This window comes from Hibiscus syriacus, unplaced genomic scaffold, assembly GCF_006381635.1.
Source record: "Hibiscus syriacus cultivar Baekdansim isolate YM2019G1 unplaced genomic scaffold, ASM638163v2 tig00116997_pilon, whole genome shotgun sequence".
Classification (NCBI taxonomy): Eukaryota; Viridiplantae; Streptophyta; class Magnoliopsida; order Malvales; family Malvaceae; genus Hibiscus; species Hibiscus syriacus.
The window spans coordinates 1,755,669-1,827,757 of NW_024063513.1; the positions used below are offsets into that span (position 1 = coordinate 1,755,669).

Below are 72,089 nucleotides of genomic sequence, written 5' to 3' on the forward strand. Positions count from 1 at the left end.
CCTGAATGCGGTTGCGATGGGCAAAATTTGATACAGCTCGATGCTCCAACAAGCCCTGGAGCTCAGTTTGCCTTTCTCTTTCAGCCTTTTTAAGCATATCAAGCAGGACCTGTCGACCGCATAATTTACGAATTCCCCTTCGCACATGCTCAGTCCGGCCTTCATTCTGGTTAACCACCAATCCATCAAGAACTCGATCAATTTGACCACCAACATCAGCAGCTTGTTCCTCTCTACTATCAACACAAGCACCTCTCTGCTGACTGTTCATTTGCATCCACTCCCTTATAATTCTGACCCTCTCTTGCTCAGTTTCTCCAAGCCACTGAGCTCTTGAACTGTTGTTTCTACGGGAAACATTAGATGTATGGTCCCTCCCACCACTGTTCATCCACTCCCGAAAAATTTGCCTTACCCTTTCCCTTTCGACCTCCCCCAAATCAGACGAATGTTCACAATTAAGATTATTTGAATCCCCATTCCCATTCTGCAACCCAAATTGATCTGGCAACCATTGTCCAAACTCATTCTCACTCACACTCGCATCATCTGAAACACCACTATGTTCACTATTTCGACTATCAGAAAGATCAGTCACTGAGAGGTCATCACTCCTTGGTTGAAGCATTCTTTCACTAGCCCTCTCTTGAGTCACCACATGCTCATCTTCAAGCTCCCGCCACATATGCAGGAGTGAGGATGCCCGGGTGCTACCATTTCCCCAAGTTCTTCGTGTTTGAGACTGACTCCCTTAGGAAGGAATTTCCAAGCACAGAAACATTGTGTATACCAGCAATAGCCATATTGCTCCAAAAACCTATATTATCAAACCCTTTCAACCCATCTGCTTCAAATGCCTGAAAAACTGAATTTGTGTAGGATAAAATGCTATGTAGCAGACAATCCCCTTTCAAACCATCAATAAATACCTAAAACTTGTTAGTTTTTTTGGTTATTTATCAGTGTTTGCATTGCCATCGCGTTCATACTATCTCCCAAAACTCTGCACCAAAAACAAAAACTCAGGGTTTTTTTTTCTAAACTTATTTTCATAAATAAATTGTAATAGTCCTAAATCTAGCCATACAATTTCCCCAATGTCATGTTTCATCAAAATGAGGAAGACAAATATGATTAAACAAAGGATCCGCTTAACCACTACCTGTAGACACCAGGATCATTTGTTTATGATTTTGGTAAAAAAAATCCATTAAACACATTACTTAGTTGGGTAAAAATTAAAGTATATCCCCTTAACAAGTGACATTAGTCACAGGTTAATATTTCCTTAAATAAATCTGGATATTATTTAAAATGACCTCAAGCAAAGACGCTGAAAAGCAGTAAGCTGAATTAATTCAATTTCATTCTGTAAATACCCTGTTTTTCAGCTAATAAAATGTATCCGAATCTCAATTTTTACAGTCTCTCACAAAAACGTTTACAATTTCTGAAAATTTTAAAAAAATACCAAAAATCATATTCAAATGAAAACAAAAGACTACTAAACATATTTTTTTTATAAATGTTCTCTTCTTTTCATCACATTTCTGAACAACCAAACAAGAGGACCTAATAAACATTAACAAAATACATATTCAAATGAAAACGAAGATCGAAACGGCTACAAATCGCAAAAAAAGGGCACTGCTAAAGAGAGAAGAATAAAAAAATGAAAACAGAGAAAAGATCGTACCGGAGAAGCTTTGAGTTCTTTGATTTTGAAGTAAATGAAACGAAACCTAAAAGAGAGAGAAACGAAGGATGAGAAGAGAGAGAACTCAGAGAGAAAAACAAGAGAGGAGAAGATGACAATTTATTATGAATAATAAATTCCATTTTTTTAATATAAAAAAGACGGTTTATTTTATGCTATTGCTTTTAAATTCTTTGCTGTTTTTTGAACTTTCACGGTCGATGAGAATCCGAATGGCGACAAAGGAAAAACCCGCCGTAACACTAACGTCTTAGAATCAATGCAAAAAAAGACGAATAGGAGGTTGACACGTGGATCGAAAACTTTTCCTTGCGAGGGTTAATCAAGAAAAGGTTCCCAAATCTTGGATTTAACGGGAAGAGTTGTACAGAAAACGACGCGGGGTTTTCCTCGTGATTTCTGAAACACTGGATTTTGCTTGGGTTTGAAATTTCAAAATAAAGGAAGCGGCGGGGCAGTTATGGAAATTTAACTAGCGAGGGAAAATGGGGGATGACCGGATTGTTGTGGCGTTAACGTCAGTTCAAAATAGAGTAGCTCTGATGGTAAAAGAGTTATTATTGTTTTTTAAGATTTTAAATTTAAATATTATAAATATATTAAATAAAAATATTAAATAATTAAAAATTATTTTTAAATAAATATTATTCTATACTCACGAAGACTTTTTTTAAGTATACCTACTAAGATTAATAAAAAAGGTCGAGTAACTTTTTTCTCTAGACAAGTAAACAAAGAACAAGGTTAAAAAACATATTAGGTACTAAATTTTCAGTAACTCGTATAAATATATAATATATTTTAAATTTGGTAAAAATTCAAGCATATCTTACAAACGATATTTCTTGAATTATTACTTAAAGAAAACATATTGTTTTTTATTATTTATATTACTACTTAAATTTTAATGAATTTATTTTAAAAATGTATAACATGATATTTTTGTTGTTATTTAATCTATTAATATGACAATATAAATAATTATATTAATTAATAGCTTTAATTCTATAAAAAAATAAATTCAAACTAAGTACTTAAATTATGCTCTTTTTTTTGTTTTAGGTACTTAAACTATTATATTCAATTATTTTAAGTCCTAATTTTTTCAGTTATAAAATTATTTTTCGACCAATTAAATGTTGACATGTCATACAAAATTAGGTACTTGTTTTGACCAAAAACATATTTTAGGGCTTATAGCAAAAAAAGAGTATAGTTTAGGGACTTATTGTGACCAAAAAATAATTAAGGTACTTAAAGTGGATACATATAATGGTTTAAGTACCTAGTTTGACAAAAAATAGTTTAAGTACCTAGAGTAACATAGTTTAACTATTTTTAAAATTTAAGCCTAAAAAAATAAACTTATACTAAAATAACTTTGAATAGGACTCCATGTTAATTAAATTATTATTTATAATAATGTTTTATATTAAAAATTATGGTTATCTTTATTTAAAGTTTTTATTTAAATCATTGAAAATAATAACTAAGTGCCTAATATGGTGAGCTTTAAAAATAGTTTTTTAGCATTTATAATTTTTTTAAACAATAGTTGTCTTATTCCACAGAAAAAGAAAGAATTATAAATTTAAAAATTCAAGTTTAGATTAAACTTCAATACAAAAAAAATTCAAATCTATTAAATATCACAATTTTAAGATAGCAAGTATGGATTTATTTAATTATATATTAAATTCAGATTAAATCATCTTTAAAATATTTAATAAACAATAATCATTGGAGGACCTCAATAGTTGAAGGAAATGTTATTATCCATTGAGGTCCCCAAGTTCAAACAATTATATTTGCAATGTGTGTATATTATCAATAATTAAAAAAATTATGAACATTTACTGTATAACATGATCACTATCCTAATCATTAAAAATAGTAAATAATTTTAAATTTTAATAGGTGTTTGCATCAAGCATTAGGTTGGGGTAATATAGCGAGATAAGGTGTTACAATTGAGCTATAAATTTCTACACGCAAGTTGGCAAAATTTGGTAAGTTAAATGAAATGGACAACTTTTGTAAAAAAAAAATTGGAAATAAAAGTTGAAAAGTTAATTCAAAATTGGGAAGTTGCCTTACCAAGTAATTATTACTAAATTTCGTACGACTATAACTCTCCAACTATGCCTATTAACCAAACCCATGTTTTTTTTAACAGTGTGATTGGTTGTGTCTACTTAAAAGTTGGTTGCATGTTAATAGTGTAAAGTCAATGTTGAGCTTAAATTTGGTTTCTTTTAAAGTGTTTACAAATCACTTGTGTTAATATTTTAATGCAAAATTTCTTCATATCATTGAAAGATGTTTGGTTCAAGCCATTTCATATTTTCATGATAATCACATATTCTTATATTTAATTCATGAAATTACAATGATTTTATATTTTTAATAATATCAAGATTTCGAAATATATAAGTCCAACGACACCTATTCTTAGACAATGTAGGAATCTCGTTAATATTTATTTTATGGAATTCTCGGCACTTTTTGTTACAATTTTGATCATTTTTATATACTCATTTATAATAATTTTATATGTTATGTATATATACATTAGAACTATTATTGTATAATATTTTAACTTAATATATTATTACAAATTAGACACAATAGTCATTTTGACTTTTAATATAAAGAATCATTTTTTTAATAGGTTAGGATGATTATAATATAATATATATTCAGAATTTTTTAAATCAATTAACAACGCAAGTACACATTGCAGACGTAACTGTTAGAATCCAAAACTTTTATAAAAAAAATTAAGATTTATTTGTTTCACTAAAATCACTTGATAAATTCAACATAAATAATCATTTTTGAATATTTAAAATATTCAAGTGTTAATATAAATACATGCATGGAAACTGGGAGGATTGTTTATGGCCAATCAGTATTCGATAAAAAAAGATCCAAGAAAAATGTTTTGACTGCAACTGTACCGGCATTTGGCGAAATCATCGGAAGCGTTGAATTATATATTAATGATTGTGAGAGGGAAGTTAATAATTAGTTCAAAACTCCACTAATTGCAAACTTAAAAAATAATAAAAATTGATTAAGTTGCCCATCACTACTTTGCGTGGTCTGCATTCACCCCCCTTCGCGGAGGTTGCTTGTCGCTCCAAAATCCCACTTCACCCATAAATTATTAAATGATTCCAACTCATCACGTTATGTTATTCGTGATTTCAACAAATAATTTTTATTTACATCATATTTTTTAAGGTGAATCTCAATCTCTTTATTACGTGTAAATAAAAGGTAGGTAATTATTTGAAAATTATTTTGAAATTTGTGACTGTCATTCACTAAGACTATAGATGACATGGTGAGTTGGGTACATGAAATAATTTCTCCACTTCACCAAAAATTAAATCTAAAAATAGTAATAGATTTAAATTTAGGATTAAAATGCAATGAAATAATCAAGAGTAAAACCTGTAGAATATTTATCATTATTTTATTTTTTTTATGTCTAAAATTTTCATTTTCTTCCAACAATATACCTGATATAACGAATTTAGAGGGACATGCAGGAATCTTGATCACCATAAAATGGTAAAAGTGTAAATAAATCTCTCATAAAGATTATAAAATTATAATTTGATAATGATGAGATTGTATTTTGAATTTTCAAGTTATAAACTAATATAGCAATCAAATTATATTTTATATAAAAAAATTCAATTACAGTTCTAAAAGAAGTATGAGTTTGCCGCGTATCCTTAAATTTATGATCATGAGCTATAATAATTCTTTAATATTATTTTATTTTATAAAAAATTGGATATTATTGAGAAGCAATATTAGCATATATAGCACATTTTTACAAACTCATTTCAATAAAAAGAATGCAATATTTCAATAAAGGGAAAAACAGGGGAAAGAAGCTACTTAGGTGGTGTTTATTTTTACTGTGTAAGGTATGTAAAGTTTTTATGTTTGTGTCACGCAGACCACGCGTAGACATTGGGCTTCGCAGACCGTTTGTTTTTTAGAAGACAGAAACTCTTGTAACGTCTGCGCGTAGTCTGCGCGGCACAAAAGTGATCTTATGTCTGTAGACGTCTTTTAACCTCTTCAAAGAGGTTTTATATTTAATTTTATATTATATTATATTATATTTGATTTTAATTTTAATATTAATTTTTTAAATAAATTAAATAATAATTTTTTAGTATTATATTATAGATATTAATTTTAATATTAATTTTTTAAATAAATTAAATATTAATTTTTTAATATTATATTATAGATATTTAATTTTATATCATATAAATTATTTTATATATTATTAAAATTTTATATTTATTTTAATTATTTTGATTTAAGTTTAAATATAATATTTTTTTGGATTTGTTATTTTTAAATTATATTTAAACTTTTTATACAAAATGTAAGTATTTAAACCACATTGCTTAATAAAAAATGAATTCATTGTTTGATAATTAAGATTTTAAAATATAAAAGATTATAAATCATGTTTTTAAAATTTTAAAATATAATCACAATTAAAAAAATAATCATAAAATAATTTGATAAATTTAAAAATATTTTCTAAAAATATCATATAATTATAAAAATTTATTATGAATATATATTTTAAAAAAATTTATATCATATAAATTAATTATGCATATTTAAAAAAATCATATAACTTAATGATCATTTATAAATTTTATTCTATAAAACTAATAATACATGTGATTATGTGAGATTTATAATAGAATTAATAAGTTGGTGTTTGTTTTTCTAAAAAAAAATTATTATTGTAGTTGTATGAATTATTTAAATTTCAGTATTGTAAAACTAAAATTATTTAAATCTCAGTATTGCAAAACTCTTTTAAGTTTAAAAAATCAATTTATTTATATTTCAGTTTATTTTAGCAGTCTGCAGACATTAAAAAACAAACAATCTTCTTATTGCAGACTGCAGACTTTTGGTCCACATCTTCTGTTGCAGATGCCTGCAGATGTGGACTGCAGACCTTTTACCTCTGCAAAAACAAACACCTCCTTAGGCATCTGATAGAGGATTTTGATGTTAACGAAAAAATATCTTAATATTTTTCATTATACCATAGATTAATTGACTGAAAAAATAAAATTTAATAAATAATTTATTAGCCATTCACGACATATTAAGCCACGAAAACTAACATTTGAAAATAAAATGATTTTTGTAATTATATAATCAATGGATTAAAATAATCGACTGAATAATGATTTAATGTGAGAGACAATGGACCAGAAGTAATGCCCCTTTTCTAAGTAAACCAAACAGATTTGACTTGTCTCTTTCCTAATGGCACGTCATGTACTTTCAAAATGCAGGCATGGACCTCGAATGACCGAAAAGATCATATGTTTTTTTGCCCATGTTCCGACCACATCAACATGATTCTAATCTTCACTCCCTTCCCAATGGTCACGTGGGAACCTCATTCCCTACATATGCAAAAATATCTATGAATATATATATATATATATATATTATTGAGGACTTTATGCCCTTAGTCCGTCCCACGTTTTCAGTTTCAATTATTGGGGATACGACACTTTCTTACAATATAATGCATTATGAGCTTTGATTTCAAATTTTTATATTTAATTTGATTCATTGAGATGAAATGAATTGCAAACAAATTTTTAACCTATATGTTTGGTGGAGTGGTCGCAAAAGGAAGCATTCTTTTTGAATGTTTAAATTGATAATTCAAATAGATGTATTCTTTTTGGTTATGAGGAAAAATGAAGGAAGGGGATTAATTAACCGTACGACCTCTTGGGAAGAGAACTCTCATACGATCTGCGTTCAGGAATGGAATCACTTCAGTTGGCAGGTAGTCAAGAATAATAACTTCCTCGTCAAGACTACAACTTATCTTCGAGAGTATATCAACGTAAAAGTTCCCCTCACGATATGTGTGACGGAAAGTGAGAGAGCGGTCACGATTTCTAAAGCTCCGTATATCAGCAATAACAGGTCCCAGAGAATGCATGGTCACACAACCAGATTCAATAAGTTTGAGAGCCACCCGAACATCAACTTCACATTCGATATCCCAAAAACCATGCTTCCACGCCAACGTGCTCATGTCAAGTTTTCATTAATATCAAGTTAAATGTTATTATAAATGCATGTACACCAACAGGGTTGGTTCAAATGGTAAGCAACTTGATATAGTTTAAATAAGATTTTAGGTTCGAGTCCTTGTGTATGTAAAAAATCCTCACTGAGAGACTCACCCACCAAAATTAGATATGCGACCTGGATCCATCCAGATTAGTGAAGGCGAAGTATTAGAACTCGAGGGAATAAAGTGTAAATGCATGTACAATCATATTAACGTTACATCAATTTCGGTAAATATGAAATATTCTTTAAAAAATATCTTTTAAGCTTATCAAAAAACAAGATATGATGCCATTATTGATTATCCAAGTCAAACAAAAACCAGAAAATTATATACATCATATAGCTGTAAAGTGGACAGTGTTAAAGGAAATAGTAAGCAAAAACTGTCCAATGCTAAACATTCTTAAAAAAGTACAACTGATTTTTCCTTGAAAAGATGGGAAAGCGATAAAGAGAAGAAAACATATAGCGGGGGGGAATAGAAAACAAGAGACAAAAAGCTAAATAAATTGCTGTAAAAATGTAGGAGTATGCATAATTGGGTATTATTAGATGGGACTGAGCTATAACTACAAGAAAGGTTTCGCTTAAATTCATTTCATTTGACGTTGAGAAACAGTGAAACAATAACAACAACGGACAAACAGATGGCAAAGAGATAAAAAGGATGAGTTTTATTAAAGAGCGTTAGGTTATCTGTCTTTCGGACTCTCCCATTATCGGCCGTGTCATGCATGCACTTTAGTTTAGCCCTAGTGTCTTGGTTTCCATAACAAGATGACATGCAGAAACGGGAGGGGTCTAGTTAGAAAGGCGCTCAAGTTTGGTTATCAGTATTGACAGCTTTAAGGGCACATGCCCTTACTTAATATCACATCTATCCAGTTTTATAATGGTAGGACACCGTTTGCCTACACATAATCAGGAAGAAAAAAAACCAGACCCCCATTCTTTATTGAGGGGCCAATACGGAAATATCCCACAAAGGCAATGCTTTTGTCAGAAAAGGAAGCATATATTTTCTTCCACTGCTGATGTTTTATTGTTTCATTTGTACGGTTACAAGTATTTTAGAAATCATGGGTTATTAGGACTGTTGTACCGACGTTTTCTATGAGTGTGTGATCATTTCATGAAGGGTTTGGGAGATTAGGTGGAGCAACACATCAAACTAAATGAAGCTTTCAATGCTATAAATCGGTGGGGGATCTGTAGGTGTAAGCTACTATTAAAGAGTGTATGTAATTGGTATGGACTGCATTTTTTTGCAAGTAAATTTTCCTCACTTGGCGTCAAAGTTAATCTTGAAAGTAATGGATTGAAATGATGTTTACTTACTACTAGCAAAGGTCAGGTTGTTTTTTATAATTAAATGAATTGTTGCTGATGTGATCATTTCTTCCTTTCACCACCTGCAACATCGCCTACTTTCATACTTTCTTTTGAGTAAATAAACAACAATACTTTTAAAAAAGCCCCAAATGAAATCATAAGTGATATGAAACCCCGTTTAAGTTTTGGGCTAAAGCAACATACTAGGCCAAGGCCTGTTTCTGCAGGTAAAAAAGAACAACAATTTTCACACCATATAATCAAAGAAGAGAATGGCATGGAAGAGATAAAATGGCAACCCCAGGACACCAGTTCAGAGTCTTCGGACATGTAAAAAAGAATTGGAAACACATGTAAAAACACTCTGAACTAAAGTTCTGTTTCACATGGTACCTTGTCAAAATGTTTGTACCGAGTTAAATGTACCGTCGCCGAGTAACATACAATCCTTAGAGTACCGTGATTGAACTTCCAGATACCAACCTTAACCTGAATCCTTGTCTTGAAGTGGACGTCTACTTGAATCTCCCTTGATGTTTTTTCAACCATGAGATCTTTAGATGTTGACGGTGACATCGCCAAGTTTAGAGCCACCAGTTTCGATTTGACTCGGCTGATATTCCTATGAGGTTGGAAGAAGGGATCGACCGTATTGAACGCAATGGTTTGGTCTTCATATATCACCGTGGACTCGATGTGGTCATAGTAGACAGAGAGTCTTTCGTTAGGGTTTTGTGCCCTAAGAACAAAATCGAATGTGGCATTGAGATGGTTGTTGGTTAGGTTAAAATTATGTACTGCACCACTTTCAAGTGTGTAACCCAACTTTTTTGGGTTAATGACAAGCCAAGTGATCAAAACAGCTAGACCAACAAGAACGACAAGAGCTATCAAGCAAGTCGCCACACATCTTACTAGGCTGAAACGTCTTCTTGGCTGCTGTTGTGTAGCCTGTGGTGGAACACGGCCTACACCTGGGTTACACGGTGGCATTGTTTTTTTTTTTTTTTTTTGCGGGACAATAGTTTGATATGGACTCTGATATCAGAGAAATGTCGAATGTTGTTTTATACAGGGTAGAGTTGGAGAATATTTTGCCTAATGAACTTAAATTTGCAGGCAGACATGAGAATGTTGAGTTGCTTTTCTGTTTTGTTCTTTAATTTCCCTTTTGCCAATTCTCTGTGAGGGGCCATAAGGTTTCTTGGATGTAACCCAAGATATCTACAAGATTCATGTTCTGTTCTTTTCTTCTGCTTCAAATGTTGTAATATTCATTGCTGCAAACCTGCAACTTCTATTTGTTGGCTTATTTCGAATCAGTTAATTATTATTTCGTAACTTTGAATAAAAAAAATTCTTTTATTCGGTTTCAAACTAACCAGAACTATGAAAATCTTTAGTCTATTTCAGTTTCTCGCGACTAATCCTTCTGGACGAATAGTCTAAAACAGATGTCTTTATATAATATGCTCAAAAAAAAGATGTCTTCATATAAAAAGGAAATTCTTGACCGAAAAGAAAAGGGAAAAAACTTAAAGAACGATGCAGATTGCTTATGTTTAGAAGCTTTTCCGACTAAGATTAGTGTAAATGCTGTTCTGAATAGATTAATTTCACTATGACTAAAATACGTCATCAAGCAAAAATTGCCATTTCAACTAAAAGTAAAGGATCATTTATCCAATGAAGAATATCTGTTAATTGTTAAAGCTTAATAGGAAATGCATAGACTCTATTTCCACTTGTTTTATATTTAAGTCGTTTTAGTTTATTTTCTTAAATATCTTAATTTCACTCATCAAAATTATTTGTTTTCTATGATGGAAGGATGAAATTCGAATATAATTCTTAATTTATGTCTTATCATTTAGACTTGATAGGAGTATTATATATATTAGTCATGGGCATTCTCATCTAAGTTACTTTATGGAAATATGCTTCATACACAAATCTTAAAACAGACATTGATGTTTACCTGCTGAGCTGGTTTACTTCCATCCCAATATGAAGTGACTTTTCAGGGGAACTTAAGCCTCATGCTTTACAACATGATTCTTGCTTCACCTCTAAGTAATTCCTAACTCATCTTCACTTCAACTTTGTTATGGAATATGGATAGAAGAGGAGGATAAATTCATTTTTGATGAAGCATGAGAACTTAACAAACACTCCATGCTATAAAAGCCAAATTGAAATCAATGATTTATGAGATGAGAAACTATATATTACTTTAATTTGTAATATAAAATTGTAGCCATGACTCCAATGTTCTTGTCCATTCCTTTCTCTAGTGATCTACGACATATCACAATCTGATTAATTTTAACTCAAAACCATGCATCGCACCTTTCATTGGATGGAGCTAATACTTGGCATCTTTCCTTTCCAAATCCAAGCAAAGTGTTTTGAGGTAAGCAGCTGAAAACCACGTTCCACACGCGCCTGACACGTCCACCCGGTCCTTCTTATAAGCAAGATGAATTTTATCCAAGAACAGCGCGTGGCAGGGTTCCAAAGTTGAAGTATATATAGCACTATTTTATTGGTAAGGCAGGGAAAAGTTGCAAAAGAATAATGGCATGAATGGACTGAAGTTGTGGTCACCAAATGTGGGCCAATGGAGTTGGTTGCCGCATATCCCTTGGAAGATTCTGTCATTTCCTTTTTTGGGAGAATTAAAAAAACCACATTTCAAATTCTCACTTTGTTACAAATCTCAACTTCAGCTAAGTTGATTTTTACAATCAACGAGTTTGAATGTGTTAATTTACGTCTTTTATATAAAGCTGCCCTCACACGCACATATATCTTCCTAATTCGAAGCTAGAAGCCGTTGATGAGTTATTTCGAGATGGCCAGTGGTTTCACCTAGTCATGGTGCCACCCCCACTCAAAGAACTTGGCAAGCAGATCAAAAGGGTCTTTTGAGCATGGTGGGAGGTGGCAGAGTAAATATGTAAGGCGGGGGGTCTGCTATGATGGGGGGAAATGGATGGGTTTGGTTGAATTCAACTTCTTCCAGGAGCTTCCCCCCCCCCCCCCCACAACACACACACACAGGGCAACTACAATCCTTTGGCATGCACTTTTTCAGTCGAAGAAGATGACCTTTCATCTCTTTACTTTATCATGTGATTGAGAAAACTGGGTTTTTGAATTGCAGTCATTAGATTTCACTGTAGAGATGGTTTCTTCCACAGGGCAACTTCAATCCTTTGGCAGTTTCGTTTCCCCGTGTCATGTCTGTTTACATATCAAAGGGGCATAATGAAGTATCATATGCGGCATGACCTGGAGTTAGTTTCTATTTTGGTAAGCAATAATCTCTGTGTTTATGGTTTACTTTTTCCCTTTTCATATTTTCTTAGTGCATGTTGTATGAAATAAGCAATGGCTCGTTTCTCTGCATTTCTGATTTTGGTTCTGTATTGTATCAGAATACAGAAAAAGAAAACAGAAGAATATTATATTTGATCTGCTGATATTTCAGAGTCCAGATTGTTAGTGACTTTGCAGCCTCAATGTTAGGGCTTTCTTTAGCCGTCCAAAACATTTGTATGGCACAGCTCATTTTATTTAGTTTATTGTTACAACTATATAGTAGCTCCATCGTGCTATCGGGATATGGCTAAGAACTCGAAAACCCGCAACCCACGAAACAAGGAAAAAATCAGAAACACTGCACATGCATATTTAATCTAGATTGCTATATCTTGATTTGTTTCTCGTACATTTTTTTGGCTGTTTTCCTGAAGAAGACGATGTTATATTATTTATCTTGCATTACTTGGTAAGTGTGACAGATTTCAGATCCTAAGCATTTCGAGGACTCTAATTAGGTTAATATCGTCAAGCATCAGTCCTTTTTCTCAGGTTCAATAACTACCAGTACATTGAACTTTCATGCAATTTTTTCCCGGCTGCCAATCAAGTTAATTTGCTCCTTTGCTGACTGCTGCTGAGTTAATGGTTTTTCCTTTTATTCAATTGTACACATTTCACAAGTTTTCAGACAAATTTGATATGTTCACAAATTCAATTCAAAGACAGACAATAGAGAGTGGAAAAGCATACTTTTAAGCCTGTGAACTTGCTCAAAATCAGGAATATTCCGAGTGTCTTGCCACCCTTACTTTAAGTGAACACGTGTTGAATCGATTGAATTGAACACTCTTTAACTTTGATAAAAGTAAATTCTTAATTACAAGTTGGTGACTAATTTAGAGCCTAAATGACAATGACAGGAACCAATAAATGAATTTGGTTATAGGGATTAGGGTTGATAAGCATAGTATTGTTGAGACGATGATGTGGAGGGAACTTTGTCGAAGAATATAATGGGTTTATTCCATAGTATCTCCAAAAGATACTTCTCTTTAATTTACCATCATGAATTTATGACTCTATTCTGGGGTACACAACAGTTAAAAGAGTTAAAAAATAATAAAATTAAAGGCCTGAGATCTTTAGATCTTGAAAACAATAACTATAATTTTGGTGCTTTGATCCCACTATTTTTGCAGATGTCAGTTAAGATTTGATCCACGCATTTTTAAACATTGTGATTTGGTATTTTTTAAAATCATTTTGCTGCTTACGTAGTCAAATTCAAGCTTCTAATTACTCAGGTTTCCATATCTGATATAGACACTTGAGGATCGTTTTTTACACGTCACTGTTTGAGATACGATCGTATAGGCTGTCTCTTGAATCATGACATGGATGACAGGTACCATTTATTTCTTTTAAATAATGCATGGTTTCTCTCCTCTTTTCGTTCCTGGCAAAGTACTATTCACCGTGGTTTCAAGTTTCATATCGTCTCTTAACACAATAGATCAGTATGCATGTTAAAACTTCCCGTAAACTATTTACAAATCAATAGTATATTATTCATTTACAATTTTTTTAAAAGTATAATCATGATATATTCATTTGTCAAAAACATCATCAATAACGTTTTATCAAATACATATTGAATAAATATATATATTCATGGTTAACATAGGTATAACAATGATCCACTAGTGATAGTCTCGTAAGCAAAAGTGTAAATAATTGAGGCAACGACATACAAAAACGGATCACTCTAACGTTCCCGAGCACCAAGCATGGAAGAGAAAAACCTAAAGGATTTCCAAAGCGGATGAATGAAAAATTGATCTCTCCTTAACAACAATCTCATCGTACATAGATATCCGACAATTAACGGAATATCCTATACAAACGAACGAAGAAACCATACATTGAAAAAGCAACCAAAGAAGAAATCATGTAGAATCATGACTTAAAAGAAGACTAATAAAAAAAACCTGAATCGAAAATAAAAAATCTCTAATAACCATGATGCTTTTTACTTAAGAAAGGGTCAAGAGAATATATTATTATAAATATGTTAAAATATATATAATTGAAAACTGATAAAATTAGATAATAATTAACTAGAAAAGAGAAAAAAATGTCAGGCAACCGTGAAAAGCCACCACCACTACTTGGCAGTTAGAAAGTTGTGATAACCGGCAGCCAATAAAATAATTGCTACAGAGAGAAAGTTTTATTTTTTTAATTAATATGAGATAAATACAAGGTAATATATGTTGAAAGATAACTCTCAATCTTTCAACATTGAACGATCAGAACTTTGACATCTATAGTGTTGGAACCTGAGTCCTCAACGAATAAAAACAATTCTTTTACCAGATAATGGGTAATTAGTTTTATTTTAAATATAAATAATTCATATTCATTTATGTTTTTAAAAATAAACTAATTCATTAACTCATTTATTTAATTAAATTTAATAGGCTTCTATGGAAAATGGAGATAATGGGTAATTAGTTTATGTATAACGGGCTGGTTGCCCAATTTTTTTTTGGGCATAGGCTATTCACCCAATTTTATAATCCCATATTTAAATTTTTGGTACATAGGACAAAACGACAACGTTTTTTAACCATCATAATAGCTCTATCCCATGGATATGGATATCAGCTCGCAAAAGATTAAGCAATTCATTTGGTGGCTCCTCAACCCAGAGCGTCCCATCGGTTCGTATGGAAGATAGGTGTGCCATCCGATCCACGCAACGATTTCCTACCCTTCAGGTATGTCGAACTTCCTTAACCCATCATTCTTTTACCATTTTTTGACTGTCACTGATAAGAATTTCATTTATCATGTTGGTCGATTTATCTCCATGTATCGCTTCGACTGCCCATCGAGCATCTGTTTCGACTATTAAGTTTGTCGCTCCCAAGGCTTTCACAAGGTTCAATCCTTCTCTTATACCCCAAATTTTGCCCATGATGATCGTTGTTTTGTCAAGATTTACCATAAACCCGAGCACCGATTTTCCATTTTCATCTCTTTTCAGACGACATGCGGTAGCCATGCCCATGTTTGCTCTGTAAGCCCCGTCTGAGTTCAAGATCCAGTGTCCAATTGATGGTTTCCTCCATTTTACTCATTTGGGTTCACGAGTAATCATCTGTTTTATGTTGTTCTTTGTTTGGGTGATTTCTTTTGCCAAATTATTGTTGTAGTTTATCAACTGAGCTGTGTTGGGATTATTATTTTTAAATATTGCTTCGTTTCTGGTTTTTCATAAGCTCCATATGATTGTAGAAAACTGAGTTCCCCAACCTATTCCATCTTTGGTCACTTTTTCTGATCGACAATTCCATCTCATCCATTCTTCAAAAACCCTAGATTTGAAGCTCACATCTTGACTCATCACTTCGGTCTTCTCCCACACCTCTTTCGCTACTTTGCACTCTCTCAGTATGTGTTCAATCGATTCGATAATTCTCTGGCAATGTGACGCCAGACAGAATAGTGATTATCCTGTAGGCTAGCTCCGACAGACGATACACAAGAGAAAATTCGTCCAAAAACCAGAGAAAAAAGTCTCTAGGGTTTAATAAAATATTATAAAATCAAACAATTCCAAAAAACAGTCTACAAGCCGGACTGTTATAGCAAAAAATCGTCTTTATTCGAATTTTGCCAAAAATAGCAAAATCTCGAAAATCACTCTAAATTAAAATTCGAAATAAAATAAGCAATCTCCCAAAAATCCGGCCTAAATCGGATTTAAATTGACTTTCTAATTAACAATCGAAATATTACCATAAATAGAAAAAAATAACTAAATCTAGTGATCAGGAGGGGAAAACGAAAGAATTTGAGGTTGAAAAAAATGTCACATGGAGCGTAGCTCAATGTGGAGAGCGTGCGCATCGAAAAGAACTTTCCGGATTGGGGTCTTATGCGCGATTCTGGCACCTGTAGCCAAAGTTATGGCCAAAAGACTGAAACATACTCAAAACGACACCAATGAGGAACATGTCACAATCAATTCCCGCCTTTGCGCTGATCTGCCAACTCATGGTATCTCAGCGCCATCAACGTGCAATCTGACAACTCAGCATCATCTGTCTCGGATCCCCCTGCATCAGTCACCCCGGGTTGGAAAGAACTCGTCCTCGAGTTCAGAGTAGTGTCAACAAGATCCACAAAACAATGACTCAAGTGCTTCACATTAAAGACATCAGAAGTCTTCAAGTGACTGGGAAGTCGCAACCTGTAAGCATTATCATTGATCTTCTGCACGACCTCACAAGGTCCAATCTTCCGATCCTTAAGCTTATTATACTCACTAACAGGAAAACGATCCCGAGTTAATACAGCCCAAACAAAATCACCAACATCAAAAAGTACCTGACGACGATGATTGTCGACCCGAGTCTTGTACTTGGTATTGCTCTCATGAATGGTCTGTTTCACTTGCTCATGGATACCCCGAAGATACTTTGCCATCTCATCTGCTTTAGGACTGAAACGTCTTATACGTGGAATAGGGGCTAAGTCCAACACCCCGGATGGGTTCTGACCATAGACAATCTCAAATGGACTTAAACCTGTGGTTCTGTTTTTTGATCTGCTGTAGGCAAATTCTGCCTGAGGCAATGCCAAATCCCACTGCTTCGGCTTCGTTCCTGCCAAACACCTCAAAAGGTTTCCCAAATTTCGGTTCACCACCTCGGTCTGGCCATCCGTCTGGGGGTGGTAGGCGTTACTAAAATTCAACTGCGTTCCCAGTTTCCCCCACAGGCTCTTCCAGAAATGACTGATGAACTTAGTATCACGATCTGAAGTGATGGATCGAGGAACACCATGTAAACGCACAATCTCCTTGAAATAGAGATGGCCAATCCGGTCAGCATCCATAGTCTTTCTGCAAGCTACAAAATGAGCCATCTTGGAAAACCTGTCAACCACAACAAAGATAGAATCAGAGGCCCTTTGGGTGCGGGGTAAGCCTAGTACAAAATCCATGCTGACATCGAATCAAGGAGCTTCAGGAATAGGTAAGGGAGTGTACAATCCCGCATTGGTGAGAACTCCCTTAGACCGCTGGCACACATAACAACGGTCCACATAATGGGCCACATCACTAGTCAACTTGGGCCAATAAAATTCAGAAGAGATAAGGGCCAATGTCTTATCTCGGCCAAAGTGTCCCTCATTATGGAGTTCACTTATAATTTGCTGCCTCAACGAACAATCTGGAATGCACAACTGTAATCCACGAAACAGATACCCATTATGCAAAACAAAATCATGACGGTGACCCTCAGTTACCTCCTGAAATATCCTTCAAAGGAAGGATCAGCTGCATACATATCTGTGAACGTCTCAAATCCTGCAACTTTAGCACTCATGGTGGTGAGAAGTAAGGTACGACGGCTCAGGGCATCTGCGACGTGGTTCAAACTCCCTGCTTGGTGCCTCAGCGTAAAAGTGAATTCTTGCAAGTATGCTACCCACTTGGCATGACGTCTACTCAGCTTGTGTTGGCCATTGATGTACTTTAAGGCCTCATGATCGGTAAACAGAATAAACTCCTTCTGTACTAGGTAGTGACGCCAATGCTTCAGGGACTGAACTATGGCATAGAACTCCAGATCATAAGTGGAATAATTTTTCTTTGATCCCGATAGCTTCTAACTGAAAAAAGCAACCGGACGACCTGCCTGACTCAGAACACCACCAATGCCAACGCCAGATGCATCACAATTTACCTCGAACACTTTGTCAAAATCTGGAAGTGCCAAACTGGAGCCTCGGTCATCTTCTGCTTGACCAGTTGAAAACTGGCCTCTGCCTCCTCAGACCACTGGAAATCACGCCCCTTGAGGCACTCTGTGATAGGGGCGATCAGAGTACTGAAATTTCTAATGAATCGGCGGTAAAAAGACGCCAAGCCATGGAAACTTCGGATGTAAGGTTCTTGGTCTGGGCCACTCCAACTGCATCTATCTTTGACTGATCTGTATGAACACCATCAGACACAACAAAACCAAGAAAAGTCACAGAAGTAGTGAAGAAAGAACACTTCTTTTGATTGACAAACAAGCACTCCGTTTTCAGCATCTCAAAAACAGCACGGAGGTGATCGAAGTGTGAAGTCCATGTCGGACTATAAACGAGGATATCATCGAAGTAAACTACAACAAATTTCCCCATAAAAGGCCGCAAGACCTGATGCATAAATCTCATGAACGTACTGGGCGCATTGGATAACCCAAAAGGCATGACCATCCACTCATACAACCCTTGTGGCGTTTTAAACGCCGTCTTCCACTCATCTCCAGGCCTTATTCTGATTTGGTGGTAACCGCTCTTAAGGTCAATTTTTGAGAAGACCTTAGAACCAGATAGTTGATCCAACATATCATCTAGACGGGGAATTGGAAACCGGTACTTCACTGTAATTCTGTTGATCGCTCGGCTGTCAACACACATACGCCAAGAACCATCTTTCTTTGGCACTAACAGAGCAGGGATTGCACATGGGCTCATACTCTCTCGGATATAGCCCCTCTCCAACAACTCTTCCACCTGTCGCTGCAACTCTTCAGCCTCCTTGGGACTGAGGCGATATGCTGGTCGATTTGGCAAACTTGACCCAGGAACAAGGTCAATTTGATGCTGAATATCCCTCATAGGTGGTAGTCCAGGAGGAAGATCCTCTGGCATCAAGTTAGAGAATTATGCCAGCAGCCGCTGCACCTCTACTGGTAAATCTGTATCCACGCCTACTGCATTGTTCTCGCAAGGTAGCAAGGCATAGACCACGCCGCCATGCTTAATCTCATCTAAAAACCTGGACATAGAAAGCAGATTAGTATTATGGGTTACTGGGTAGGAGTAAGTCCTTCCGCCGGGGTGCCAACACAATCTTTTTTCCCTTGATGCTAAGGGAATATGTATTCTTCCGTCCATCATGAATGACACTGCGATCATACTGCCAAGGTCGACCCAACAATATATGACACGCATCCATAGACACACATCACACCAGGCATTATCAAAATATTTTCTACCAATTGAAAAAGACACGAGGCATCGCCTATCAACTGTTACCTCACTGTCTTTATTTAGCCATGACAACTTGTATGGCTTAGGATGACGGTCCGTCTTCAACTGCAATTTCTGGACAACCTCCTCGGACACTACATTCTCACAACTGCCGTTGTCAATGATCATTTTGCAGACTTTATCTGCAACTGTGCAGTCGTGGGAAAATATTGGTTCTCACCAATCGTCCCCTGAATCGCCCTTGGGGGTAAGTAGAATCTTGCGAACGACCAGAGTCTCATGACCATCTCCATACAGCACATCATCAGTCTCATCATCGTCATACACGGGTTCGCCAATCTCTTCAGTCTCGTCTTCCACGTTTTTCCTCAATCAACAAATTTTTGCCCTTTTGACTAACCAATCGTCCCCTGAATCGCCCTTGGGGTAAGTAGAATCTTGCGAACGACCAGAGTCTCATGACCATCTCCATACAGCACATCATCAGTCTCATCATCGTCATACACGGGTTCGCCAATCTCTTCAGTCTCGTCTTCCACGTTTTCCTCAATCAACAAATTTTTGCCCTTTTGACTAGCAGGCTTCCTGCAATCAGTCGCCCTATGCCCTTGTTCACCACAACGAAAACATCTAATAGTAGGGTTAGAATTACGCTGCGGTGGCTGCTGAGCAGGACGGGACTCCTGAGGGCGAACTGGTCGACTGTTGTGATCGCTCCTGATCACTGGTCTCCTATTTTACTGTTTTTCAACAGCAAGTGCACGCTGGTATGCTTTCGAAACACTCCACAGTGAATGAAGGCTGAGGACATCTTGCAAGGGCTGGCGTAAACCCCCCAAATATCGCGCCACCATCTGCTCCTCCGTCTCAGATAAATCGTTCCGGGCGACCAATTGGTAAAACTCCTCCGTGTAATCATCGACTGATCGCGCGCCTTGCCTCAACGCATGAAGTTGCTGAAATAAGGTTTGCGTGTAGCCGAAGGGAAAGAAGTGGCCCTTCATCTTCTTTTTTATCTTCTCCCAATCAGTGATCTTGGCTTTGCCATGTCTTTCTCGTGAACGTCGTAACTGTTCCCACCACGCAGATGCTCTGCCCTTGAGTTTGATGGCGATCAGTTTCACTTTCACACGATCGGGGACTTCCTTATATTCAAAAATACGCTCCACTTCATTAATCCAATCCACGAATCCCTCGGCCTGTAACGTATCAGAAAACTCAGGGAGATCGACCCGAAAATCGAGGCCTCCATGACGCTCCTCCCGACCACGGTGCTCCCGGAATCTTGCGCGATTGTGATATGGGTTTTCGAAAGTGGAATTGGTATCGTGATCAGAGGCCTCACGATCCTCGAAATCCTGCGCCGCCAGGCGCTGGGTTAATTCTGCGACTTGCCTCTGCAAATCCGCAATCATCACATCCTGAACGCTGCGATCACGGCGTTGGGCTTCCTCATTCGGAACCTGCTCACGACGACCACGACATCCAGCCATTGAAACTGGTGAAATTTCCCAAGAAGATGTTGAAGCTCTGACACCAACTGACGCCAGACAGAATAGTGATTATCCTGTAGGCTAGCTCCGACAGACGATTCACAAGAGAAAATTCGCCCAAAAACCAGAGAAAAAAGTCTCTAGGGTTTAATAAAATATTATAAAATCAAACAATGCCAAAAAGCAGTCCACAAGCCGAACTGTTATAGCCAAAAATCGTCTTTATTCGAATTTTGCCAAAAATAGCAAAATCCCGAAAATCACTCTAAATTGAAATTCGAAATAAAATAAGCAATCTCCCAAAAATCCGGCCTAAATCGGATTTAAATTGACTTCCTAATTAACAATCGAAATATTACCATAAATAGTAAAAAAATATCTAAATCTAATGACTTGGAGGGGAAAACGGAAGAATTTGAGGTTGAAAAAAAGGTCACATGGAGCGTAGCTCAATGTGGAGAGTGTGCGCATCGAAAAGAGCTTTCCGGATTGGGGTCTTATGCGCGATTCTGACATCTGTAGCCAAAGTTAAGGCCAAAAGACTGAAACATACTCAAAACGACACCAATGAAGAACATGTCACAATCAATTCCCGCCTTTGCGTTGATCTGCCAACTCATGGTATCTCAGCGCCATCAACGTGCAATCTGACAGCTCAGCATCATCTGTCTCGGATCCCCTTGCATCACAATGTTTACACTGGTTTTCTTGAGTCATCTTCTTTTTTACCCTTATTTCGTTCGTGTTTAGTATATTCAGAATAGTGAGCCAGATAAATACTCTTATTCTTTCAGTAGTATTAACTTTCCAAATCCAATCCAGATCATTTATCTGTTGGCTCGAAAGATTTGCGTTTACTATTGCTTTATTTGTTAATTTTACTTAAAAGTTTCCATCTTTAGCAAAACCCCAGAGAATTATGTCTTCAGAATTTCCAGTGTCCATTCCCCGTAGAGGTACACTTCTAATTTGATTAAATCGATCTTCAGGAAGTAAGCTCTTCAACACAAGAATATTCCATGATGATCGTCATTTATATAACTCGGCTACTTTGGTGTCATCTTCCTCTCTTCCTGGGACTTTATACCTCAATGGGGTGTCATCTATCCATCAATCCTTCTAGAACTTACTATTTTCTCCCGACTTGATTTGGTGTTTACAATCTTTTCTTATAAAGTCCTTGGTATTCATGATGCCTCTCCAAGTAGCATAACATTTTCCTTGAAATTTTGTTTCTAAAATTTTTTCTCCCTTCAGATATTTTTCACTGAAGATTTTACACCAAAGACTATCTTTCTCCTCAATCATCATCCAGCCATTTTTATCTAGCAGGGCTAAGTTCATATCTTTTGTCTTTCTTAACCCAATTCCACATGCATATTTGGGTCTGCACAGTGTCCCAGTTAACAAGGTGCTTATGATCAAATTTTTTACTTCATCCCCATAAGAAATTACTGTTCAATTTATCCAATGTGTTGCATGTTGAAACGGGGAGCGTAACAGTCTGCGTGGTATGAATGAGTATAGCAGCAATCACGGCTTGAATCAGTGTTTTATGCCCGCTAACTATAGAACCTTACCCTTTCATCCAACCATCATTCTCAATCAGAGCATAAGTGTTGTTATTTCCCCTTTTTTTAGAATAGGGACCCCCAAATACACTCCCAAGTTATCGGTTCTAGGGATGCCACTAAATTGACTAATCTGGTAAGTCATATTAGTGTTGATGTTTGTTGAAACAAATAATTTCGACTTCTAAAGGTTGATCTCTAATCCAGAAGTATTACTAAAGATCCGTAAGTAACTTTTCACCTCTATAACTTGCTCCCTTGAGGCCTAAAAAAATATAATAATAAATCATCTGCAAAAAAATTAGCTAAGATTAGTACCCCATTTTGAAAGTTTGATAGTTTCCATTATTTTCTTTCAATTTTTTAGAGAATAATATGTGATAATTGGTTCATAACTAAAATAAACAAGTAGGGTGATAAGGGATCTCCCTGTCTGAGTCCTTGCTATGGTTTGAAACACTTTGTTTTCTCGTCATTCCATAATGGTTCGATCGAGCTATTTTTGATACAGAATATTATCAACTCAATTAGTCTCTCAGACAGATGAAAAGTTTCCAATGTCTCCTTTAGGAATTGCCAATTTACTTTATCATAGGTCTTCTGTAGGTCTATCTTCATGATCACGACCTCTTTCCATCCTTAAAGATTTGAGAGAGTGAAACAGCTTCCTGCACAACATGAATGTTGTCAGAAGTATGTCTTCCTGGTAAAAATTGATTTGTGTTGTAGAGAACTTTCGTATTTGTCATACTCGATTTCCATAAAACAATAATACCCCTACGCATACCTTGGGTAGGAACTTCAAAGTTGTTCTCAAATCTCAATTTTCTTCTGATGACATCACCCATACCATTTCCAACTTTAATTTCCATTAAACAAAAAACCTCAAGATTTTCACAAATCAGAAGTTCTTTGCAATTTCTGGTGAACTCTCAATTTTCCACTCCTCAACAATTCCATGATATAACCTTCATTGGATCGCGGTGTTGTAGTTTTGTATTTCCTGAATCTCTGGAGGTTATGGGGAAAACATAATGTTTTCATGTTCTTTTACTCTTTCATTGCTTGTGGAGGTGTCAACACTACAACCTTCGAACTTTGATGTTGATTAATTTTTTCACCATTTATTTCTTGTTGCCTTTCAACTTCCATCTCATCAATTCTATTTTGTCTGATCTCAGGATTCATGCCCTCTGTTATATTCGGGATCTTACTAATTTCAGCTTTACTCACAGAGTTCCATTCTCTATTCTTCAGATCAAAGTCTTTACTAGTGCCATATATAGTGCCCCCTATGTTCATATTCATTTTCGATTTTCCTTTTCCTCCTCTTCTTATATGTTTATAATTTTGGGCCTCTTTCCCTTCAACTCTTGGTGTATTACGGGTTGTATTTTGAACTTCCTTTGCATCCCTGTTGATCTCATCTTCCTCTCTTCCATTCTTTGGGTTTTCTATTTCATCGTCCAGGGCTTGAAACTTAATTTTATATTTGTGGTTTTGATTATTTTTGTTTGTGATTTTTGGGTATCCTTTTAACCCTTTTTGTCTTCTTTGCACCAACATCCATGGGCTATTACTTTTCTTCTTTTTGGTTTTCAGAGTTAGAGTTGTTATAAGGATTTTGAGATTCTGCAGTAGGTTGTTCCTCTTGATTTTTTTTCTTGTTGACCCACATCGATAATTCTCACCGGGCATTGCTCCGTTTTGTGCCCGTCTAGACCACAATAGAAACATATAGAGTGCAATTTCAACACATTCTATAATCCAACTTTATAGGTGTTCCAATTGCTTTCCCGATCTTAACAAACACACTTTCATCAAAGTATTCGATTGGTAAGCCCGGGATATGTACCCAAACCGCTGTTGAAGAAACGTTTTTCTTTTCAGATAAGAAATTTGGTTTTCATTTTTGAACCGTCAAATAGTGGTCCATAATCTTCCATGGCCCTTCTATCAATACCTTCACTCTATCCATTTGATGGCATAGTAGTCGTTCCCCAAATCAATATAATCAAAGTCACTTTTTAGTTTCCATAAAGCAGTATTCCTGCTAATTAAAGTCTTGTAAGCAATTGATTTTCCCAATAGTTTTATTATGAGAGCTTTCCTCTATGGTCTTCGGATTTTTATTTAACTTATTTGTCAATCTTGATTGTAGGAATGTGGTCAATTTCAGGATCACTTTCTTCATCCGATTCAACATCTTCAACTTCGATTCTTGTTGCACTGTTGAACATCCCTGTAAAGAATGGATAATTTGTGATTGTATCTCTTCAGGAGCTTTTTCTCCATCTTGATCGATGCTTGGAATTGTTCATGGCCTTTTGCTGCCAGTGCTCACTTCCTCCGCCTGTGTCACCATGGTGATTGGCGGGGGCCGCCTTGTATTTTCACCAACTCGGACGAATTCTTGATTTTCTTGGAGAAATTATTGTTGCACAACAGAATATTAAAATCCCATATTTATTTGCTTATTCATAATTTTTTACGGGTGGAGGTAGAGATATAGTTTGAACGGCAAATACTATCAAAATAAATTCGAATATTTGACCTTTTTGAATAACTATTTATCCCCAATAATATTGCTGATCTAAATTAGCGGGAGAATCTAAAATTTGAAGTTTTAAAATTTTCTACTTAATAAATCAAGCATATGATATAATAAGTTCGAGTAATACTAATACCCTTTGCCCTTCCATTCGCTAAATATATTATGCCTTTGTCACTCTTTTATATTAATATAATAATCCCAATTAGTTCTCTACCTTTCATCTTCCTTTAGCTCTCATTCTAAGGTACGCTACACTGCCGTTCTTTTCGTTTTAGTAAATAATTTCATTTTTTTTAAGCTTCATAAAAGATTGTATGATCTTCGCTGCTTGATTTATTTATTTGCTTTCATTGTTTCATTTTTTAAGATCCAAACTAGAAATCGGAATGGAGACTAAATTATAGAAATCTATGAATAAGGCAATTTATTTTATTGTTTCCTTTGCAGCAAAACCGAAAAATGGGTCAGATTCAATACTCTGAGAAGTACTTCGATGACACTTATGAGTACAGGTCGAACTTAATTTCATCTTGATTTTTGCTGGATTTGATCTTTTCTTTATTCTGTTTGAAGTTTCTGAATGTCATGTTTTGATTTCCCCCCTTTTGTGGTGGTTGCTGTACAGGCATGTCGTTCTTCCTCCTGAAGTGGCCAAACTTCTCCCCAAGAATCGCCTCCTCTCTGAAGTATGTTTGTTTTGTTCGGGCTTAACACGTCTTTTTGAAGCATTTTTGTTTATGTTATAAAAGTTGATTTTATTGGCCTCTTTATTTAAGATTTAGTTTTTTTGTAAGAAATAGTTCGCTTAGCTCGCTGCCCGTCCTGGAAATTGATTATTAGTAACTATAATTTGAGTTCTGCGTTTGTGTGTGCATGATTTATGCAAATGTGTATAACTGCCTCGCAATGGAGCAACTCATCGCATTCACTACGATTTTTGTACCAATTTTTTATCTTATGTAAGTAATTGTTTCATGAACGTAAACTGTTGCCTTGAGGCAGAGGAAAAGCCAGAAATATTTTTTTTACTTGGGGACCTATTGAATTGTAAATTCTCTGGGGAAAAGCCAGTAAATTTTTACTTGTGTCCATACTTGTGAAATGCATAGCTTCGGAGTTGTCTTCTTGACAATTCTTGCGCTATAGGATTGGATGAATGAACTACAAAAGCACAAAAATTTGTGTTGCACAGAAGCATGAGTAGTTGACTTGATCCTGTACTTGCCCATTAGCATGACTTTATATTTCTTGAATATACGAATCCTATCTTATAGGGCCAGATAGGTTTGTATCAATTGCCATAGTTTTGAAGTATGATTCAATGAATAAACTAAGATTTTCAAGTCATTATATATTCGTATCTTGTCCATATGGCTCCATATTTCCTTTGTTTTAGGCCTAAAGTATTGATGATGTTTTGCCATCTATTAGTTGTTTTGGGTTTTTCTAGGTTTGCAGTAATTCTGATTTTGGTTCATGTTGCTGTCGTTTTGTAGAATGAATGGCGAGCTATTGGTGTGCAGCAGAGTCGGGGTTGGGTCCATTATGCATTTCATCGCCCCGAACCACACATCATGCTCTTCAGGAGACCTCTCAATTATCAGCAGCAACAGAACCAAAGTACTTTGTTAGCGTTATTCTCTTCCTAAAGACCGAACAGTTTGGGTGTCGTGGAATCGCTGGATTGTTTTGTATTTTAGTTCTCTACTTTGGAGAATTCCGGGTCAGGCTTGCTTCTTGCTTTGTTTATCGACCTCCTAATGTCATTCGGACTCTGCTTCTTATTTTCTTGGCAAGGATGAGTATTTTTCTTCCCTCCTGAATCTTAAGTGTTATACGTTTATATATTAAATTTGAAAAAGTTAATAATGTGTGTGATATGATATTGTTTTTCAAGTATTTAGGATTATTTATTAGTCTTGTGATATATTTTACTCCGTAATATATTTTGTATATGTTTTACGCCTGCCATAAGTTTGTGGTTGCTCTATACGAATTAAGTTATCTCAATGTTTAAAATGATTATTATTATTTCTAAAGGTTCTGGATTCAAACTCCAACAACTGTATCGTATTTGAGTGTACATTATCAAATAGTTCAATGTTTTTAGAACATATATTATCACTTATAATCACCTCTAGATTAATCAAAAGAAAAGTTTGTGATTGCTCCTTCGAGTAGGGGTGTTCAATCGGTTAATTTGGTTAACCAATTGAATTGAATTATTTAAAATTTATTAATCAAATGTTTTTTCTATAACTGCTAAACGAACTGAATTTTTTTGCAAAAAAATTAACTGGTCAGAGTTTGGTTAATTGGTTGGTTAATCAAATTAATCAAATTTATAAATAGTTTATAAATAATATATATTTAATATTTTTAACTTATTTGATTAATTTGGTTAAAGACAAAGTTTAAACATCCTTAGAGCTAAATAATATATTAAATATTTAATAATTTTGGTTAATATCATTAATTAATCTATTTTTAACCAAATTAATAGATAGTCGAAGTTTAAAAAAATTATTAATCGTTAATCAATTAAATTTAAAATTAATTGATCGATTAACCATTTGAAATTTCGATTTAATCGGATAATACAATTTTAACCTAATCATAAACACTCGTACTTTCAAGTGATTTTGTTTTCTAGGATTAATAATTGACAAACTCAGCCGCCTTCTCATTTCCAAGGAGGAAATTTATACGAAGGTGTCTATCGTCAATGATTTTTTATTTTTATTTTTTAATGACCAATATTTCAGAAGCCAACATCTATGATTTTTTTTAATAAATTATTCAAATACAATTTCAAAAATGAGTATAATTTGATGGTGTCTTTTCACGACCAGTGAAAATTCAGTTCATGATTATAAATTTAGTTTCATGATCTGTCCTTGTTTTCTTTCTCTTGGGCTTATTGCCTGGTTAGTGTATAGGCTGAGGCCTATAAGTTTGTCTGGTCCATCATAATTAAATGATTCGAATAAGTTTTATATAAATATTTATAATATTATATATATGAGTGGAAATTATTATATTGTTCTTATTCAATTGATCTGGCTCTATTTAACCACAACAATATATTTAGGGGTTAAAATGAAAAATTAAGCATTAAAAAATTTAAATGATAAAATCATTTTCTAGTCCTCTTGTTGCAGCCTACAGGGGACGAAAGAAATAGCGGAGTCAAACATCTTTGACCATTTCTAATCTTGCATTCGTTCACAGTCATCATCCCACTCGCGACATACCGCAGCCACAACCGTCACGTGTTAGTTGAATTGGATGCCCACACCCTCGAGCTCTTTGGGATATAAACCGACTCCCAAAGTCTAGTTGTCAAACTATGATTAAGATTTTGCTTGATCAAAAATAAATAAACAAATATGAAAAGTTGGACTATAAATGAGCGTAAATTAATGAAATTTATACAATAAAAATGGATCGAATGTCTATATTATATTTAAAAGTTTAATTATACATATAACAATACATATGATAAGCTCATATAATATTTTTCACACTCATATATATATTTTTAAAAATAATTCTTAAAAGGATGAAGAACTAACATAAAATATTCGGAGATGTCTAGACAACCGTACGAGAAGAATCACTTGTTTTATTTTTTGAAAAATCGAATATATTAAGTTTTTAAAAGAAGTTTATCCATCCATGTGACAAAGTCTAACCGAGCGTTAATTAAAAGTTACCCCGAACGAACGAAGGCATAAGGTGAGAGAAGTGGTCATTGGACAACCGGCAATGCATGGCGTGATTTGCCACTCAGAATTATATTAAAAAAACAATAAAAAGAAGGGAAAACATTGAACACGTCACTACCTAGACTTTTCCACTCAAAAAGATGAGCTCGTTCGAAAGGAAGCCGATCGGTCAGAGACTACGAGCGTTCGTATACCTGAAATTATATTTTAATTTTTCAAATAATTTAAAACAATCGTTTAATGGGTTGAAGAAAGGTCAAACCCCAAATATTTCCACTGAATGGAACTCGAGCCAAAAATAAGAAAACGGACCTTTTTTATTTTTATTTTTTGGACATTTCATTTTCATTCCTCGCGGAATGCCCGTCCAATGAAATCGTTAATTTATTTATAATGTTTATCTGCTACAGGCATGTCGGCCGATGTCCCCGGGACCATACTAACGCGCGAGTTTCTTCTTCTTTTCCCTGTAAAGGGTGAAAACCGCGCGACCGATAAATAAATCCCCACAGTAGTAGCTCTCAATCTCAACGACCACTATATATAGGTTCCAGGCTCTCAGGCCTCAGCAGCAACCTTGGGCGCTCTCTACTTGTTTATTTTTCCTCTTCTCCCCTTTCAAGCCTCCACGCTTCTTGCTCGTGTTTAGCATCTGAATCGAATTCAAACCGATTCCGTATTCTGCCTCTGCTCGGGAAGCTATGTCGAAGCAGTCAGAGCAAGAAAATCTAAACAAGTTGACACAGCAGGAGGACTTAACTAGTGCAAATCACCGGTTGAGGTCTCAGTCGCCAGCGCCTTACGCTGTAATGGGTGCCAGTTCTTTGGCTCCCGGGGAATGTTCCAATGATAATTGGGGATTTTTTTATTCTCCCGGCTATATCCGCCAGTTGACTCTTTCCAAACTTTTTGATGAAGACGAAGACGAGGAGCTGTTCCGGCAAGGATTTGGATCTATCACGCAAACTAGAGAAACGAATCCGAATTGGGAATCATATTCAACGCCTAGGCCGTCGCCAGAAGAAGGAGAAGGTATTCATAAGTCATAACGCTAACGTGTTGCCACAGCGCTTCAATTCTCATCATAACTCTGAAGGAAACGTTGCAGATGGAGCTCAGAGTATTGAACCCGACCCAACTCACCGGGATCTCGTTGAAGAAGCTTCAGACGAACCAAGGGTAACACCTAGCCATCTCGAAAAAGAAGGGACACCATCTCAAGCCTGCCCTGGAAGGAAGCGTCGAAAGATCATCCCCAGTAAAGAGGACGAAAGAGTGCAGAAAAAAAGAGATGCGGATAAGAAGTATAGAGCGGACATTAGGGTAAATGAAACGTCTCCGATTTCCATACACAAGTTACTAATGTCATAGTATCGCTAACCTTGTGTTTTTTTATTTATTTTAAAATTTACAAATGAAGAGGGAGGTAACGGAGCATAGGAGGATGAAGCCTGAGTACGATAGAGTAATGGAAGTTGCGTCCAGATTTGGGGGGATTGATGAAATGGAGTCGCAGATGAACCACATGAACTCTGAGTTACGTAGAATACAACAAAAAGAGGTAGATCGCCAATTATTTGAAACCGAGCTGAATCGATTAGGACAAATGAAGTCAAAGTATGGGGGAATTGACCAAATGGAGTTCAAGTTGGATAAATTTAAGGTATCTTTGTGAGCTGTAGTTTTCAGTTTGACGAGTTTTTTATTACTTGCATCATGTTAGATTCTTTAACTTACGATTTTTAATGCGAATGTAAAGCAATTGGAGGCACAGTTCAATCGACTGGAATCAATGAAATCCAAGTACGGAGGAATTGAGAAAATGGAGTCCATGTTGGATAGATTCATGGTAATGGAGGCCGAGTCCCGTAAACTAAATGAAATCAAATCTAAGTTGGGAATTCACGAAATAGGGTCCATACTGCAAAAATGGAAGGAAATGGGGGACGAATTACGTAGATTCAACCAAATAAAGTCGAAATTTGGCGGAATAGATGAAATTGAGCCGAAATCATAGGCTAAAGAAAATGGAGTTGCAATTCGAAAAGCATAAGCACACGGTGAACCAAAACCAACTTCCACTGGTATGTTCCTCTTCATGTCACACACGTTCAATCTATGTCATCATTCCAGTACACATGCTTTAGAGTTGAAGCGTGGAGGACAATTACTGCTGCTGAAATTTCCAAAGCCTAACGAATTAATTTTGCATGCACTACTCTTTCGGTTGTTATAATTTTCCTGGATGCTTTACTTATGTAGAACTCACTAACCTCCCAAATAACCTATAAAACCAACATAGCCAGTATACGCCTCGATATAACTATAAAAACAAACTCAGATACCATCAAAATAAGGGTATCGTCAAAGGAAGACTAAAAATAATGGAGACCGGGAAAAACTGTACGAGGAAGATAGGAAAAAGAGGAAGAATTAGAGAAGGGAGACGTGCTGTGGATCATAATTTCTAGGCTTATATCACAAGTAACTAAAATACATACATTTTATTTAAGTACCTACTATCTTTTGGTCAAAATAAGTACATAAAGTTTTCATTTTTTGTCAAAATAGGTGCCTAAAGTATTTTATGTCAAAATAGGTACTTAAATTATTCAAACCTTTTCATCCAAATTCTAAAAGAATAACATATGCCATTAATTAAAGAATACTTTAAGTACTTAGATTAAAAAAATTTGAACATTTTATACCTATTTTGAAAGAAAAAAAACTTTTGGTCATTTTCACTAATATTCGAGACTCCCAACCATGTAAACGTGTCAAAGGCTCAAAGCACTTTGAACTCCCAACTTTTAACATCGTACGTACACCTTCGGAGAACCGTTGGAAGGTCATACTATTACGGTCTAAACCTAACAGTTGAAGGGTTTAGGTAACAGTATCAAATGGTCTTCTACTCCAAAAAAAAAAACTTTGATTAAAATATAAGTATACTTAAGCTTCAATATTCAAAAGATAAGAAAGTAGTGGTACACATGTAAATTTATAATATACTATATTATTTTTGTAGTATATCATATGATCTGTATTGTGTAAACATTAAATATACAATATATACAACACTAAATGTAAACATAAAAATATATTAATTTGTATATAATTAATTAATTAACCAAAATATATTAAATGAATATTCTCTTAAAAAAGTTTAGTTTAATCATCTATGATATAAATAAATTTGAGTAAAATTTTAGACCCATATTTAAGATTAGGACAAATTTGCACGAACCAACTTACCTCATTAGTTAAAAAAATTATTGTTGTTCCTAGAGGTCACGGGTTCGAGCACCAACAACTGCAGTAAGGTGATTGAACGTTCATTGTCAAATGGTTGAGAGTGTTTAGAACATATACTACTTTTAATCACCTTAAAAGATTAGGAAATTTGAACAAACATAAAATATTTTAATTTCTTTAAAGAAAAGGCTTAGTAAAAATTAGTGTTCAAATTTACTTTAAGTTAACTTTACGTGTTTAAAGAATTTTTTTTTCTAAAAATAGGTGACCAATGTATCCAACATTACACTTTCAGGTGTATGAGGTATAATGGTAATTTAAAAAAAATCATTGTCTGACATGTGTATGTGAGAAGGGGACAAAGGGTTCTTCTTAAGGTCAAGTTACACCCAATACACCTCTTTTTAATATATATATATATACATATATATATATTATTCACCTAAAATTTTCTTAAGATATAAATGGAGTACTTAATTTTGTATTAAGCCATGAAAAAAATATTAGTCCTAGTTCAACCCAGCTTGACGTATAAACTCATTTACTTTTAAGGAGATAGCTTAGATTTGAATATTGCAAATGATATTATTAAGAGGAATAAACCCATTTTTTAAAGAAGAGGGATAAACTTAAACTTTAAACTAAAATCTTAAATAAAAAAAATATAATTATGTTTGCATGTACAAATAATTTGGTATTGTCTTATTATGTCGTACATATATCCTATATTTTATATGAAAAAATGATGTTATAATGGTGTCACATGTCCTACCGTAAAATTTTGGTTGAAATTAAGCGTTATCAGTTTGCTCCTTTGACATGAAAGTTTGCATGATGCACAACACAATTTACAGGAAAGGAGCACATCGCAGTTATTGGACTTGATTGGCGACTCTGGCAATGTATGGTTCATGCGTTACACCTCTTGGTTTTTTCTTTTTTCATTCTCTTCTTGGATTCAACTAGATAATAATGCTTCAGGTGTCATATCAGTGTGGGATTAATCTAAACTCTTTGACCACTGAGAGCGGGCAACACCTGACTTGCAGTACTCTGATGTTCTTGTGGATCAACTAATCGCTAAAGTCACCGATGAAAACGTTGCCAGCAACTTGGACACCAACAGCTTCAAAGATTTATTAACGGCGCTTGGGAAAATGTCAGCAACTGCAAAATCCCATCAGCTCTGGTCACACCGCTCGTTCTGTTTTCGACGTCTATGGTGATATCAAGAAAAATTGTAAATTGAGTGGCATCACCGTTCACACAATATTTGTTTTGCTTTGCGCTGCGATCAAGGAGATGGGAGATCTGACGCTTGATCGAGTTACAGAAGAGATTATATGGAGGTTGAGAGACCCTATCATGGATGCTAAACGCTGTGATTTTGATGTCGGCTTTGCCATGAATATTTGAAATTGCTTGTTCAAGGCTACTTTGGTATCAAAGCACGCAAGGACCACAATAGCTTGGAGAAGATCATTACATGTTTGAAGGCCGATGAAGCTGCCCTGAGAACGGAGCTTGATAAGAATCACGAGAGATAATGACCATGGAAGCCAAACAGCGGAACTAACATCTGACAAGTGCAGGATTTGCCTCGACTCCGCTAACAAAATTTTGTACAAAACTGTCGGTATTTTTTAATTATTTCTGTAGGGAAAAACATCTAACCCAAAATTAAAAAAAAAATAGCATTTCAAAACCAAGGAATTCAAACTAAAGTCCAACCTTAGTTTCTCTTGAAGAAATCTTCTATATGCTTTAATGAGAAGAATGCAGAAAAGGGCATAAACAGCTGATAAATCCGATATTTTTATATTTCAATTTAAGATCTGGAAATAGAGAAACACCATGGAAGAATAAACCTTAAGTGCTACTAATTATACAAAGAAACCTTTAAGAACTAGTAAACTTGGTAACAGCCTTAGTCCCTTCAGAAACAGCGTGCTTGGCCAACTCCCCGGCAGAACCAACCTCACAGCCGTTTGAATCTCCCGACGTATAGTCGGCTTCTTATTGTAACGAGCTAGCCTCGAAGATTCCTGAGCAAGCTTCTCGAAAATGTCGTTGATGAAACTGTTCATTATCCCCATTGCCTTGCTCGAAATCCCGATATCAGGGTGAACTTGCTTCAGAACCTTGAAGATGTAGATCTTGTAGGTTTCAACGCTCTTCTTGGATCGCTTCTTCTTCTTGTCACCGGCTTCCTTGGGGAGTTTCTTCTCGGCTCTAGGCTTTTTCTCTGCCGGAGCCTTTTCGGCCTTTTTCTTCTGCTGGCTTCTTCTCGGCGGGCTTCTTTCTTGCTTTTGGTGCCATTTAGGAAATTGACTCCAGAGAAATGAGACTTCCAACAAAGAAAACACAATAATATTTTGGTATTGAATGTGATTAATGAAGAAGTAGTATGTGAATTCATTATATAAAGGGCAAAGGACGAGATCTGATGGGGGGATTGATTTGCAAGGATCGACGTGTGAAATAGGAACCGTTGGATTTAAGAGGATTTTTTCGTCGTCGAACTTAAAAAATTTAAGCGGGGTTTTGTTTCATTTCCAAATTTTCCAGCGTTTTCGCGGGTCAAGTGTGTTGGGTGTTGAAATTCTAAATTATGACAACCAATCATACATTTCCAAGTTACCATTGAAATTCAATCCTTCCTTTTACTTACAAAATTAATGATAACTATAATATATCTAAAACATTATTTAGGATTATCTTTAATTGTGGTAAGAATAAAAAGTGTTGACCCTGAAATAGTATATCTTTAATTGTTGGTAAGAATAAAAAGTGTTGACCCTGAAATAGTAATTGATTTAAAAAAAAATCAAGGATAGACACATACATTAATAACACAAAAATTTTAACGAGATTAGAATAAAAAGTGTTGACCCTGAATTACATGTATATTAATTTGCATCACGGTAAAGTGGAGAAAATAAATAAAATGGTGATTTTCTTATGACTGAACTACGGATAATATGGTGAAGAAGATTTATATAATATTTTTATATATTAGAGTCACGTAATCGAGTTTATTATCAGATTCTATTTTCCATTAATAAATCCTAATCATTTTAAATTAAAAGGTTTTAATCTATTTATTGTTTTTTTATTTAAAAAATTCAATTTATTATCAATACACTGAACGAATTATTTCTTTTCCATGAGTTGTTAGCGTTACTAAGTCATACGATTTTTCTTGAATAAATAAAACATACTGAAAATCCTAAAATCGAGAATTTTTTTAGAAACAAATGGATTTGAAGCTTTAACGATAAGCTTTCAAAAATTTGTAAGAATTCAATCAAACTAAATTATTATAAGTAAAAAGAATGCTAATAACCCATTGGAATAAGATAATATAATAATAACCACAAGAAATTTATATTTACCAGATTATTTCAAACGACCAAATGACATACAAAACGGTTGCCAATACTGACATTCAAATGCATAACGGATAAGACTACAGAGGTACAGAACAAAGATAAAAGAGACCAAGCATTTTCTAGGCGGGCGGCAATGACAAGCGCTACAGTCACAGCATCATCTACACTCTCATGGCTTCACAGCCTTGGGAGACCCAAACGATGCTACGGAAGTAGCATTCAATTTTATTTTGAATTTGTATTGCCTTTTCTTGATTTTACAATAGTTCGATTAAGAAATAGAAGGATTAATCTACATTGATTTTGAAGTAAACTTATAAACATACATGATTGGGGAAACAATTAACGGCTCCCCTCCCCCCCGGCGCAGGGAAATGAAAATGGAGGAGGAAAGTAGAAGCAGAGAAGCAACGGGTAAATTCAGTGACTCATGTTTTGGATTTTCGATGTTATCAGATATCATTGTGGTCATCTATTCCTATTTGGCCACTGAACATATGAATGATTTGAAGTTGGAAGAAAGTTTGCCATATTGAATCTTCCTTTATCGAAGTGAAACTGTCATAGGTTGTTCGTGTTTCTGTATGTGTCTCCTCTGATGGTATGGAGTAATATGGAAAGTACTTCATTATGGTGTTTAGCGTTCAGTTTAATCGAACACTAGATCCATTTGCTCCAAGCAGGTATACAATGAAGAAATTATGCCAATGCCTTTCCCTGGTTTTATGGCTGTTTCCCAGCTTGCTGTTGTGGTTTACCAGGGTAATATGTTATATCCATGCACGTGAACTCAGACTTGTTAGACGATCTTGTTTTACTCCAGGTAAAAAGAGGCACAACAACTTGCTCTCATGAAACTGTTGGGCTTTTAAGGTGAAGCGAAAAGGTGGAAAAGGAATTTTTTTTTCAGTGTTACTTCACAAGATCTTGTAACATTATCAAGGCAAAACTTCAAAGGTACTAATCAAAATGTGGGATTTAGTTGTTAACAAGCATCATACCTCTGCAATTATTCATGAAATGAATTTGCATTAAATAAGAATTCAAGTCTTTTGCCTTAGATTATGTATAGCCCCACTGTCGTTCTTAATGCAAATATGCAATCTGCATCTGCAGTTCAGCGAACAAATGAAGCTGACAGACTGATGCTTCTATTTAGTTTGATTCTGTCAACAATTATGTAATCATGATTCATTTGCGTTTTGTTAGTGAATTGTGATATTCTGTAAGTTCTGGTATCACCCCTTTAATAATGATGTTAACCAAGGATTCTGTATGTATTTATAGCTGGATGAGTAGCGTTCCAATTATGCATTCTCATATCCAATTTTCGCAGATTGAGATATTTTATTTACTATCCTTAGTGGTTTCTGTTTTGTTATTCAAATATTCAACGAATATTGCTATTTAAATCGGAGGATATGGATTGATATTTAAAGATTTGCAGATGTCGGATTCACCTTCATCCTTAGCCATGGTTGCTTAATTTCTCAACTACTCTTGTGTTGGATCTGTAGGGATGTGGACAAGAGAGTTGTTTCTCTTCCAGAGATCAGGGAAACAGGAGAATATATAGCAGAGCTGAAGCTCCACCCTGAAGTTACTGCCCGAGTCAGAATTAATGTTTACGCTAACTGAAGACAAGTTCCTCTCTGAAATGGGCAAGCAGCATAAGTCTAGTTATGTGAGCATCCGAACCTGATCATAACATTAATTGTAAACGTAGTAGTCTCTTTTTCTTGCAGCTAGTCAGTGAAAATCATTCTTTACCTTGGTTTTTCACAAAATTTTGCTGTTGGTACCTTTCCCGGACAAGTAACTTACACCGAGACTTGAAGGAATGTGAACTTTTTGTTCTCAAATGTTAACAGCTATGTTACTATGATTCTTGGAAAGATTCTACAAAAACATGAAAAAGGAAATAAAAAGTCTGAAAGAATTAAACATTCCTGTGTCAAATATTTGTCTGTAAAGTAGTGGAGCATAGAAAGAGAAGGCACTTCTCTTCTCAACACCATGTCTGGATCAGTTCAGCAATCATATCATATCATAGAAAGAGAACGTACTGAGACCTTGAAATTGGAAGTGTTCTTATAGATTGCTTAATCTTATGTGAAATAGCTATATATTCTGTATGGCCTATACTGTGTTCTAAATTGTCCAACTTCCTAACCTGGGATACCATTTCCGTTTTACGGTCTGTATGAGAAAATACTTAGAATCCGTACTTAAAACAAATGCTACTGCCCAGGATCGAATTGGAGACCTTCAGTGTGTAAGACTGACGTGATAACCACTACACCACAGCAACTGTTTATAAGACAAGTAATTAAATATTTATAACGTGTTGCAATCTCAAATCGCTATGTGACCTTCATCTTTGCAGTTATTACTAAAATTTAAGTGAAATTAAATGCCTCATGACATGAATCATTAGGAATAGGTGGGCAAGTAATTAACTAAAGGGGAGGGGGGGACTGATCAGATGGACCACACATTTTAAGTTTCTCATGCAATGTATTGAAAATACTCCCTCCTTGATAAAGCAAAATGAACTCCAAACAATTTAGTTACATGCCTTTATCCGCATGCATAATAAACTTACAAGCAGATGATATTGATATTCCATTCACACATACTTTTCATTTGGTAACTACCGTAACCATTCTAGAAACCTAACTAAACCCTAAACAATCAGGTGGGCAACATCTCACCAAAGGAGAAATACTAACCGCACCGCCTATGTTGTTTGGGATTTATTTGGGTAGCCGGTAGAAAGTATTTTACCAATTTATCCGTATCTTTTATGGGTCTGACTTATCTGGATCGAATCATTGTTTTCGACTCAAAATTAATTTTTGAAAGTTTGGGTGGGCAAGAGGATTGATAGAAGTTTGTTTAGGGTCATATTCCATCATTAGTTCCTGCACCACTGTATATTCTATAAAATATCGGCTTATATGGTTGTCGAAGTTAACAAAACCTTGAAGCTTTGGTCACTTTCATGATAACATGGCCCTAAAAAACAAGAGAGCACAACAGCTGAAAGCCAAGAGATTTGGATAGCCATCCAGCTGTGAAGTTAAAGGCCACGCTATATTTCAAAAAATACAACATCATCTACGGTCCACATGTCACTTTGGACATACTGGAACCTCCCTTTCCCTTAAAGCACTCTAAACAATACCCTTTCTGTAATGTATGTGGTGATATACATATTCTATTCCCTTCAGTCATTGGCTACTACTATAAGTGGGTTCCAATGGGATTTGAAAACCCTTTTTTGCAGTAGTTTAGGTTTCAAATTTTGAGTGCTATTTAGAAATACTTGGCTGATAATCATTGGTTAATAGTATAAATGATAAACCAAATGGAAAAGCATTATTGATGTAATAACGACATTTTCTCTCCACAAACACAAATCTAAATCAGGTAATAAGTTTGAGCAGTGAGTAAGCAAATGAAAGAGGGAGAAGGCCTTTGTTGATTATTTTTATGTAAAATGATTTGATGAGAAAAATTGGAGCTGGTTATATATACGACAAGGCAGCTATATGTGCAGATGTCAAGATGATGATCTTTCTATCTGTTTCTCTTTATATTTTGACAGGATCTCACGCAAAGTGTAGTCCACATGATTTGCTTACCAGCATTTACCCAAACGTGCACTTAACAAACTCCATTTATACACACAACTAAGTGAAGTGAGTAGGAGTGTAAATTCATCAGGCCATGCTTTCATATTTATGAGAATTCATTAGATTAAATAATGATAAAATGGACTATGGGTGGTAATGTCAATTCAGTTAAGTGACTTGCAACTAAGGGATATTGTAGGTAGTTAATTAGGTGTGTGGTACTTCATTTTCATTTGCTTTTTTAATATTTTTTCTAATTATTATTTTTACTGATAATCACGAACCTTACATATTTTCAACAATAATGATAATATATTAATAGAAAAAATATAAATGGGATCTAGCTTACCTGCAGAAGCTTTAAAGCAGGAAGAGACCATTAAAAAAATAATCTATAAGTTGGGCAGTTAACAACTCAGCTTTGCCATCCATTTATTCTCTGTCATTTAATGAAACAGACTGTGGCATGTAGTGAGAGAGAGTGAAGGAAAGAATATATAATAAAGAGTACTTTTAGCTTTGTTAATGAAACTCACAAACGAAAGATAACCTAATCCAAGACTTTAGGTTGTGGTGGTGGTGGTGTCAAACCCTAGATTTCTTCTGTGTATCTTAATTTCTCTTCTTCTATTTTCAGAATTTGATTTTATTGTAAAATGATAAATTTTAATGGAAACAAAATATGCTTCAATCACTCACTTTTCGTGAATGGAAGGCAACCATGAACACTAACCACTTACTAGCTCAAAGTACTCAACTTCAACAAGTAGATCATCAAAAATAAGAACTCCAAAAATTATTAAAAAAAAGTCAAAGAATATAGTTGATAATTGAAAATAGAATTGAATTGAAATAATACTAATTAATTATATTGGTTCATGATTTTTTTGGGGTTTAGTAATGGCAATCTACCAAAGTGTTGGATCATAAACTTGATCCATTATGGGAGCCTAAACCCAAACCCAAACTAAATTGATGTCATTACTTACATCATTTAATTAAAGATGTCATTGCTTACATCATTTAATTAATGATGTCATTGCTTACATCAATTTAGTTAGGTGAGAGTTAGATAAAAATTAAGAGAGCTTCTAAGTGAGTGAAGAAGCAAAGTCTTATAAGAGTGAGTTGTAGTTCTTGTTTTGAGTGAGAGTACTCTTGTAATATTTGTTGAGTTTCAATAAAAGTTGTTTGTGTGAGTGTTTTATTTCCAACAAAGTGGTATCAGAGCGAGTTGGAAAGATCGAAGGTCTCGACGAGAGGAATACGACGCCGCCAGAATTTTCTCAATCTGAGTTCTGACGCACCGCCACGCACCGCCGGAAGACTGCTGCCAGAAAATCGAGTTGACTCACCGAGTTGAGCCGATTCAGCCGTTGGAGCCCTTGACCGAGTTGTCCAAGTCCCTCCAAAGTTTTTTTTTTCATCGTTTCGGATTCATCCGTGCAATCGGATTTTACAAAATCTCATTATATTGAGAGATATGGCAAATGGTATGGCACCATTCCAAGTTCCGACACTCAACAACAACAACTACGACAATTGGAGTATCAAAATGAAGGCACTTCTTGGATCACAAGATGTGTGGGATATCATAGAGAAAGGCTATAATGAGCCTGCGGATGATGATATTTTTGCTACTCTTACACCAGATCAAAAGACAACTTTGAAGGATTCAAGAAAGAGAGACAAGAAGGCTCTCTACCTCATCTATCAAGCATTAGATGATGATGGTTTTGAAAAGATTTCAAGTGCAAGCTCTAGCAAGGAAGCGTGGGAGAAGCTGCAAACCTCTTACAAAGGATCCCGAGCAAGTGAAGAAGGTTCGTCTCCAAACATTAAGAGGTGAATTCGAATCCTTAAACATGAAAGCATCTGAGTTATTTCAGATTATTTCTCAAGAGTAGTAGCTGTTTCTAATCAATTAAAAAGAAATGGTGAAAAGTTAGACGATGTGAGGATAATAGAGAAGATACTCCGTTCGTTGGATCCCAAATTTGAGCACATCGTCGTGACGATTGAAGAAACTAAAGACTTGGAAGAAATGAAGATCGAACAGCTCCAAGGATCATTGCAAGCATACGAAGAGAAGCATAAAAAGAAGCATGAGTTTACTGAGCAACTCCTCAAGCTGCAACTCAAGGATATGCATGAGAGCCAACGCAATGATAGAAACCAACGTGGCCAAGGCAGGTAGAGGCCATGGACGAGGTGGAAGTCGAGGTCGTGGACGAGGCTGGAATTACAACAATAACAATTCCAACAACAACTATGAGAAAGGAGAAAGCTCAACACGAGGCCGTGGAAGAATTAATCCAAACTCAAAGTATGACAAATCTCAAATTCGATGTTATAATTGTCAAAAATTTGGGCATTATGCTTCAGAATGTAGAGCTCCCAACAACAAAATTGAGGAGAAGGCCAATTACGTGGAGGAAAAGACAGATGGCAAAGAAACTCTTCTTCTAGCACGAAAGGAAACTGATGGTGGCCAAGCAAATTCCTGGTATCTTGACAGTGGTGCAAGCAATCACATGTGTGGAAGGAAAGACATGTTTGTGGAGCTAGACGAGTCAGTAAGTGGAAATGTTTCGTTTGGAGATGATTCCACAATAGCAGTGAAAGGGAGAGGTAACATTCTTATCCGTTTGAAAGATGGGAGACATCAATTTATTTCAAATGTCTACTATGTGCCCAATATGAAAAGTAACATTTTAAGTTTAGGACAACTGGTAGAGAAAGGTTATGATATTCATATGAATAATTATAATCTTTCTATAAAAGATGATAAGAATAACTTCATTGCTAAAGTGCCGATGTCAAAGAATAGAATGTTCTTGATCAACATACAAAATGATGTTGCAAAGTGCCTGAAAGCTTGCTACAAAGATGCATCATGGCTTTGGCATCTTCGATTTGGGCATCTCAATTTGGAGGTCTAGAGCTATTATCTAAGAAGGAGATGGTGAAAGGACTACCTCACATCAACCATCCTGACCAACTCTGTGAAGGGTGTCTAGTCGGGAAACAATTCAGGAAAAGCTTTCCAAAGGAGTCAGAGACAAGAGCTAAGAAGCCACTTGAGCTCATCCATACCGATGTGTGTGGACCGATCAAGCCAAGCTCTCTCGGTAACAATAACTATTTTCTCTCTTCATTGATGATTTTTCAAGAAAAACCTGGGTATATTTCTTGAAACAGAAGTCAGAAGTTTTTTTGAAGTCTTCAAGAAGTTCAAAGCAGCAGTGGAGAAAGAAAGCGGTAGAAATATCAAAGCCATGAGATCCGATCGAGGTGGAGAATTTACTTCCAGGGAGTTTCAAGAGTTCTGTGAAGCAAATGGAATTCGTCGACCAATGACAGTTCCTAGATCCCCCAGCAAAATGGTTGGCAAGAAAGAATAGAACAATCCTCGACATGGCACGAAGCATGCTCAAAAGCAAGAAACTACCCAAAGAATTTTGGGCGGAAGCAGTATCGTGTGCAGTCTACTTGTCAAATCGATCTCCAACAAGAAGTGTATGGGGAAAGACACCGCAAGAGGCTGGAGTGGAAGAAAGCCTGGCATTTCCCACTTGAGAACCTTTGGAAGTATAGCCCATGTTCACGTACCAGACGAGAGAAGAACGAAGCTTGATGATAAAGCGAGAGTTTTATCTTCATCGGCTATGATGCTAATTCGAAGGGCTACAAGTTGTACAATCCAGACAATAAGAAGTTTGTGATTAGTCGAGATGTGGTCTTCAACGAAGAAGGAGAATGGGATTTTAACTCTCATACAGATGACTTCAATTTCTTTCCTCAGTTTGAAGAAGATGAGCAGACAATGAGGGAGCAACTAGATGAATCTCAACAAGAGCTTGCAACTCCACCCACTTCACCAACATCAACCACTCAAGGAGACTCATCACCTTCATCATCGTCAAGTGGGAGTCAAAGTGAAAGAGTTGTGCAACGCACAAGAAGCCTTAGAGATCTCTATGAGGTAACTGAACGACAAGATAATCTTACATTATTTTGTCTGTTTGCCGATTGTGAACCAGTGAGCTTTCAAGAAGCGGTACAGAAAAGAAATGGAGAGATGCGATGGACGAAGAAATCAAGGCCATCGAGAAGAATGACACATGGGAACTTACCTCACTTCCCAAGGGACATAAGGCGATAGGTGTCAATGGGTGTACAAAACAAAGCAAAACGCCAAAGGAGAGATTGAAAGGCACAAGGCGAGGCTAGTTGCTAAAGGCTATAGTCAAAAGGCTGGAATTGACTATGATGAGTATTTGCTCCTGTTGCTCGATTGGAGACTATCAGACTAATCATTTCTTTGGCAGCTCAAAACAAGTGGAAGATACAACAGATGGATGTAAAGTCCGCCTTCCTAAATGGAGTCTTGAAGAGGAACTTTACATTCAGCAACCATCAGGCTATGAAGCAAAGGGCATGAAGACAAGGTGTTGAAGTTGAAGAAGGCTCTTTACGGGCTAAAACAAGCACCAAGGGCATGGAATAGCCGAATCGACAAGTACTTCCAAGAGAATGGCTTCAACAAATGTCCCTACGAGCATGCTCTATATATCAAGATCAAAGATGAAGATATTTTGATCGTGTGCCTCTACGTGGACGATTTGATCTTCACTGGAAGCAACCCAAGCATGTTTAATGAATTCAAGGATGTGATGATGAAGAATTCGAGATGACAGACATGGGGCTCATGGCGTACTACCTTGGCATTGAAGTTAAGCAACAAAATGATGGAATTTTCATTTCACAGGAAAGCTATGCAAAGGAGATACTGAAGAAGTTCAAGATGGAGAACTGTAAGCCAATAAGCACACCGGCAGAATACGGGATCAAGATGACCAAACATGAAGAAGGCGAAAGTGTAGATCCAACATTCTTCAAAAGTTTGGTAGGAAGTCTACGCTATCTAACTTGCACGAGACCCGATATTCTTCACGCAGTTGGATTGGTTAGTCGCTACATGGAATCCCCAACAACCACCCATTTTAAAGCCGCAAAGAGAATTCTTCGCTATCTGAAAGGTACAATTGACTTTGGCTTGTTCTATTCAGTTTCTAATGATTACAAGCTTGTTGGATATAGCGACAGTGATTGGGGTGGAGACATAGATAATCGAAGGAGCACTACTGGATTCGTATTTTTCATGGGAGATATTGCATTCACATGGATGTCAAAGAAACAACCGATTGTCACATTATCCACTTGTGAAGCGGAATATGTTGCTGCTACCTCATGTGTTTGTCATGCAATTTGGCTTAGAAATCTATTGAAGGAGATTGGTTTGATACAAGAAGAGCCTACCAAGGTTTGTGTCGACAACAAGTCAGCCATTGCCTTAGCAAAGAATCCAGTATTCCATGATCGAAGCAAGCACATGATATTCGCTACCACTATATAAGGGAGTGTGTTGCAAGAAAAGATGTGGAAGTTGAATATGTGAAGTCACAAGATCAAGTTGCTGATATTTACCAAGCCACTGACCAGCGAAGACTTCTTAAGATTAAGGAACCTACTAGGGGTCACGAGATCAAGTTTAAGGGAGGGTGTTGGATCATAAACTTGATCCATTATGGGAGCCTAAACCCAAACCCAAACTAAATTGATGTCATTACTTACATCATTTAATTAAAGATGTCATTGCTTACATCATTTAATTAATGATGTCATTGCTTACATCAATTTAGTTAGGTGAGAGTTAGATATTTGTTGAATTTGTAATGGTTTAAATTAGTTTATTTGTGTGGTGTAGGATTGTTCTTGAGTAGTATAAATACCCCTTCCCATTTTAGTTTTAAGCATCAAGAAAAATTAAGAGCTTCTAAGTGAGTGAAGAAGCAAAGTCTTATAAGAGTGAGTTGTAGTTCTTGTTTTTGAGTGAGAGTACTCTTGTAATATTTGTTTGAGTTTCAATAAAAGTTGTTTGTGTGAGTGTTTTATTTCCAACACAAAGCTGGTGTGGAGAAAACAATAGCGTGTTTGGGTGCTCCGAATTGGAACTTGGATTCTATTGGATCATCTTCTGGTGCAGGGAGATTAAGATCCAGAGATAGAATATTTCTAGGCTTGATTCCATCGCCACTGTTGGACTCAATTGGACTGCTAGTAGTATCAACACTCACGGCAGCGTGATTGCTTGCAGCCGCCGCCCTGTGCCGTCTCATGTGGCCTCCAAGGGCTTGACCGGACGAGAATTCAGAGCCACAGATTGAACACTCGTGAATCTTATTACCCTTGTTCCCACAACAGTTAGCCTTGATCTTCTTGTTGTTGTTGCTTACTCGTAAAGCAATAGCTGCAGGATTTTCTCTGTTGAATTGATCAGTCTCATCAACAGCCTGATCTTTGACTTCCGAAACAAGTGGTTTATTCTCATCAGCCATGCCTCCCTTGGGCTTCTTGTGGCTTGCCCTATGCCCTCCTAGCGCTTGAAACGATGGGAACGATCGGTTACAAGTTTTACACTCGTAAGCATAAGCTCCACCCTTGTTTGTCATCGCAGTAACCATCGAATTTCTCATCAATATCCTCCTTTTCGGATCATCGCTTTGTGCTAACATGATCAAGCAATTAGCCATGTCTTCTTCTTCCTCCGTGCTCTCGTAAATCTCACCAGACGATATCGAGTTATATTCCTCCGCCACTCCCCACCATCACCGCAAGCACTCGAAGAGCTAGAAGTCAGAGTGACGCCAAACAGGGACGACGACCTTGGCGCTTGGTACGCTTGCCTTTGATGACCAAGGCTTGATGATCTTGAGCTTGCATATCCACCCCTCCCTCAAAGATAAAGAAAAGAAAATCGAAACAAGCCAGGTGACCTAACAAAGTAACAGACTAGGAGGTACAGAAAACTGGTGAATGAAGCAAAGATGGAGAGAGTAGTGGGAGTTTTATATAGCGAACGGGTGATAAAGGGTTGTTGGTATAATTTCCTTTACCTTCCCCGTGAATAGTTACCTTCACCATATGTTTTGGACTTTTGGTTTCTAACTCTCAAAGGTGTTATTACTAGTAGGATGAAAAGGCTTTATTTTCACCCTTTTTTAATTTTTTAAAGCACTCATCATTACACAAAAATATCAATCAACCCCAGTTCTTTTATTCCTTATTTCATTGATTTTCTAATTACAAACAATTATATCCTTTTCCATAAACAAATAAATATTAAAATTCTTATTAAATATCGTCAAATTAACTAAATATTTTGTAGTATCTCGTTTAGGGATGCGAAGATAAGTGTAGGTAAAGATTAGAGTTGAGAATTAGGTGGCGGTGATATATAGGGTGCTGAAAAAAGTGGCAAAAGCTCAATTCAGTTGATGTTAACTTTATCGCACACAGTTTGGCAGCCAAGTACAAATAATTAAAATTAATTATTCTTTTTTTAAAAAAAAACATTAAAAAGCAAAGAGATGAATTGCACGTTAAGGGCAAACGAAGCTACCCTCGTTTCTCATGAAAAGCTCGTGGGAAAAGGCTGCAATTAACCCCCCGGGGGGGGGGGGGTTACCCAATCCAACAAGAAAAGAAAGGGACACAATCAACTGTCAAACTTTAAAGGTTGCATATTTGGATATGGTGATGTCCAGTGGTGAACAAAGGATGTTTACTTCATAAGCCATAAAAGTATGTGTTAGCACATGGCTTCTGTGACTATTTTTAGCTTCTTTTTTGTTCCTTCTCTTTATTTAACTCGTAATTAATTATATATTTTTCGCCACCAAATGTATAAGATAATTAAACAATTTTCTCCCACCACATCCACATGCTATAAACAATTAAAAACCCCAGCTTCTTTCCTTATGAATTTAATAGGGTTTGCTTAAACTTCAACTTATAATTCAAGATACCACGATCTACTAATTAATTCGGGTTTAGTGTTTAATTTACACCCAATAAGTTGGTGATATTTAATCTATATCCAAATTAAATATTAAAAGTTTCTAAAAAATAATAAATTAATCTCTTTTAATTTGATAAAAAAATTCTGATGAAATTTAAAACCCCAATTGAATGTGAGTTGGGAAATGAAAATCGTAAACTAAACATTAGTTAACGATGTTAGGAAAACAAAACGAAAAAGTTGAAAGGGTGCGCTTGGTTCACGGAATGTAAGATTACCAGTGGGAATGTAAGATTACCAGGGAATAGGATTACTGGGAATGTTGTATTTTGTGTTTGATTAGCTTAGCAAGAATGTAAGAATATTGTGTTTAGTTAAAGGAATAAAAGATTATTTGAATGTATATTTGATCAAATTGTCCTTATTATATATTTGTTTTTTAACAAGTTTGAAAATATTTATATATTTTCTTTAAAAAAATTAAATTCATAAAATTTATATAATTTTTTTTATAAAATTGAAAATATAAAAGGTTTAATGAAAAGATAAAATTTTATTTTAACCCCTGAACTTCATATAAAATTTTAATTATAGACTTTTTTTTTGTAAATCTAAAATAGTTTAAGGATAAATTTGTAATTTAAAATTCATAAAATTTTTATTATTCAATGACAAAAGAATAATATTTTTGAAAGAAAAAAAAATTAAGTGCATTTTAGTCCAAAACGCGATAATCCAATAATACCTAAGGAAAAGGAGATAATGACATTCCCGGTAATATACCCCAAAAAAATCTACTATTGGTAATCTTACATTACCGGGAATGGGATTCTCGGGCTAACCAAACGGAGGAATGTGGATTTCATTCCTATGAGAATCCCACATTCCCCATCCAAACACCCCCTAAGGGTGCGTTTGGTTCACGGAATGTAAGATTACCAATAAGAATGTAAGATTATCAGGGAATAAGATTACTGGGAATGTTGTATTTTGTGGTTGGTTGGCTTAGCAGGAATGTAAGATTACCATGTTTGGTTAAAAGAATAAAAGATTATTGGAATGTATATTTGACCAAATTGTCCTTATTATATATTTGTTTTTTTTAACAAGTTTGAAAATATTTATATATTTTCTTTAAAAAAATTTAAATTCATAAAATTTATATAATTTTTTTTACAAAATTGAAAATATAAAAAGGTTTAATGAAAGGGTAAATTTTTTTAACCCCTGAACTTCATATAAAATTTTAATTATAGATTTTTTTTTGTAAATCTAAAATAGTTTAAGAATAAATTTGTAATTTAACCTTTGTAGAATTTTTATTATTCAATGACAGAATAATAATATTTTTGTTAAAGACATTTTAGTCCAAAATGCCTGTAATCCAACAATATCTAAAGAAAGGGAGGTAATGACATTCTCGGTAATATACCCCAAAAAATCCACTATTAGTAATCTTACATTACCATGAATGGGATTCCCGAGCTAACCAAACGGAAAAATGTGAATTTCATTCCCATAAGAATATCATATTCCCATCTAAATACGCCTAAGTGCAAAATTAGTAATGTCACGTGTCTTTTGTTTGGGTCGCATTTGCTATTCTTAGACGAATGCCTAATCCTCGTGCTTCTCGCCCAACAAAATTAATTTGCTTTAATTTGTCTTCATTATCATTTTGGTATCCCATCCTAATTTGAGGGCCTCTGGGTGCCATTTATTCGGATCAATTCTTCTGATAGATTCATTGCACAGTATTCACTTCTAGTATTGTACACACATTTTATCCCTTTTAGGGTAAATTACATGTTTTAATACTTAAATTTTTATTTTTTTAAATCATACATAGGCTTTAGTTTTTATTTCATTTTAGTACCTACCATTAAAAACTTTAGTTTTTATTTCATTTTAGCATTCTCATTCAAAATTCAAACTAATTTTGACGATTTTGTTTTATTTCAACAAATTAACTTGATATTTCGTTTGATTAATTTGTTTGCGTTGCTTTGAATTGTTTAACTTGACTCAAATTTATTTGTTGCCTGACTTAGTGTACGCATTGTGATTTTTTTAAGTTAAGTTGATTATAAAGTAGTATTTACTCTTAACCATATGACAATGAACATTCAATCATCCTAGTACAACTGCTGGTGCTCGAACCCGTGAGCTCTAAGAACAACAACGATTTATTTAACCACTAAAGTAAGTTGGTTTGTGCATTTAGCTTTACTAATTTAAACATAAAATATTTTGTCAACTCGTCTTTACATAATTTCAGTGAAAAGCCACTGCAGGTATAAAAAGGACAATTAATAAGCATTAACAAATAGAAAATAAATCCAAGATACACAGGTACACTGAGTTCACAAGCAAAATATAGCAAACAGTTAAAAGTAGAGGAGAGAAAAGAAAAGTTTAAATTAAATGTGACATAATCTTTATTTTGTTTTACACATAATCCGGACCCTAGTTAAACAATGTTTAATAAATTTAAAGTTTAATTCTTAATATATATATATATATATATAATCGTTAAATTAAGGCTTACAAAAAAGAGAGGGAAAATTGAGGCTAGAGGTAGTTTGAGGAATGACTTGCAGTAGCAGATATGTGATGCTTTTGAGAAGTCATAACTACTGGGTGAAGAAGGAAGCGAAAGAAAAATAAGGGCAGCGGTAGCTATCAATACCAAAGTAATTTACACTGAAAACAATGACTTTATGCCAACTCCATCCCTTAGATTAGGCTTCACACTACTACCACTCTTTTACACACTCGCATCTCACAACTGCCTTGTGATTTAAGCCCTAAAACTCTCCTCATTCAACTTAAATCAACCTAACCAGCTTTTAAATCGTTCCTATTAATTGCTGCAATAAAATCTCATTATTTAAGATAATTTACATAATTGGTCATTTTTTTTTCATTTTGATCACTTAACTTCAAAAACTTATAAATTGACCTCTAAAGTTATATTAACAACATCGAAGCCGTGATTTGAACCAATGCTTAAAAAAAGAATGATTACATAGGTAAAGGTAAAGACATATAGCATACGCATAGCATCCTATACGTACATCTCAGAGTCTAGAAAAAGAAAATAAATAAGCATATTTCATGCTCGTTTGGTGTAAAAGATGGGGCATTTTCTTGCGAATTTTCTGGTTGATGAGAGTTCTGCATAGGTGGCCTACCTATTGATATTCCTTTTTTTCCTTAATTTCAACCTAATGGTTTACAGCATTGGGTTTCTTCCTAATTATTTTACTCAATGCTTGCGTCACCAACTTATATTGTACAATTTGTACATCTTATTATTCTTAGATTTAAATTTAAATAGTGTTTCTTTACTTCAGTTTTTATATATATATATATATATATATATATATATAATTACTGATTACATGACATTATAAAAGTTGTTGACGCCAGACAGAATAGTGATTATCCTGTAGGCTAGCTCCGACAGACGATTCACAAGAGAAAATTCGCCCAAAAACCAGAGAAAAAAAGTCTCTAGGGTTTAATAAAATATTATAAAATCAAAAACATCCCCAAAAAGCAGTCCATAAGCCGGACTGTTATAGCAAAAAAATCGTCTTTATTCGAATTTTGCCAAAAATAGCAAAATTCTGAAAATCACTATAAATTGAAATTCGAAATAAAATAAGCAATCTCCCAAAAATCCGGCCTAAATCGGATTTAAATTGACTTCCTAATTAACAATCGAAATATTACCATAAATAGTAAAAAATAACTAAATCTAGTGATTCGGAGGGGAAAACGGCAGAATTTGATGTTGAAAAAAAGGCCACATGGAGCGTAGCTCATGTGGAGAGCGTGCGCGTTGAAAAGAGTTTTCCGGATTGGGGTCTTATGCGCGATTCTGACACCTGTAGCCAAAGTTATGGCCAAAAGACTGAAACATACTCAAAACGACCCCAATGAAGAACATGTCACAATCAATTCCCGCCTTTGCGCTAATCTGCCAACTCATGGTATCTCAGCGCCATCAACGTGCAATCTGACAGCTCAGCATCATCTGTCTCGGATCCCCCTGCATCAGTTGTGTATCATTATTTTATCAATTAATCTTGGATAAGTAAGACATTAGTAAACAAGTTAATACCACATACAGCACGTTGTTTAATTTTTTTAAATACAAGTGTATTATTAAATACTCGTTTTCTTCGATATAAAGTCAAATGTAGCATTAACACCCCCCACACGCACACAAAAAACCATATCAAAAAGTTTATGTTGAGCAAAAAATATAGGGTAAATTACACAGTTGGTCACTAATGTTTGAGATAACTTTTGTTTTTCCTACTAATATTTCAAAAAGTTACAAATCGGTCACTAACATTATCGATTAGTTACAAAACGATCAATTAACGTTAACATCCGTTAACAGACATGACGAAAAGCACATTTGGCACATTAACTGTTGACATGGATAGGGTTGACCACCACGTTGGAGACCAACATCTTCTCCTTGAAAAAAGTATAGATAGAAGAAAATGTTCTCATCTAACCCGTTATCTCTCAGCGTTCTTGGGTCCCGACACTATCTTCGAATCGTGGCTCCGTGCCTCTGGCAAAGCTCCCTGGTGAACGCTGCTCTCCCTGTTAACGTTTAACCCATTTGCCAAGCTCACCACAAATCGATAATGTTAGTGACCGATATGTAACTTTTGAAATATTAGTGGAGAAAACAAAAACTTCCTCAAACATTAATGATCAACTGTGCAGTTTACCCAAAATATATCTAAAAAGTTCAAACTGAGATGAGATCTGCCGAAGATAGTTGACATGTTCAGTTTAATTTGTTTTACTCTACCATATGATATAGTATATCATAAAAAAAGTTTAACACAATTATAAAATAAATCAATAATTTAGAATTAGATGAGATAATTTATAATAAAAATCCAATCAACAACTAACTTAGATGTGACATTAAATTAAATTTGTTATTTGTTATAATTAAATGAACATGACAATGAAAAACTCAACCTTGTTGAGCCTGGGGCCATGCCATCTCCTTTGTTTTACTTTATAATACTCCATGAATTATTTAAGAGTTTTGAAATACTGGGCTGTCATCCAGAATTATTAAGCCCAAAAGAGTAGGCTTCCAGGTGGTCGAGCCATCTGGTTAGAGACAGTGGCCCAAATATGAAAGTGTCTTGTCCAAAGCTCGATCCGGATGTTAAAGTATCAAACTTTCTCATAATGTGCCATGCTTCAATTTACTACTTAATCTCCATTTCATATAACCATGTGCTCTGAAATAATGAGATTCAAATGCAATAAGCTCTATCCGTACACATGCATCCATTTTTGTCATCATCCTCATACTACAAAAAATATATATATGATTGAAAGATTTAAAATCTAGATATAAAAGAAATTTTACGGAAAATGATCATCCAACTCAGTTGGTAGAGCACAAGGTTCTTAATCTTGAGGTCGTGGAATCGAGTTCCACGGAGGTCTCTTACGGAAGCTGCTCTCAACCTGATGTTGGGGGTAGCCTACTATCTTACCTCCCCCTTACCCCATATATATATGGGAAAAAGGGACAACCATTTTTTATATAAAAGAAATTTTACGCGTTAAAATCCACTTCGGAAGAGCAACTAAACCTAAAAATACTTATAAGATGGAGTCATGAAGTCTTGGAATAATACTATAAATTAGAGATAGATGCAAGATTTTATGTTAGATGAACTAACTTAAACTTATAAAATTTCAGTGGGTGGATTTAAACTTATAAATTTATAATAAGTGGATGAAAATAAATTTTTAATAAAAAATATATAGATAAAATTTAAAATATATGATAATTTTAAATTTTTAGGAGACGACAATCCCTGCCTCAGTCCGCCCCTACCAATAACACGGATATTAACAACTATAAGACCAATTTATGGTCAAAAAGAATTAATCAGTATCATAAACACGATTGATAATAACATAACACAAATATAATATTTTAATTTGTTCAACACTATAGTTGACTTTCCATATTCAATAGCAAAATTTTAACATATGAAGTTTCATAATGTTTACCTTCCATAACGTTAAAAAGGATAAATGATATTTTTAGAGTTTTTGGATTTGAATATATCGTACGTCAGTGATATTCGAGCGTTTATTGTAAAGTGGGTTGAGAATCTTTTGAATAGATATCACCTTATAGAAAATAATAAATAGGAAGGGCACGAACCCACTTACCCAATTAGTTAAAAGAATCTTTGTTGTTCTTAGAAATCACAGGTTTGAACACCAAAGACTGTAACATGGCGATTGAGCATTCATTGTCAAATGGTTAATAGTATTTAGAACACATACTACTTTATAATCATCTTAACTTAATAAAAAATATATATATAAGAAGGTAGATGATGGTATCAGCTTTAACATGAACATCAAAATATATAATATAAACCCACTAAACACTTAATATCAACATGAATGTCAGCTCAAAAAAGAGAATATGCAGAAAAATCGTGCTAGCCGTTGGCTCAAAAGATATTGAAGTCGGCAACAGAGTAAATATAAATTAAAACAAAATGCTTCTTCAGTTAAGTTAGATTAATTTATAAATTTTCTGCTTCATTTATATTTTAGATTGTTTATTACGCTGATGCACGAATATTGGTACGATTTTGTCTTCGAGGCAGGATCTCAATGCCAAAGATCATTAAAACTCGTAAAAAAAAAAGGGAAAGAGAAAATGATCGTTACAATCTGTGTAAATCTATCGGTAAAGAGTGTCAAGCTCTTGGTTTTGGTGATCATGTTGGAAGAACCTCTAGTAATAAAGAAAATACAAGTGTTACATAGCATGCTAACAGTTATGGAACATCCTTGTTGATGATGAACTACCATCATTAACAGATACAGGCGATGCAGATTAGGATAATAAAGGTGTTACCAACTCAAATCCGTGGTTCAGAAGAGCCCCAGTGACCCACAACTTGAGGTTTGGCAAGTTCACAGACTGCTCACAATCTCTGACCTGCAGTTTACATAACAAGAGCAGCTGAGCAGTTTGCAAAGGAAAACGTCAACTTCTACTCAAACCCGAATCGGATAGCTTACATTTAGAGTAAATGTTAGCACAAAACAGTCGGAAACAGTGGCCAAATTGGAGTTTTGAACCTTGAAGTTAGTGAGGGACTCAAGGGTCATGTAAAGTGATATTGCAACACCTTCACCTTTGTTGCATATCAATTTAACGTAAAACCCTCTTTCTTCCACTTGAAACATATCCAACTGCATCGACGTTTGAGTTAAAACCGTCATCTTCTTGGAAGAAAATGAGCCTGTAAAAAACAAAGGGATTGTTCTTGTTTATCTTTTACCTGCATTATCTTCTTGCAAATTGGATGGCCGTGGGTTCTTGCCACTTGAATCTTGAAAGTGTTATCAACCGATTCTTGGTACCTTTCAGATCCTGCCAATGTTGCTTCAAGTCCAGCAATCTCGGCTTTTAGCTTCTTAGCCTGAGTTTGCAGGTCTTGCACATACAGTACGGCATCTCCGATAATGGAAGCCTTATCCATCTGCAGTAACCAAATGAAAATTAAAGCCTTATCCATCGGCATCTCCAATAATGGAAGCATTTACACGTACCTTTGTTATGTTAGGAACCAGGGAACGCAATGCATAGAGCTTCTCCTTCATCCGACCCCTCCTCCTCCGCTCCGATATCAAAGTTCTCGACCGATCAACCTTTCCTTTCTTTGATGTTGTACTCGTAGTGTTGGTGGTTGCGGTCCCTGTGGTTGTCCCGGAAGAGTGTTCCTCATCGTTATCTTCCTCACCATCTTTCATCATTTCTCCACAAAAACTTTGCAGCGGATCGAAAACAGAGTTAGGATCAGGGGCAATGGTGCTTGAAGCATCAAGGCCAAAAGATTCCCCAGGTGTCGAACTAATATGCTTATCATCAACAAAAATGCCTTCGATAAGATCATAATCGTATCCTCCGACGGCATCATCAGTTTCTCCACGTATTAGATCGATGAACTGATCGAAATTCGGATCATCGACGAAATCATACAGTTCAAATTGGTTTGAGAACTGCTGAGGGTAATTTCTTGATGCATCCATTGGTTCCTTATGCACTGCCTGGTCGTGAGAGGTGCAGGTCTATATATTTATAAAGTTTTAAATTAAAATATGGACCTCCTTCACGTCATTCCATGGTGTGAAAAGAATCGAGTGAAGAATCTGAAGCCACCAGCCATTTTAATTCATTATTTCATATACAACAAGTAACATAGAGACATCAACCATGTAATATAGTATTCAATCCAGTTAAACAAAACCTATATTCAAATTAAGTTGAGTTTATATGATTGATGTTGACTTGGTTAGAATGACTTTCTACTGGGAGGAAGATGGATCTGAAATCAGGTTAATCCAGTTTCTTGAAAACTTTAGGGATGAATTTATCAGTTTGCAAAAAGTTTATGCTTTTCAAACTGCTGTTAATGACCAAATCTATATTTACGGGCCAAATTCTCCAAACTTCACCCCTTTCAAATGATCAGTAATGACATCACACTTTCGAAACTTCCATACTCCATAGATTTTACCTTTTTGTCTTCCAACTTGCAGGGCAGGGCAGGGCATCTATTTCCATGGTGCAGCATTCACGTTTTGAGGTGACATTTAGGTTTGTATAATAAAAACTTATTGGCAGCCATAGTTTATTAAAATTTCGTGCGTATCAAACTGAGGTTTTAAAAATAATCTTGAATGCAAACATTTACCGGAGAAACAACAAAATCATCTGTCTTGTTAACTAATCTACAGAAGTGCCTAAAAAAACCCGAGCCTTTTATTAAGAGAAAAAATATGGAAGGCTTAATCTGACTCATCGCAGAAGCACGAATTTTGCAACTATTTTTTCATTAATGAACAGTCTTAATCAGAGAGTTGATAGGTCAATGGAACCGCAGATATTCCTTGACTTTGTCCGCAAATAGTTATCATCTCATGCATGGATTGGCATATGATTTATATATGTATCATTGTTTGAAAGCTACTTGCGCCTAGGGGTGGGGTCCTTGCTTGCATCCCAGATGACAACATAATGTCTAATCTTTCACTCAGCACGCTTCATCCAATTGATAACGTAATTTACACTAATTGAGTAACACGATCGTTATCTATACCTAATATAAATTAAAAATAAAATAATTTAAATAAGATATTAAGTTCGAGTCTTTATAAATATAAAAAATATCTACTTAGACACTCATACATTAAAATTAGGTGTGCGACACGAAACGGTCTAAAATAATCAAGACAAAACTTTAGAATCGGAAGAACGATAACAAAATAACTTAATTTGAGATAAAATATTTCATATAATCAATAATTTATTGTTTCTCTCTAATTTTGATTATTGAACAATTTTTTTAAACAAAAACATCAATAACATTATTTTTAAACTAAATAAAATTTAAGTTGCATAAATAGTTGGATAGGGATCTAGGTCTAGTGTCCAACCAATAGACTAAGCCCAGCTTTGTTAATTTTATATTGAACTTATGTTTAAGTTGAATTACTATACATGTCATGCATTATTATATTTATATTTATAAACATCATGCTCAAATTTGTAATCTAATTTATTTTAATTTTAACTATTTTAAATATTTAAAATTTTATTTTATATATATTAATGTTTTTGTGTATTCATTCGTGTTATAAATTAATTATTTCTGAATTTTTTTATCTGAATATTTTTTTTATAATTGATTAACACTATTCCGATTTAATTACACATATTCACATAAAATATTATATTTAGATCATTAATTTAATTCTTCATTGTAAACTAATTTTTGCAATAATACTACTACTTCATTTTATAAATAAAGGAATTACCATTTAAAACATTATAATTTAAGGAAAATTCACTAATTTTATAAAGTAAAATTTACAAATGGGTCATTAAACTATGACAAAATTATCCTTTTGATCATTTAAATTGAAAATAAAATAGATATAGATAAAATAAATATCAACTTTGAATTTTATATTATAAATATTGAATTTGTACCATATAAATTAAAAATTATTTGATATGATATTATAAAATTATGAATGTAATGATGTTTAAATTACATTTAAATTTGTTAAATAAAATTTAAATGTTTAAATCGCATCATTAATAAGAAATAATTTTATTATTTGATAATATAAATTTTCGTACGTCAAAAATTATAAATTTTTTATTTTAAAAATACAACAACAATTAAATAAACAATTAGTTATAAATTAACTTTTGTTTAATAAAAAATATTTTCATTGTTTGATAACTGAAATTTTTTTAAAATATTTTTAAAATTTAAAAATAATTTACTTTCATATATTTAAAAGAAATCTAATTTTTTAGAATTACTACTTAAAAATTCACCCTTAATATATTAAAATAAAATTTTAGTTATAATTGAGGAACTAAATAATATATTTTCATTAATTTAACATGTTATTCACCCTTAATGTTATTTAACGACTTTTATTTATTTTTTAACAAGATTCAAAGTTTAATATCTATTTTGTAACTTTTAAAAATTCGATAATAAATAAAATCAATTTAAAAAAAATATAATTATTTATGAATTTTACTCTATTTTAATTAGTGGTGCATTTTAATGCATGTCATTAATGGTGTATTTCAATAAATTACTCATTATAGACTCATTTATAATTTAAACTTATTCTTTTTTACTAATTAATTAAGTAAATTAAAAAAAGGGGGAAACTCTAAGTGGGGAATTGGGAGGTGCTACACGTGGGGGAACGTGCCCCGATAAGACCTTGAGGTGTTCGCTGGTTGCAATAATAATAAATTAATGAAATAACAGTGGTTCTCCACGGCCTCACCAATGTCTTAAATTAAATGTCTTTTATATTTTAACTAATTTTCCTTTTCATGCCATACACAAAATTATTAACTAAAATATATTATATAATATTTTTAATATTTAAATAATATATTTAAATATAATTATAAGATTTAATTTTTTATATAAAAAGTGAAGTATCCATTTGTCAAAATTTTAAAAATCATTATTTGAGTATTTATATATTATGTGATTTAATATATAATAATTTTAATTTAAAATAAAATAATCATATCATATAAAATTTTAAACTAATGACGTGCGTATTAAAAATATTATAGATCTCATTTTATTTTTAATTCATTTAATATATATTTTTAAAATCTACACAATATTCATTCAAACAAATACATATCTTGCATTTCCTAAAATACATTTAAAAAAATTTATTTGGAGTACAAACAAAGATAACTCCAAACTATTTGACATAAATACTCATACTTCTGATATTTTTTGTGCTCGAACCTATGACCTTAAAGAATAACAATAATTCTTTTATCACTGAGGTCAGTCGCTTCGTACTACATTAAAACTTGAAATTACATGTTTTATCTTTAAAAAATCTATTTTAATAATTCAATTGAAGTGCTATTTGTTAAAATTTTACTTGAACACCCGGTTACGTTATTATATGATGCTTAATGTTCAGCCTTTCAGGCAATATACATTGGTTGTGGCCTGTGGGACTGGGAGTACAACTAAATTGGGCCTTTTTTACAGTGATACGGTTGGCATGGAGAATAAGGAAGATTAGCTTGGGCTTGATATTTGCTTAAATCTGTTGATTTTAAGGTGGAATCAACTAATTTGGCCATAAATTTAATATACACTTATTAAATCTGAATATTAAACTAACAACTAACATATACTTAGAAAAATTACCTTAATAACACATCGATAATAGTTAATTTTTTAGTATACAATACAAATAGTTAAATGATTTATTCTCAATGTATATATAATTATTTTATATTTTAATAATTGTATATTAAATTTAATATATAAGCTTAAATTTAGTACATGAGAAAATTATGAACTAAAATATTTAATTAGAGTAACTATTAACGTAATTGAATTAAAATTGGTTCATACAAGTATAAACTATGTTTTATGGTTGAATTATCATGAGGGATTATCTAATATCCCAAAATTAGGGTTAGTGACTAAAATGTAAATTTTAAAACTTTAAGGTATGATTTCAAAAGATTGTAAAGTTTAGGGACTCATTTGGAAATATTTTGTGAGGGATTGTTGGTAATTATTAAATGAAGTAAAGGGTAAAATGGTTATTTGGAAATGAAAGATTTTTATTTTCCCTTTTTAAGGGAGTGGACCACGTGGAGATAAGGAGAAAGGAAGAAAGCTCTGGAGTCTTGGTTGATCTTCTTCTTCTTCTCTTCCCGTGGCTTTAATGGTAAGGTGAGTGGGATTCAACTTAATTGTTTCTTTAATTTTAAGATTTCTTTTGATTCCTAGAGTGATAAGAAAGCTTAAGAGAATATTTAAATGATTTAAAACTCCAAGATGAACAAGTTATGAGAGATTAAGTAAAAGGAGTTTTTAAGTGAATTATTGAAATAGAAGGAGTCAATAGATTTAGAAGTTGAATTTGACTTGTCAAGGGTCTAATTAAGAAGTTAGAAGCAATAGAATTGGAATTAGAACATGTTGAAAATTTGGTGTAATTCTTGATTTATATATGGGGAATAAGATTTTGAAGTTAAGGACATATTGAATGAATAGAAATTGGTTTATATATGTATACTTGAGTTAAGTGGGTGAAAAGGGTACAAACATGAAGTAGCTGAATTGAGTGAATTTTCTAGTTTAAAACGTGATTTTTGGGCAAGGGGTACCGATACCCTATGAATGGGTATCAATACCCTAAGACCAATTTTGATGAACATCTTCATCAGGTACCGATACCTAAAGGAGAGGTATCGATACCATCAGGTATGTATCGATACCTGTAAAAATCGAATTAAAATTGGGTACTGATACCCCAGTAGTGTATCGATACCCTTCTTAAAGGAAGTACCGGTACCATACTTAGGGGTATCAATACCTAATGAGGGGAAAATGTGAATTTTGTTCCTTAAGTAGCTTAAGTTATTAGAATCAAATTATAATGTTTAGGTTTTTGATAATGTCTTGGAAATTATATTATGTAGATATTGAGTCTATACGAGTCCGGAACCAATTGCAAGTAAGAGCGATCGAGGGAAAGGCAAGAGTTATTGGTGAGTGCATATAGTAGTATATGATGTTTAATGGAAATAAGACTTGCGATAAGTCTATTTCCTATAGTATTATGCATGAATTCATGAACATGAGCATGTGTTTGTTATGAGTGTATGAGTTATATGTTAATTATATGTGTGATATTTTGTATTATGTTAGTGTGATAAGACATAGGAACCAATATAAGTGATATATATATATGTTTACATAAGTTATATGATATTGACATAATGAATGATATGAATATGAAATCATATGAGAAGACATGAATTACACGAAAATTAAACTATATGATTACATGTATATGTGATATGTGAAATATGGAAGTGAACTACATGATTATGATCATATGAGAATGAGATAAAGAGTTATGTGAAAGTATTATGTGATATGAACAAGTGACTATGTGATAAGTATAAATAATGCCCATATGATTTGTAATGAGAGCTAGAGTATAGTTGACATGCCAAGAGTCGAGGGTTACCTATGTCCTTCGGGACATATGGACATGATTACCTATGTCCTTCGGGACATATGGACAGCTACCTATGTTCTTTGGAACATATGGATAGTGGTCATTCGGGACATGTACACAGGTCCTTCGGGACATATTTCACATGCCACTCAGTGGAATTATACGAGATGTGGTGACAACATAGTGCACAACCTCTATGTATTCACATATCTTTAGCTCTCAGAAATGTACATGGGCTAAAAAAAGAGATAACAAAAACATATTACATGTGAAGTGTATACTTTTGTGATATGAACTGTATTACATGATTTATATGATGATATGTCTATTGTTTGGTTATACGAGTCATATGTTGGTTAAAAAGGTTAAGTACAAGAGGATATAATTAACACATATAATGATAATAATATGGATAATGAAATAAGATTAATGAAGGAAATGATGAGTGATATGTCTATGTGTACATTTGATTATATGTAATGTTATATTGTTTTGTGTGATAACATGATATGATATGTTCATTGTTAAGAAGTTAGAGTTACCCTTATAAGTTAAATGCCTTACTAAGTCATCGACTTAGCGTGTGATTGTTTCACACGTAGGTTCGAAGAGATTATAGCGCGAAAAGGAGCAAGACAGGTCAGTTTCTCCTTGCCAAAGATCAGATCAGAAGAGAAATGGATATGATTATGTATTTGATTTATTGAACTTCGTTGGCATGTATATATAATTGAGTTGAATACGCTCTGATATGTTTTGTAAAACCAATTGATTTCAAATAAATGAAAAGTAATTTTTTCTTGAATTATGAATTTGAATTTTAGTTATTTGTAAAGAAAACGTTTGAAAAGTCAATGTGACACCTCGGACTCGGATCCGGGTTAGATACGAGTTGGGAGTGTTACAAATTAAGTTTTAGGATTGTTACAATTTGAAATTAGTTAATTTTAAAATATTGAAAATGAACTAATTTTAATTGAATTAAAACAATTAAGTAAATAAAACATGTGTATATTGATTGCATTGTATAGGAGATTGTATAGGAGAAATTTATAGGGAAAATGTAGACGCAACAGGCAACAGAGTTTATCAACGTGGCCATGTCAGTCATTGGACCCTGAAGCAAAGATGGTGAGTTTAGTGAAAAGGAGAAGCATGTTGAATGTTCTTGGAATTGATTCGTTTAATCATCCATGGTTTAATAGATATGTGTTGGATTAAAATCCATAATTATGGGCACATATTTTTAATGTATATTGTTATTATAAAATACATAAATTAAGTGGCTAATTATGTTATAAAGTCATAAGATATTAAAAGTGTCATGGAAATAAAAATGTAGATATTATTAAATGAAATGAAAGCAAATGATACAAGCTACGAAATGAAATGAATGATACATGTTATGAGATAATGAGTGAATGGAGTACGCTATGAAATGAATAAAAAGGTACAGGTTTGATAAGAAATGGTTTGATAAGAAATGGAAATGTAATAGTTGACTGGTTGATTGAAAATGGGTTATATGGTCATTATGAGTTTGTAGTGATATCAATTGGACTAACTAATGTTCCAGTAACATTTAATAATTTGATGAATTGAATGTTTTAGCCATGCTTAGATCAGTTCTTAGTAATGTTCATTGATGACATTCTGATTTATTCTATGACTAAAGAAGAACAAGACGTATATTTCTGTATCATATTGTAAATTTTACGGGATAAAAGACTTTACGCCAAGTTATTGAAAGGTGAATCTTGAACTATCAGAAGTTGCTTTTCTAGGTTATATAATGGTAGAGGGAACCAAACGAATCTTAAGAAAATGCAACCTATAAAGACATGAAAAACTCTAAAGAATATTTCAGAGTTTGAAGTTTGGGAATAGTGGGTTATTATCGGGGATTTGTGAAGAATTTTGTGATGATTGCTTCTCCGCTTACCAAGTTACTCAGAAAAAATGTATCATTTGCTTTCTCTATTCTAATTATTTTCGGGTAAATTACACGTTTAGTAACTAAATTGTCAATTTTAACGATTTTAATAATTAAACTTTATTTTTAAATTATATTTAAAAATGAGTTTTTATTTCAATTTAGTATACCTTCATTAAAAACTTTAAATCTTTATTTGTTTTAGCATATTGTTCAAAATTTAACGTGAAGTTCTGAAAAGAATTGTAAGTTTAAGTATTAAAACGGACCAAAACTACTAATTTAGTTACTAAACAAGTTAAGTTTTTAACGATTAGTACTAAAATGAAAAACTAAATGTTACATATGATTTTTTAAAAAATAAAAAATGTAAATACTAAAATGAATTAAAATTGATAGTTTAGTTATAAAATGCATAGTTTACCCTATTTTTTTGGGCACCATTATTTAAAATTATAATTTTGATCTTTATTAATTTTACTCTTATCATTTTAAATATATTAAAATCATTGAGAGTTATTTACGTTTTTATGAAAGTCCCCTACAATTGATTATAAGTTTGATTTTAAACTAAAATATTAAATTTTTAATTTCTCACATAATTTTCCTGGAAAAAAAATCCTCTCCATCAGCCGTAGTAATGGCTGAGCTGTTTCGCCATCCGATCCCGATAGAGATAGGAAAAAGGGTAAACGGGAAATGCTGCCCTTATGTGCTTGTCGGGTTTGGCAAATTTACAATTTTACACATTAGGGGTGGTTCGATGGAATCACATACACATGTTTGATTCAAAAGCATTCCTTTTAAACGGTAAAACGTTACTGACAGTATTATTTTTTTTTTGCTTGGATTCTCGAAATCTTATTCCCTCCTCCATCTTAGATATTTATAATTTTTACTCTTTAAAAAACAATTTCTATGATTTTAGACAAAATTACCTCTAAAATAAATGAATAAATTTAAAATTATCATTTTTTATTTTTTAAACTTTGTAGTAAACCATTTTCTTTATTTCTATTATCTCGTAATTAATTTATGACTTAATAAATCATATTGTACTTATAACAAATATATCACGGTCTCAACAATTTAAAGCCCGAATTTACGCTCGATATCCAGAAGATTTGGAAACAGTATTGTCTAGAATAATTTCAATTCCCTTCTCATTATGTATTAAAAAAATAATGAATATATGATATATATATATTCTACTAATTTATTGTTTAAATTTTATATAAGAAAATGTATAAATTCTATGAATTAAAATTTTATAAATAAAAATATAAATTAGAAATAATGAAATAATGATTTCTATAATTGTTATATATATATTTTATTTTAATATAAAGAATTAAATTTATTAAAAAATATATCACATTGATAATTTGATAAACTATGCATTCTAGTAATCTTATATTTCCTTAACCAAATATTATATTCTTATACTTATGTCAACAAATCAACAAAAATAATATAACATTCTTAATAATGAGTCAAAAAATGCAATAGTTCGATAATCTTATTCCCAAAGTTAATCTTATCTTATCGACCAAACCACGTCTAAAAGTATACGTTGCAGTAGGCAAAGAAAGGTGTAAAAAGTTGGCGCAACCAAACAAACCAACAAAGGATGAAAACAAGTAAACAACTAATATTCTTAGCAAATCAAATACGAACAAGGAATGTTGAAAGTGGTGTTGGACCACAGACAATAATGTCATATTCATTTCTATGTAGTAGGTGATGAAGGCTGCCGCCCAATTGATGGTCATCATCCAAGTCAATTGTAACTCATCATAAATTCCATTTCTTCTTAAAAATTCATAATTTATAACACATATAATAATAGTATTTTCGAACCCATCAAATAATCTCTATAACAGAAAATAATATTAATCTCCCTAAAAATCTTCAGTCTAAATATAACATATATATGTATTTGTTGTCAATAAATTGAGAAAACTCATTACGTATTTTTTACCTATACACTTTGTTGTGGAGATATATAATTTATTAGGTTTGTAAGTAAAGTTAAGGTTAAATTTTTTGAAAATTTAATATTTTTTATAGGATGGGTATTTTTTGTGGATAATTATAGGATGTATGTTAAACGTTCATGTAAGTTATATAATTATTTAATTTCTAACATAAAGTTTATGGATGTGGAATGTTATTTTTTTCGTAGTATAGATGTCATTCATGTTTTAGTTTCTCAATATTTAGTTTTATGTAGATTTATCAAAATTAGAAATTTTTACAATGAGTAGGTATGTTTTGCGTAAGAGTTAAATTTTTATGACAAAATCCTAGCTCAGTAACGTGGTTTTGGGCATACAAATTGACGACATGCTTTTGAATCTATTGAACTTAAAGCCCAACACACTTTCCCATTATTCGTTTGAAGGGACTACCAGCCTGCAACTTAGAGCCCAACTTACTGATTAGAAAAATGGATGATATTAATAGAAATCATTTGATCAACAATCAGTCGATAGAAAGCAGCGCATGCATACTTGCAATCTTCCGCTTTCGGAAGATGAGGTTAAAAAAAACAATCCTGGAGGCAAGCTTTATTAAATGGGTAGTAATGAATCTTAAAAAGTCTCCATCTCCAATGGAAGAACATCCCGATCCACATCTAGCTTGCCCGAACAACTTGTAGGCTACGGATCTTGATCAAGAAGAGACTATTGGCGTGTATCAACTGATGATCATTTTCTGTGGCACCTCAGAAAACCTGGACAAAAACACAGTTACTGCTTTGGATTCAACAACTTGTCTGACCCAACTCCGCTTGCTAAAATCCAATTGCTGTAATCGAGACACTTTCAACTCCTTTGATAGATATTCCAAAACCAAGGGATCGCATTTTCATTACTAAAACAAAATAGTCGTGGGGAAGGGTTCTCTCTGCCTGTGGCATCGCTTTAAACAGAGGGATAAATTGCAGGCTGCAATGCATGGGAGATCAAAGCAGATAAGTTGATTTCCTGTTTTGCCTAATGTTCCAACACAGCTGGTTGGCTCTCGCCTGCCTTACTTAAGAACGTAGCTTTTGATACTGTCCATCTGTCTCTTTACAGCTGAAGCTTTGGCAGCAAAAGCTGAAATAATCATTCAAACTTTTGCATTCCTTGCGAACTAAAGCAACAAACCCGGCCTATTCCTTCACTTAAATCAAGAATCTAGCAAGTCACAACTCAGCCGCCTTGGTTGCATCTTGAAATTTTAATGAAATTCAAATTACATCGATAATCAGGTGGAATTTAATTAAGTTAATGATTCCAACTTTGAGGATGGAACATATTAGATTAAAAAGATTATCCTTAATAATGGATTTTTATGACATTTGATTGAGATTAATAAATCAATAAATTGTATATCGATGATTAATTCAAAAACAAAATTCAGAACATAGACAGATAACTCTTTTTTTATTAAAATATTGATAATTTCATATGATCTTAAAGATGATATGAATATATATCATTATAAGGTAGATTAGAGAAAGAAACCGAGTTTGATTTGTTTTTTAACTTAATTGATTAATCATTAGGGATATTAAGTAGGAGCTTTTCCTTCATTTTTTTTGAAGAGTGTCCAAGCATATCTTATTACTCAAGCATAACATTCCAGGTCGAGTCATACTCCTAGAAATCCAACAGAGAAAAAAGTAGATTAATAGAAACATCAAGCACAATAACAGATTTCGGTCGAGGGATGGCAGTGTATTACCCGTGGTTCGAAACCAATGTTGGGCAGTTGTTAGCTAATGCCCAAAGGAGAAGTTTTGAAAAGGCCACTTTAAAGAGGAGCAATGTCAACATCTTCGGCTCCAAACCCCAAAGAATTTCCACAGTGTCTCATTCTGCCCTGTGGATGGACTTGTCCTTCCCTCTGACTCATCTCTCAGTCTCACTTACCAATTGTCTCCTTCCTAGGCATCCCTTCTAACTCAAAAACATTATTAATGTCTCTAAATAACATGTTTTGCTTTGCTATTTTTATGCTTTTTGCAAGCTGGCTGCCGATGAAGTCATCTTATCACTTCGTGTTTAATCCCATTGATGCAGAAGACAACAAAAACTGCCTGAACAAAATTGTCATTCGGGCATACAAGCATGGGTGGATAGTGTTGGGAAATAAACGAGTAACAAGTAATTTCCCTATAGTCAGATTAGTGAGAATACGAATAAAAGTGGAAAAATAATACCGAAAAATTGATAACGGAGTTCAGCTAATTTGCTTACGTCTTCGGACTGCTGCAGATCTTTTACTAAAGAGAAAAATTACAGGTGTTTACAAAACACACTTGAGAGAGAAGTGGAAGATTTTGAAGCTAAATGAGATAGGGTATTTATAGTTGAAGCTTAGGGACTAATCTTGAAAATACCCTAAAATCCAATGACTAAAGTGTAATAAACCCGTTTCAAAAATTCAAACAACATTTATTGCACCGAATTCGGTGGAATTCGGTGCCCCCTCCTCAGCCTTTCTTTGACTTTTCTCTAACAATCTCCACTTGAAGACTGATTTTAATTTGTCTTCACACCTCGATCAATGCAGCAGTATTTCTGGTCTTGTACTCTAGCATGCCAACTGAGCTGAACACAACTTCAGTTTGTCTGTGGTCACCGTCTTTGTCAACATGTCTGTCGGATTTTGAGCTCCACTAATCTTTTCAAGTTTCAAAATCCCATCTTCCAGAAGAGACCGAATAAAGTGATATCGCAATTGTATGTGCTTCGTTCTGGAATAAAAAGACGGATTCTTTGCTAGATGGATAGCACTTTGACTATCGCAATACAAGACATTGTTTTCTTGTTTCTTGTCTAACTCTTCCAAGAAACTTTGGAGCCAAACCATCTCCTTGCTGGCTTCCGTAACAGCGACATATTCTGCTTCAGTTGTGGAGAGAGCAACTATCTTTGTAGTTGAGAAACCCAACTTACTGCAGTTTCTCCTAGAGTATAGACATACCCTGTAATGCTCCTTCTGATGTCAACATTTCCGGCTAAGTCAGCATCTACATAGCCTGTCAGTATCGTATCTCCACCTTTGAAACAAAGTGCTTATTTGTGGTACCCGCAGATATTGATGATCCATTTGACTGCTTCCCAGTGTACTTTGCCCGGATTATTCATGTACCTGCTAACAGTTCCCACTGCATGAGCAATATCTGGTCTGGTACAACCATGGCATACATCAGACTTCCAATTGCTGAGGCGTACGGCACCTTCACCATGTGTGCACGTTCTTCCTCTGTCTTTAGTGACTGTTTTGGAGAGTCTGAAGTGAACACCTAAAGGTGTACTTACTGGTTTATCATCTTGCATGTTGAACCTGGAGAGTACTTTATTGATGTACTCAGCATGTGATAACATCAAAGTCCCCGACTTTGTGTCTCTCTTGATCCTCATCCCAAGAATATACTTTGCAGAGCCCAGATCCTTCATAGCAAACTGCTTCGACAATTTTTGCTTTAAGTTTATAATCTCTTGCATGTCTGAGCCTGTAACGAGCATGTCATCAACATACAACAATAAAATAATGAAGCTATTGTCGAACCTTGATGTAGCAACAATGATCTGTTTGGCATCTGGTAAAACCACTGCTACTCATGAAGCTATCGAACTTTTTGTACCACTGTCTAGGAGATTGTTTTAAACCATACAAGCTCTTCTTCAACCTGCATACCAGGTTTTTGTTTCCTGCCTCTATGAAGCCTTCTGGCTGCCTCATATAGATTTCTTCCTCCAAATCACCATGAAGGAAAGTTGTCTTTACATCTAACTGCTCAAGATGTAAATTTTCTACAGCTACAATTTTCAACACCAGTCTGATTGTAGACAGTTTTATAACTGGAGAGAAAATTTCATTGTAGTCAATACCTTCCTTTTGTTGAAAACCTTTGAAAACCAATCTTGCTTTATAGCGTTTGCTCTCATCGTGCTCTTCTTTGATCCTGTAGATCCACTTGTTATGGAGCGCTTTCTTGCCTGGTGGTAATTCAGCTAATTCCCACGTCTGATTTGACATAAGCGAGTCCATCTCATCTTTCATGGAAGACTCCCACTTGACTGAATCCTCCACTTGCATTGCTTCATCATAGCACTCTGGTTCACCATTGTCGGTCAGCAACAAGTAGTGCAAAAGGAGAATACCGTTGGGTTGGTTTAAGAATTTTGGAGGAGCGTCTTAGTTCCGGTGTGCCTGATTCTTCTTGAACTGCTTCAGGACTGATCTGAACATCATTTCCAAATCTCCTCGAACTCAGCAAATTCCTTTGTTTCAGCTTTGGTATTTGAACTACTTGATTCTACAGTTGACCTGTCTTTGTACATCACATTCTCATTGAAAATGACATCTCTGCTTCTGATGATCTTCCGATTTTCATAGTCCCAAAACCGGTAACCGAACTCATCACCGCCATAACCAACAAGGCACATTTGTTGGACTTAGCATCAAGTTTACTTCTTTCAGCAGAGTCTATGTGTACATAAGAAATACAACCAAACACTCTTAAGTGTGAAATGTTATTTCTTTCTTGCTCCAAACTTCCTCTGGTATTCTGCCATCCAAGGAACTGAGGGCCCACGGTTGATCAGGTAAGCTGCAGTGTTGATAGCTTCAGCCCATAGAAATTTGGGTAATCCGGCATGTATCCTTATGCTTCTGGCACGTTCATTCAAAGTTCTGTTCATGCGCTCTGCTACGCCATTCTGCTGCGGTGTCATGTGAACTGTTGCCTCCATCTTGATCCCATTATTTGCATAGAAATCTCTGAATCTCATATTTTTGTACTCTCCTCCATTGTTAGACCTCAACCGTTTGACTTTCAGACCAATCTCATTTTCCACCATGGCCTTCCATTTTCTGAAGGTATCAAAGACTTCTGATTCTTCTTCAGAAAATAAACTCACACCTTCCTTGTAGATCATAGATGAAGGTGACATAATATAATGAGCCTGCAAGAGATGGAACTGGAGATGGTCCCCATACATCAGTATGAACCAACTCTAACTTTTCAGCCTTGGGTGTCTTACCAATCTTTGCAAAGCTGACTTTCTTTTATTTACCAAAGATGCAATCTCGCATAGTCCAAATCTATATTCTTTAGATCCGGCAACCCTTTGACAAAAGTGTCTTCATCCTTTCTCGCTCATATGGTCAAGCCTTTGGTGCCATAGGTTTGATTTTCCATCAGCATCTGCTACTGCAATGATGTTTCTAAATTTGAGGTTATATAGAGAGTATCAGTTTCTTACCACGAGCAATGACGAGTGCTCCTTTAGTAATCTTCCATTCACAGCCTGAAAAGGTTGTGCTAAATCCTTCACCATCAAGTTGTAATACAGAAATCAAATTTCTTTTGAGGCCAGGAATATGTCTCACTCCTTTTAGCGTCAGGTGTTTGGTTTGGCAACTTTAATCGGATGTATCATTCCGACGATCTTCAAGGTTCATCATTGGCTAGAGAACCTTCCCAAAATCACAACTGACATAGTTCTCCATGATTCTCAGGCATGGGGTGGAGTGGAAAGATGCCCCTGAATCCAAGATCCAGGATTCAATCAGACTGTTGACGCTAGAATCATGGCATCACCTGTCTCCTCTGTCATGTTTGCATCCTGTGCGCCGGTATCTTTCTTCAGTGCTCGGCAATCCTTTTTAAAGTGACCATTCTTGCCACAATTATAACAGGTAAAATTCTTTCTTTCGTTCTGATTTCCCCGTCTGGATTTTGATCTGCCACGATTTGAATTTCTTTCTAAAGTTCTCCCTCTGGACTCCGTGTGCAAGACTGAGGAGGTTGATGCTTCACACGATTCTCTCCGTCGAATTTTCGCTCAGTACCAGATCCCGAACATCGTCGAATTTAATTTACTATTTCCGACGAGCTGCTAACTGCTGTAACAGTAGCATTCCAACTGTCTGGTAGAGATGATAAGAGAATTAAAGCTCGAACTCATCATCGAATTCAATTTCCACGGAACTCAACTGGGTTGTGATTGTGTTGAGTTCATTTAGGTGTTGTGCCACCGATGCCCCTTCCGCCATCCACAAATTGAATAATCGCCTCATCAAATAAACTTTGTTTGAGGTTGATGGCTTCTCATACATACTGGAGAGAGCCGCCATAAGACTCGCCGTGGTCTTTTCCTTTGCTATGTTGAAAGCACATTACATGATAACGTCAGTCGGATAACTCCGAGGGCTTGTCTATCGAGAAGAGCCCATTCTTCATGCCCTCTGGTTACTTTCCTGAGAGGGGTTGATATAGATTTTTCTGGTACAAAAAATCTTCAATCTGCATCTTCCAAAAGCCAAAGTCCGCACCATCGAACTTTTCAATTTTCACATTCCCTTCGTCTGCAACCATCGCTCCCACTCGAATCTGGATTGTTTGGATCGTTCTGACAATTCTTGCTAACCAACCGTGTATTAGAACACTCCGTCGAAAAAATTTGTGTATCGCCGACAAAATTTCACTTCATGAAAATTACTATTCACGTGAATAGTAATGAATAGTACCCTCGCAAAAAATTGACAAAATTCACAGCCAAAAGCTCTGATTACCAGTGTTGGGAAATAACGAGTAACAAGTAATTTCCCTATAGCCAGATTAGTGAGAATACGAAATAAAAGCGGAAAATTTGATAACGGAGTTCAGCCAATTTGCTTACGTCTCTGGACTGCTGCAGATATTTTATTAAAGAGAAAAAATTACAGGTGTTTACAAAACACACTTGAGAGAGAAGTGGAAGATTTTGTGATGATTTTGAAGCTAATTGAGAGGGGATTTATAATTGAAGCTTAGGGACTAATCTTTGAAAATACCCTAAAGTCCAATGACTAAAGTGTAATAAACCCATTTCAAAAATTCAAACAACATTTTATTGTACTAAATTCGGTAGAATTCGGTGCCCCCTCCTCAGCCTCTTTCTTTGACTTTTTCTCTAACATATAGAAGGTTGCTCGTGGGGCAATCATCTATTAAAATTTTTAATTCTCGTGTATTTTTTTATATTCTATTAATGATTTGTTTTCGAGCTTAAAACTTTATAAATTTATCCTTTTTAAAATTTATAAGTTGATATATCTAAAAATCTTAACTCCATCCATGTATGATCAAAGTATATTCTTGCTATTGTTGATCAGCTCAGTTCAAAGCCAAATCCCGCCTTCCAAACTTCCCTTTTGCCCACCCGCACTCACCACCTCGCATTCAAATTTTGCTCCTTTTTGGCTTTGAGGTCCTTTTGCTTTTATTTCCTTTTGTGGAGTCCTTTTGCTTTTATTTCCTTTTTGTGGAGTTGTGAAAAGCTAAGTTACTCAAAACAAATCCCGTAATTCATTCTCTGCGTTGTCTTCTTTTTTCCTTTCAATCTTCTCTTTCCTAGTCGTTCACTT

The 72,089-nt window shown here is 34.4% G+C and overlaps 4 protein-coding genes, 1 non-coding gene and 3 pseudogenes across 7 annotated transcripts; 2 read left to right on the forward strand and 6 right to left on the reverse strand.

The window, feature by feature from the left end:
• The window catches only part of LOC120194164, a 6,372-nt pseudogene extending 4,552 nt beyond the window's left edge, over window positions 1–1,820 (reverse strand).
• A 7,752-nt stretch (window positions 1,821–9,572) lies between these two features.
• On the reverse strand, window positions 9,573–10,234 carry LOC120194151 (uncharacterized protein At1g08160-like). Its single transcript, XM_039196540.1, has one exon. It carries the CDS (start codon window positions 10,202–10,204, stop codon window positions 9,581–9,583), a length of 624 nt encoding a protein of 207 aa, XP_039052471.1. The 5' UTR covers window positions 10,205–10,234; the 3' UTR covers window positions 9,573–9,580.
• A 4,990-nt stretch (window positions 10,235–15,224) lies between these two features.
• On the forward strand, window positions 15,225–26,864 carry LOC120194265 (cyclin-dependent kinases regulatory subunit 1-like). The gene is made up of 4 exons (XM_039196625.1): window positions 15,225–15,318; window positions 25,663–25,727; window positions 25,841–25,901; window positions 26,712–26,864. Exons 1-4 carry the CDS (start codon window positions 15,268–15,270, stop codon window positions 26,862–26,864), a joined length of 330 nt encoding a protein of 109 aa, XP_039052556.1. The 5' UTR covers window positions 15,225–15,267.
• A 2,660-nt stretch (window positions 26,865–29,524) lies between these two features.
• On the forward strand, window positions 29,525–33,858 carry LOC120193955. Of its 3 annotated transcripts, XR_005522920.1 has the most exons (6): window positions 29,525–29,975; window positions 30,052–30,266; window positions 30,364–30,606; window positions 30,703–31,027; window positions 33,053–33,100; window positions 33,180–33,858. XR_005522920.1 is itself a non-coding variant. In XM_039196372.1 (4 exons), the coding sequence occupies exons 1-4, from the start codon at window positions 29,645–29,647 to the stop codon at window positions 30,958–30,960; spliced, it is 1,047 nt and encodes a 348-aa protein (XP_039052303.1). In that variant the 5' UTR covers window positions 29,525–29,644; the 3' UTR covers window positions 30,961–31,316. The 3 variants fall into 3 exon arrangements, 1 of the variants encoding a protein (XP_039052303.1); XR_005522919.1 differs by having other exon boundaries at window positions 33,053–33,858; XM_039196372.1 differs by lacking the exons at window positions 33,053–33,100; window positions 33,180–33,858 and having other exon boundaries at window positions 30,703–31,316.
• A 142-nt stretch (window positions 33,859–34,000) lies between these two features.
• On the reverse strand, window positions 34,001–34,576 carry LOC120193878 (annotated as a pseudogene).
• A 3,252-nt stretch (window positions 34,577–37,828) lies between these two features.
• TRNAV-UAC lies at window positions 37,829–37,901 on the reverse strand. Its single transcript has one exon. It is a non-coding gene; the product is annotated as a tRNA-Val (tRNA).
• A 7,281-nt stretch (window positions 37,902–45,182) lies between these two features.
• LOC120194266 lies at window positions 45,183–46,115 on the reverse strand (annotated as a pseudogene).
• Window positions 46,116–53,999: 7,884 nt separating this feature from the next.
• On the reverse strand, window positions 54,000–55,255 carry LOC120193912 (transcription factor FER-LIKE IRON DEFICIENCY-INDUCED TRANSCRIPTION FACTOR-like). The gene is made up of 4 exons (XM_039196334.1): window positions 54,737–55,255; window positions 54,466–54,666; window positions 54,203–54,376; window positions 54,000–54,119 (listed from the first exon to the last, which is right to left on the reverse strand). Exons 1-4 carry the CDS (start codon window positions 55,214–55,216, stop codon window positions 54,015–54,017), a joined length of 960 nt encoding a protein of 319 aa, XP_039052265.1. The 5' UTR covers window positions 55,217–55,255; the 3' UTR covers window positions 54,000–54,014.
• Window positions 55,256–72,089: the final 16,834 nt, after the last annotated feature.

What these genes read in the sequence shown, in the direction of transcription:
- LOC120194151 (XM_039196540.1), bottom strand. Translation starts at nt 10,204, where the DNA reads ATGCCACCGTGTAACCCAGGTGTAGGCCGTGTTCCACCACAGGCTACA.
- LOC120194265 (XM_039196625.1), top strand. Translation starts at nt 15,268, where the DNA reads ATGGAAGATAGGTGTGCCATCCGATCCACGCAACGATTTCCTACCCTT. An exon ending in AACGATTTCCTACCCTTCAG is followed by an intron (nt 15,319 to 25,662) that starts GTATGTCGAACT and finishes TTTCCTTTGCAG; the next exon opens with CAAAACCGAAAAATGGGTCA. An exon ending in GATGACACTTATGAGTACAG is followed by an intron (nt 25,728 to 25,840) that starts GTCGAACTTAAT and finishes GTTGCTGTACAG; the next exon opens with GCATGTCGTTCTTCCTCCTG.
- LOC120193955 (XM_039196372.1), top strand. Translation starts at nt 29,645, where the DNA reads ATGTCGAAGCAGTCAGAGCAAGAAAATCTAAACAAGTTGACACAGCAG. An exon ending in AGTATAGAGCGGACATTAGG is followed by an intron (nt 30,267 to 30,363) that starts GTAAATGAAACG and finishes TTACAAATGAAG; the next exon opens with AGGGAGGTAACGGAGCATAG. An exon ending in TCAAGTTGGATAAATTTAAG is followed by an intron (nt 30,607 to 30,702) that starts GTATCTTTGTGA and finishes GCGAATGTAAAG; the next exon opens with CAATTGGAGGCACAGTTCAA.
- LOC120193912 (XM_039196334.1), bottom strand. Translation starts at nt 55,216, where the DNA reads ATGGATGCATCAAGAAATTACCCTCAGCAGTTCTCAAACCAATTTGAA. An exon ending in TTTGCAAGAAGATAATGCAG is followed by an intron (nt 54,377 to 54,465) that starts GTAAAAGATAAA and finishes ACGTCGATGCAG; the next exon opens with TTGGATATGTTTCAAGTGGA. An exon ending in TGCTAACATTTACTCTAAAT is followed by an intron (nt 54,120 to 54,202) that starts GTAAGCTATCCG and finishes TGTAAACTGCAG; the next exon opens with GTCAGAGATTGTGAGCAGTC.